Raw genomic sequence first — 72,089 nt, forward strand, 5'->3', positions numbered from 1 at the left:
TCCCAACTGAGGGGTCAAATCCAGGCCTCTCGCATTGCAGGCAGATTCTTTACCATCTGAACCACCATGGAAGCCCACTGACATATGTATGGATATATAGATACACCCATATGAGTAAAGGTAAACCTTTTGAAAAGAAAGCAATATCCTGCTGCTTCTTGTAAGGGTCAGAGAATGGAAAATTCCCACAGAAGAGACAAGAGACTTCTGGAAGGCCTATGAAATACTGGGGAGAAAACTTAAGGCTTTGTGGCTTTATAGGACTATGAGGTGGTAGAGTGCTTTCACTGTTTTTTCTCTATGAAGGTTGTTGGGAGGAAAAAAAGTAGTATGTAGAGAGTGAGTAGTTAAATAGATATAAATTTAAATATAGATATAAAATCAATTTAGATTAATTTTTGATTTCTAAACTATGGATTTTGTGAGTTAGGAATGTATTTATGTCACACAGTGAGGTATTGGCCCACATACCATCTGACTTCTTCAAGAGGAATTTATATTGAATAGGATGATTTGGGGAAAAAATACCCAGATAAAACTTGATAATTTTTATTCTAGGCCATCAGTTTTTCTTGCACCCTGTAAAAGAATTTTTTAAATTACTGACAACACCTTCACACTGTTGGGTTAACATCCAAACATTTCATTTTATGTATAAATGGTTGCAAAAGATATAACATGTTGTAGATTTTAAATAATGACATTTTAAAATAGAAATTGTTCCATCATGTTAAATCTGAGTCAAATGAATCCAAATAGCATAATAATTTGAAGAATATATGAACAAGCTTTCCTTGTTTCTAGTCAGAAATCTTACATATTTCTTTTTCTCTCTGAACTTACATTTTCATTTTCAAATTAATTCCCAATTAATTTGATCTTAATACAATATAATATTATGCTTGAAAGTCTTTTATAGATCAACCTGTCAAATTATCTTCAATAAAACATATATAAATAATATTTTTAATTTTCAAAAACTTTATGGAACCATTAAATATGACAGCCTTTTTTCTGGGTTGAATTATCATTAAAATAACTTTTATACATTATTAATCAAAACAAATATATTAAAAATTATAATTAATAAAAATAAAAAAGTAAATTTTATTGAAAATTCATCATTTATTGAAATTAAGGTGCTCTTCAATTAGTTCACGTATCCATGGATATTTATCACTTTCATCTATTATGAGAGACCAGTGGAAATTAACAGCTCAAAGAAGAGATATTAACAGCCAAAAGAAGACCACCATTAGGAGCTGGACTTAGAAGCAGTGTTGTCAAATGCAACATTTACAATAGAATCCACAATGAATTTCTACTGGATAACCTACCTCTAATACCCTCTAAAGCTGTCCTTTGAATAGTAAAGGTCCAATAGGTCATATGAAAAAGTCCCTAGGAAAGGAATCAGTAACATCATAGTCTCAGATATCTATGTACCAACGTGTAAACAATGAGTAAAATAAGTCTAATAACATAAGATGATAAACAGAACTTCATTCTAGTCACCAAGGCTTGGAAAATGATATGAAGTGATGGAAACTACCATGCATTCTAGATGAACAAAGTGGGGCTTCCCTGTAGCCCAGTGCTTAAGAATCCACTGACCAATTCAAGGGACACGGGTCTGAGCCCTAGCCTGGGAAGCTGCCACATGCTGAGCAACTAAGCCTGCATGGCACCCTACTAAGCCCACACTCTGGAGCCTGCGAGCCACATGCGGCAGCTCCTGAAGCCCACACACCCTAGAGTCCGTACTGCACAGCAAGAGATGCACCGCGAGAAGCCCGCACACCGCAGCGAAGAGCAGCCGCCGCTTGCTGCAACTAGAGAAAAGCCCATGCACAGCAACGAAGACCCAGCCAAAAACAAATAATAAACAGAAACGCTAGTGTAAAACAAAATAAGTGAACAAAGATACTTGAAGGGAGGCAGGGTAGGGCTGTAACGCCATACATACCTTACACTGTGAGAGCCTACTGTGAAACCACTAGAAAAATATCCCAGAAATAAAAAATTGAAATGACATTATTATTATTAAAATATACCACAGATGGCAAAGGCCAGTTAGAGGGATTTGATGATGCCTTTTGACATAGATTGTGAATCTTCAAGAAACCCCAATTAATAGGATTTTTCTTTCCCATCAGTGCTTCTAATGTAAGCCCTGAATTAGGAAGATGAGGACAGGTATTTACAGGCAATCATGGTTTTCAGGAGGGTTCCATCAGCTTACAGCAAGGACGAGCAAAGGTAAACTTAAACTCACACCCAAGTGAAGTAAAGACAGAGTTGAGACAAACACGCCCATTTGCCTTGCCAGTCCAAAACTTCCCAGTGGCAAAAGTGAGTAAATGGGGCAGAGAGAGGCTCATGGTTTACTTCAGCTCCCTATACAGGAAAGAAAGACCAGAAGGAAGAAACCCCATTAATACAGATTATAAAACTGGCAAAGAGGCAGGAAAAGATATTAGTGATGAAATTAACTACCTGGATATTTTGCAGGAAGTCTTACTTTCTTCAAAAGTTGTTGATGAGGTTATTAATTATACTTGCTAATATTTTCAAGCCCCAGAAAGAAAATGAAATAGTAAGAGAAACTCACTCTAATGTTATTTATTACCTTTTTCTCTTTTTTTAATTTAAAATGAGTTTGCTGCTGCTGCTAAGTCGCTTCAGTTGTGTCCGACTCTGTGCAACCCCATAGACGGCAGCCCACCAGGTTCCCCATCCCTGGGATTCTCCAGGCAAGAACACTGGAGTGGGTTGCCATTTCCTTCTCCAATGCAGGAAAGTGAAAAGTGAAAGGGACGTCGCTCAGTCATGTCTGTCTCTTCGTCACCCCATGGACTGCAGCCTACCAGTCTCCTCCATCCACAGGATTTTCCTGGAGTAGGGTGCCATTGCCTTCTCAAAAAATTAATTTGAGTGTTGAATAAAAGTAAAATTCAGAATTCAGAAAATAATAAGGAATAAACTGTGAAAAGTCAGTCTAGATGATCCTCAATGAGAGAGGGAGAAACAATTTATTTATGGACAGTGTGCCTTCCATGTGCCAGCCACTGTTCTAGATGCTGGAAACTCAGCAGTAAATACAATAGACAGAATCCCTGACCCAGTGGAGCTTATATTCAGAGTGAGAGTAAAAGATAAACAATGTATGATAGTAATAAGTACTATGGAGAAAAATTAAGACAGATAAGGGAGACAGGCTATGGTAGAGATGGATGGTAAAATCTCATGGACTTTTGGGTAGAGAGATAAAGGAAATAAGAAAACAAGCTGTATGAATGTCTAGAAGAGAGGCATTCCAGGTAGATGGATCGTGAGGAGTAAAGACCCTGCAGAGCCCGCTGGACAAGCTAAAATCAGCATGAAGTCCATGTGACTGGAGTGAGGAGCATATTGGAGAGAGCTGGAGAGGATTAGGTCAAAGTGGTAGCAGGATCCAGATTTTTAACATTTCCTTTTGATGGAAAAGGTATGCCGTTGGAGGACTGTGAACAGAGGAGAGACACAATCTGATCTGTGAAGAGAACAATTCTTGTCTCTGTTTCAAATAGAGACAGTTGCCATAATACAGGCAGAAGGTGATGACAGCATGAATTCAAGAGGACATATAAAAGACAGTGGGTGGGTCTGATGAACAGTTTTTGAATGTTAAAACAGTAGACATGAGATGTGACACAGGGAACCAAGGATAAATTTAAAGTTTTGACCTGTGCAACTTGAGGGATTGAGTTCTTACTAACATGAGAAAAACTACAGAAAAAGCACGTCTGAAGAAAAATTTATGAATTTTATTTTGGACATGCTAAGTTTGCAATGCCTATTACTTCCAGGTGGAACTATTGAATACACAGCTGGATATATGAGTCTGGGATTCAGTGTGGTTCAGGGGAAATACAAGACAAGTCACATATGTAATTTTCAACTTTCTAGTAACCACATTTTTAAAAGCTAAGAGAAACAAATTCAATTTATTTTAGTAGCATATTTATAACTAAAATATCTCCAAATATTATCATTTCAAAGTGTAATAAAAAAACTAACAGGATCTTTTGTCTTCTTTTTTTAAACTAAGTTTTCAAAATCTGGTTTATATTTTGCACTTTACAGCATATCTTGAATCAGAAAAGCTACATTTTACATGTCCAATGACTACACATGACTGATAAATATCTTATTGGACAGTAGAGATGTTAAAAAATAGATGATTGGAAAGGCCACTCTCTGAAAAGTTCAGACCGAAAAAACAAAGAACCTTTGAACAAATTATAGAATAATACTAGATTTTAAGATACTTTTGGCAACAAGTAAAAGCCTCACACCAAACCTCAAACAGCCTTAAAGGAAAGTATGTCTCAGCCATCAGAGAAAGTCCTGAAGTGAGGCCTACTCAGTCACGTCATCAAAGACCCAGGGTCTTTTCATGTTTTCACACTATCATCTGTGTCTTGCCTTTACCCAAGGCTAGCAGCAAAATAGCAGTAGCAGCCCCAAATGCTACATCTTGAAGCTTTACAGCTTTCAGAAGTAAACTAAACAAAGCACAGATTCTTGTGTGTCTCTCTCCGTAGTAATAAACTTTAACTAACAGACTCCAACAAACCCCAGCTCTGCTATAGGATTCATTTCATATCTTATTGGCCAGAGTTGAGTTACATGTTATTCCTTTAACTAATCATCATCAAGAAGTGAATACTGGGGGTTCTGAATAATATGAAATAGGCATTCTCCAATCTGTTTCTCCCACTGAGCACAATAATAAAACCAGGACACTATAAGTGAAACAGATACTTGAGGACTCTTCAAAGTGAACAGCAGTAGGCAGATTTGGGAAGAAAACAGAGATCCAAATAAACCCCTGAAGTAACAGAGAGTTTATCTCTTTTTTTCCTCCAGAATCTCACAACCTGGTTTCAAGGCAGGCCAAGAATCAAATATATACGTTGTTGTGGATAGAGAGATCTCTAGAAGAAGCCTTCTGGTTAAAGCTCAAGGAGCAAGAAAGTCTGCAGCGGGACTCCACAAACACCTTACACACTAAGGAAGAGGAACTTCCCTCTCTGTCCAGGGGGTCTGTGGTTCCAACCAGAACGATTCTGGGTTTCTCACTAAAAACCGTAGCAATCAAAAGGAAATAGAACAACATTTTTAAAGTTCTGGAAGAAAAGGTCTGTCAACCCAGAATTCCACATCCAATGAAAACATCTTTTAGGAATGAAGGTGAAATAAGGACATGCTCAAGTGAAGAAAAATTAAGAGAATTTATTTCCAGTAGACATGCTGTAAAAGAATTGCTAAAGGAAATTATTCAGACAGAATGGAAGTGATATCAGAGGAAATTTGAAACATTTTTTTTTAAAAAATGATAAATGTAATATAATATTTGCCTCTTGAATTCTTTAAAATATGATTGATAGTTGAAAGAAAACATTATCTATAGATTTTCAACAAAGAGGTATATATAACAATTATATCACAAAGGGGTAGGGTAAAGTCACTTATATTGTAGTAAGATTTATATACTCTGCTTGAAGTATTGATTCTCAATAAATTATAAAACATTAAATATGTATATTATAATGCCTAGAACATTCATTAAAAATAAATCTAAACAAAGATATATATTAAAAAGCATAATAGAAAAATTTAAATGGATTACTTGCTGCTGCTGCTGCTAAGTCACTTCACTCGTGTCCGACTCTTTGCGACCCCATAGACGCCAGCCCACCAGGCTCCCCTGTTCCTGGGATTCTCCAGACAAGAACACTGGAGTGGGTTGCCATTTCCTTCTCCATTGCATGAAAGTGAAAGGTGAAAGTGAAGTCACTCAGTCGTGTCCGACTCTTAGAGACCCCATGGACTGCAGCCCACCAGGCTCCTCTGTCCATGGGATTTTCCAGGCAAGAGTACTGGAGTGGGGTGCCATTGCCTTCTCTCAATGGATTACTTAAACAATGTTTAAATAACACAAACAAAGGCAGGAAACTGGAAACAGAGGAATGAAAAACAGATAAAGCTAACAGAAAGAAAAGGGAGACCTCTAACCAAATATATCAGTAATTACATTAAATATTAAAGATGCAAACAAATCAAAAGATGAGATTGTCAGAATAAATTTCAAAGCTGATCCAACTATGTGCCACCCATAAGAAATTAACTTCAAATATAATACTATAAATGATTTAAAGTAAAATAATGGAAACAAGAGATATATTATTCTTAAAGAGATAGAAATGCCAGACCACCTGACCTGCCTCCTGAGAAATCTGTATGCAGGTCAAAAAGCAACAGTTAGAACTGAACATGGAACAGACTTGTTCCAAATCGGGAAAGGAGTACATCAAGGCTGTATATTGTCACTCTGCTTATTCAACTTATATGCGGAGTACCTCATGAGAAATTCTGGACTGGATGAAGCACAAACTGAATTAAAATTCCCAGGAGAAATATCGGTAACCTCAGATATGCAGATGATACCACACTTATGGCAGAAAGTAAAGAAGAACTAAAGAGCTTCTTGATGAAAGTGAAAGAGGAGAGTGGAAAAGTTGACTTAAAACTCAATATTCAGAAAACTAAGATCATGGCACCAGGCCCCATCACTTCACAGCAAATAGATGGGGAAACAATGGAAACAATGACAGACTATTTTGGGGGACTACAGAATCGCTGCAGATGGTGACTGCAGCCATGAAATTAAAAGACACTTGCTCCTTGGAAGAAAAGTTTTGACCAACCTAGACAGTATATTAAAAAGCAGAGACATTACTTTCCCAAAAAAGGTCTATCTAGTCAAAGCTATGGTTTTTCCAGTAGTCATGCATGGATGTGAGAGTTGGACTATAAACAAAGCTGAGTGCTAAAGAATTGATGCTTTTGAACTGTGGTGTTGGAGAAGACTCTTGAGAGTCCCTTGGACTGCAAGGAGATCCAACCAGTCCATTCTAAGGGAAGTCAGTCCTGAATATTCATTGGAAGGACTGATGCTGAAGCTGAAACTCCAATACTTTGGCCACGTGATGCAAAGAACTGACTCATTTGAAAAGACCCTGATGCTGGAAAAGAGTGAAGGTGGGAGGAGAAGGGGATGACAGAGCATGAGATGGCTGGATGGCATCACCAACTCAATGGACATGAGTTTGAGTGAACTCTGGGAGTTGGTGATGGACAGGGAAGCCTGGCATGCTGTGACTCATGGGGTTGCATAGAGTCGGACATGACTGAGTGACTGAACTGAACTAAATAACACTATAAATAATTTAAAGTAAAATAATGGAAACAAAAGATACATTATGCAAACAGTAGTCAAAAAAAGCTAATATTACTATGTTAATATGAGACAAATTAACCCTAGAGAAATTAACAGAGTAAAAGATAAGCATCACGTAATGATAAAAGAGTCAACTTACCATGACATTACAAACCACAAAGTGGATGCATCTAACAAGAGAGATTCAAAATCAAATATATGAAGAATAAAAATTGACAGAATTGAAAGGAAAAACAAACCAGTCCACAATTACAGATGGAAAAAGTTCAGCATGTCTTTCTCAGAGACTGTTAGAATTAGACTGAAAATCAACAAGCATTTGGAAGAACTGAAAAATACGACTAACACACTAGATTAATTGACAATTAAAGAACTCTCCATTCAACATTAGAATACATGTTATTTCCATTTAAACATGAAATATTGCCAACGTATATAATGTTCAAAGTAACAAATAAAAGCCCTAAACAAATGTTAAAGAATTAAAATAATGCAAAGTATTTTACTGATCATAATGAAATTAAATTAGAAATTAATAAAAGACAATGAGAAATACTTGGAAATTAAACAACACACTTCTAAGTAATTCATGATTCAAAGAGAAATTCTTGGTTGAAATTAGAAAATATTTTGATGAATTGACATTATCAAAAAATCAAGGATGCTGCTAAAGCAATGCATAGAGGGAAATTTATACCATTAAATGCTTATATTAGAAAGGTCTTAAATCACTAATATAAGCTTCTAACAAATAAACCAAAAAAGAAATTAAAGTAAACTCAACATAATCAGAAGCAAATAAGAAAGATAAAAGCAGATATCAATGACATTGAGAACAGAAAAACAATAAAGATTTTCAAATAAAAAACTGGCTCTTTGAAAGGACCAGTAAAATAATAAAACTCTACAAAGACTGACCAAAATAAAGATGACACAAATGATCAGGAATGATACAAGTAGTGGATACATCACAAACAGTAGTTTGATAATAGCAGGAATGATAAAGCAGGTAACTCTCCAGACACTGAAATTATGAGGGAATACTATGAATATTTTTATGCATAATAACAGCTTAAGTAGTCCTCTGACTATTTAAGAGATTGAATTCACAGTGAAACACCCTGTGAGAAAAAAATCTCCAGGCCCACATGGTTTCATCAGTGAATAACACCAAAAATGTAAAGGAGAAATAACACCACCAACTCCATACAAACTCTTCTAGGAAATAGGAGAAGAAGGAGCATTTCCCAGCTCAGCTTATGAAATCAGCACTACCCTGATACCAAAACTAGGAAAGACAATACAAGAGAAGAAAACTACAGAGCAATATTCTTTATAAATAGCAATGCAAAAATACTCAACAACCTATCAGCGAAGCAATTGCAATGATATATAAAACACACAGTAAAACATAGCCAAATGGAATTTATCTCACAAAAGTAGAGCTGGTTCAATACTCAAAAACCAACCCATGTAATCCATCATAATAATAGTATAGAAACATATCATTATATCAATTTATGCAGAAAAAGGATTTGAAAAACCTCAACATCCATCCTGATAAAGACCCACACCAAACTAAGAATAGATAGGAATTCACTCAACCTGGTAAAGAATGTCTACAAAAACCCTATTACCATATAACAAATACTTGGTGAAAAAAGTGAACACTTTCTTCCAAAGTTTGGTAATAATAAGGCAAGCACTAATATCTCCACTTTCATCACTTCCAGCCAGGGCAATAAGGAAAAAAATGAAACAAAGAGTCCAAAGGTATACAGATGGGAAAGAAAGGCATAAGACTGGTATCCCATTCACAGATGACATAACTGCTTATGTAGAAAAGTCCAAAGGAATCTATAGAAAAAAAAACTCTTTAATAAGAGTTTAGCAAAGTCACAGGACACAAGGCTAATAATATATATAGATATTCCTATGAAATATAATGATATATAACCAGTTTTATATAATTACATGAATAATAAATTATAATCAGAATTTTGAAATACCATTTAAAATATCTCAAAATAGAGAAATAATTAGATATAAATTTAACAAAACATATATTAAATCTGTACTATGAAAACTATAAAACACTAATTAAAGAATTCAAAAAAAATCTAAAATAATGACAAGATATTCAAAATTTTTAAACTGGAAGATATGACATAGTAGAGATATCAATTCTCCCCAGATCAACCTATAAATTCAAAACAAGTGTTCTGATCAAAATTTCAGCAGAATTTTTACTTGGATATGCACAATCTAATTCTAAAATTCATATGGAAGACAAAGGAACTAGAATACCAAAACAATTTTGAGAAAGAAGAATAAAGTAGGAGAAAACATACTATTCAATTTTAAGACTTAGAATAAAATACAGTAACCAATACTGTGTGATACTGGGAAAGGAAAAAACACAGAGGTCAGTGAAGCAGAATAAAGAACAGAAATAGTCACACAAATATGGCAAGTGACTTTTTTTTTAACAAAGATGGAAAGCCAACTTAGAGAAAGGCTTTTCAAAAAGTGAAACCATTAGATATTCATTTTAGAAAAAGAACTTTGATCTGAATCTCACACCTACTACAAAAGTTAATTCAAAATGGATCAAAGAGGTAAAAATAAAAAGCAGAACGATACACTTTTGAGAAGGAAACAATAGAAATTATTCATGATCTGAAATTAGATACAGAGCCCCTAGACTTGACACATAGTTAAAAAGTCACTTAAAACTGATGAATTGGACTTAAATTTTTAATTGTCTATGAAAAATTCTATTAAAATAATGAAAAGATGAGCTCAGAGAAAATATTTTTAAGTTATATATCTGACAAAGGACTTGCATCTAGAACATAAAAAGAATTCTCATAACTCAGCAGTAAAGAACCCAGTTAAGAAATGGGCAAAGAACATGAACAGGCACTTTACCAAAGAGGATGCATATAACTACACACACACATGCGTGCATACACACACACACACACACACACACATACACATATATAAACATAAGCATATGATAAGAGACAAATAAATGTAAGAGAGTAGCTTAAATCTGTTAGAAATTGTCACAGTAGATAAATTCTAGATGGAACTGAGACATGTGAAAAATAATGCAAAAATAAATTTGATTTTTTAATACATTTGGAGCACAACCAAGGAAGCAACAAGGCCTCTACAAAGGGCAGATGGTATAAGGTTAACAGATGAGAGAGAACATGGAACTATCTCATTGTTATTATACATCCATTTTATCTCTCAAGAAGATGACTCTATATTAGTGAAAATGGTGAGTTTCAATAACAGTATAATTTCAAAAATTATATTGTGTTGATACAATGTAATTTAACTTTTGACCAATAGATAGACATGTACATGTGCATAGAAATAATATGGGAAGGAAATACACTGAAACGTTTACAGTTGTTTCTAGGTGTAAGATTTTCATTTTCTTTTTGCTGTGCATTATGTATTTCATGAATATTCCATAATGCACACATATTGCTTTCAAAATTAAACAACCAAGTAAGTAAGTTTAAAATGCAAAAGATGGTAAAAGAAACCTCAAGGAAAGAGAAGCTCCAGGCAAGGAGATCCTAAAAGATCATATAGATTTTATAAGAGTCAAGAAGATTGGAGTAGGAAATGGTAACCCCACTCCAGTAGTCTTCCCTAGGAAATCCCATGGACAGAGGAGCCTGGGGGCTACAGTCCACGGGGTCACAAAGAGTCGGATGTGACTTAGCGACTAAACAACACCTCAGACAACTTCAAAAATTTCCGTAGAAGAGAACATATGCAAAAGTAGTTCCAGTCTTCAAAAGAGAAATGTCAGCTTCTGAAAACTGTAGCAAGATTCTACACCTAATTGTTGGAAGAACAGATTTGGAGAAATTAGAAAAGAAATGCTACTAAGATTGCAGTTTAGGCTCACTAAAAATGTCATGACAGGAAAACCTCATTTCCTTTCCTAGACAGCTACTACTAGAAGTGATGGCTGCTGTGTCCTCATATTTGACGGTTGCAATACTTTTTTTTCCCCTCTTTCTAATGACAGTCTCTTGGTTTTATTTTGGGAAACTATTTTGGCTATTTAATAAATTTCTAAAACTTACTACATCCAATCATTAATTCATTCTTTCCTCTAAAGCCTGTTCTTTCTACTCTTTCCTGTGTCAGGAAAGAGTAACTGCAATCTTCTATTACTTCCAACCGTTCTGGAATCATCCTTGACATTTCTCCTTGTTACAATCCACCTTCAAATTCATCAACAAATACTGTGGGTTTACCTTTAGAGTAAACCAAAGATTTGACCACTTTCTCATCATCCACATCCAGTCCCACCATATTTCCCCATTTGGATTATTACAATGGCAATTCATGTATATAGTGAATTCTTTATGTGTACCTGCTACATGTAGTGTGTGTGTATACACATACACACACACACACATATAATGTTACTGTTGACATGCAGTCACTAAGTTGTGTCCAACTCTTTGCAACCCCATGGACTACAGCATGCCAAACTCCTCTTTCCTCTACTATTTCTATGAGTTTGCTCAAATTCACATCCATTGAGTCGGTGATGCTATTCAATCATCACATCCTCTGTTGTCCCCTTCTCCTCTTGCCTTTAGTCTTTCCCAGCATCAGGTCTTTTCCAATGAGTCCACTCTTCCCGTCAGGTGGACAGAGTATTGGAGCTTCAGCTTTAGCATCAGTCCTTTTAATGAATATTCAGGACTGATTTCCTTTGGGATGGACTGGTTGGACCTCCTTGCAGTCCGAGGGACTCTCAAGAGATTTCTCCAGCACCACAATTCAGAAGCATCAGTTCTTCAGTTTTCAGTCTTCTTTATGATACAATTTTAACATCTGTTAAACTAGAAAAACCATAGCTTTGACTATACAGCCCTTTGTCAGTAAGGTGATGTCTCTGCCTTTAAATACATTGTCTAGGATTATCATAGCTTTCTTTCCAGGAGCAAGTGTTTTTTAAATTTCATGGCTGCAATCACCATCCCCAGTGATTCTGGAGCCCAGAGAAAGAAACTCTGTCACTGCTTCCAATTTTTCCCCTTCTATTTGCCATAAAGTGATGGGACCAGTTGCCATGATCTGTTTTTTGAATGTTGAGTTTCAAGCCAGCTTTTTCACTCTCCCTCATCAAAAGACTCTTTAGTTCCTTTTCATTTTCTGCCATTAGAGTGGTATCACGTGCATATGTGAGGTTTTGGTATTTCTCCTAGCAGTCTTGACTCCAGCTTGTGATTCATCCAGCCTGGCATTTCACATAATGTACCCCACAGTTCAGTTCAGTCACTCAGTCGTGTCCGACTCTTTGCGACCCCATGAATCGCAGCACGCCAGGCGGTTAAATAAGCAGGGTGACAATATACAGCCTTGTCATACTCCTTTCCCAGTTTGGTACCAATCATTCCTCGTTCAGTTCTAACTGTTGCTTCTTGACCTGCATAAAGGTTTCTCAGGAAACAGTCAAGGTGATCTGGTATTCCCATCTCTTGAAGAATTTTCCACAGTTTGTTGTGATCCACACAGTCAAAGGCTTTAATGTAGTCAATGAAGCAGAAATAGATGTTTTTCTGAAACTGCCTTGCTTTCTCCATGATCCAATGACTGTTGACAATTTATCTCTGGTTCTCCTGCCTTTTTGAAACACAACTTGTATTATCTGGAAGTTCCTCCATCCACATATTGCTGAAGCATAGCTTGAAGGACTTTGAGCATCCCCTTGCTCGCATGGGAAATGAGCACACAGTAGTCTGAGCATTGCCTTTCTTTGGGATTAGAATGAAAACTGACCTTTTCCAGTCCTGTGGCCACTGCTGAGCTTTCCAAACTAGCTGGCAAATAATAATAACGTCAGGGTTCCTTTTTCTTTTGGTTGAAAATGATAGAAATTTAACCTGACCTTCCAGAAGTAAGGGTGAGGGAGCAAAGCGGGGGATTGTTTATTGCAAAGGTACTGTGAGACCTCACAGAAATGAAGGAGCAAACCTTAGCAAGCAGATTCTGGGATTTTGGAGCCTGGACACCAGAATTCAAATACAGACAAGATTCTTCTTTCTTCTCTGCTCTCCCTGTATTTTGGGCTTATTCTTTCCTATTGCAGACTGACTGCCAGCTATAGTTTTTTAAAAAAATCCCAATGATTGACTGACTCCTATTGTCCCCAGCTTGAATCACATCTACTGTGGAAAGAGGGTGAAATAAGTGTAATGGCTCCCCATCACCCAGAGCAGTCACTACAGTCAGGAATACACACCACACAAAATGACCACAACTCTTCTCATATGAATGGGAGAAGTATTTCCTCAGAAGGAATTGAGTCCTTTTCCCAAAGGAAATGAGAGACATTCAAAAAATCAAAAATAAAAGTCTAATTCAATACCTTTCTATATTTTTTAAATGCCACCCGATGCTATAACCTATTCTGGAGATTAATAAACACCAACATGTTGTTCACTCATAAATGTGTTAAGATTTCTTTCTATACATTGAGTCTCTGATTCAGCACTTTGATAAACTGCAATTTTACCAGCCAATAGCCAATTTAGTCTGCTTTAATAAGATACATCACCAAAATCCTGCACATCACACCATCATCGATAGTCTTCCTTTTTTCACTGTGTTAAATAATGATATACATTTTCAATTTATCTATGGTGAATGTTAGAATATGACAGCTGTATTTGTTTTTCATGATGTAAAGTGAATGATAATATCTTGCAAGCTGATTTATTTCCGTCTTTTCTATCCACAATGATCTTACTGTGCTATTTCAGCTTAAAAATATGGATTTTGAGGCACCAGCTGCTTCAACTCTAGAGAATAGTTATTTCCCATGAACCAACAATTTTACTTAAGAGAGGAGAGAGCCAGAATAGAGGGGAACTTTTCTCAGGACTACTTAAACCAAATAAACAGGCAACAATGCAAAAAACAAGCCCCCAAAATGCTTAAAATGTACCTAAGTTTTGACAATATTGCAATATTCCATTTGTTAAGGTACAAGATACAGAATTTCCCAGGAGAACAACAAAATCAGTTAAAGGCTGAATTCTCATAGTTAGAGTTGTCGCTGTTACTATCACATTATCAGCACAGAAATGTCTCATCCGCATTCCCAATTAAATTTGCTGTATAAATTGTGCAAAGCAAATGCTTTAAATTGAAGTGAAATGTTGCAGATGATATGTGGAAGGCTTTTTTGTTTTTACATTTTGTTTTGTTTTATGGGTTTTTCAGTTCAAAGGAATCTAACAGATTCTATCTCCTTTTAGAAAGTCATGCATGCAGGGACATAAGCAGTGATTTATACTGTGACATAATATGTTTTTGACACAAAAAGTACTTGTCAAAAATGCAAGATACAAAAGCAACTATTCTAAGTGTTTTAAAAGGAGCAAGGAAAATCTGGCTTTCGTCAGTCAATAATACATCTGATATAAATAATGATTGAAAACTGAGAGCTACAAGGTGTAATTTAGATGCTCTGAATTCTTTGAGATGAAAAGATAAGAAATATCAATTACTATCAATTCTATAGTAATTGTGATCTAATGTAATTGAACTTCTACTCATGGCAACAAGTGTTATAATATTTGTATTAGTGATTGGTGAGTTATCCAATGAATAACATCTTTAATTGAATATTTTTTTCATAGTATAGCTACAGCTCTGCCTCAAGATTGAGTTCGATTTGGTACTAGAGAAGAATAGATTTCATCTTTCATCTTCCACCTGTCTTATATGAGTAATTTTACTTTAAAAAATACACAAAGAGGGAAAGAAAAGAAAAGCCATGAGGTTAAGTAATGATGTCAACTTTTAACTGGCCGTGATCCTCAGGAACAGTGAAGATTAATTTGAGAAGCTGTGATGTCCCTCAAACCCTGCAGAATATCTGCACACTTAAGAAAGGCCTGTTCTGAATGGCTCCAGAAAAATCATGCCATCACAAAACATTGCCTTCCGATGACTCACACTCTGCTTGGAGATTTTGAAATTTTCCACTTGTACACATAGACTGCATCATTCTAATGCAAACTCTAGCTTTTAGACTTCAAGCTCATTTTTATGGGTCAAAATACAGATAAGAATCAGCGGAGATGGCTTCCTCCTTTTATGTGACTCTTATTCCCACCTCATTTTCCCCCAAAGCCAATATTTTATCAATTCCATTATCAAAAAATTATGATCCTCATACAAAATTTTATCCTGATTTTAGACATAGGTTAACTATATCTAAAGCCTTCCTGATTTAGGCTATATTTGTAGTTTCCCAGGTGGCACTAGTGGTAAAGAACCTGCTTGCCAATGCCGGTGTAGGAGATGTGAGAGATCCCTGGGTCAGGAAGCTCCCCTGGAGGAGGGCATGGCAGCCCACTCCAGTATTCTTGCCTGGAGAATCCCATGGACAGAGGAGCCTGGCGGGCTACAGTCCACGGGGTCACAAAGAGTTGGACACAACTGAAGCGACTTAGCAACTTAGCACGCATGTGTTAACGAGAAGCACAAGTTTAAATACTTATGTTTGGTTGTGAACTCACTTGGACACCTTTGCTTTTTCAACAGTTCTTTGCCAACCGTGACAATACCTGGTTTAGCTGCTCTCACCAGATCCATGCATCATTCTTGCTAAGCTCACAACTCTTTCATGGAGGTAGAAGTGGCCATGTGATGGAGTTTTAGCCAATAGAATGTGGAGAAGTAGGCAGTGTCACTTCCAGACTTCATCCATAATGAGCTTGCCTGCCAGCTCTTTGCATCTGCTGGCTGAATGGAGAGGTGTCTAAGAACAGAGGAGGTGGAGGCAACAGGATGCGTAAGGACCTAGCTGAGTTCATAAAGAAACATGTGGAATGCCATCCAAATGCCATGTACATGAAAAATAAACTATTATTATGTTAGGTAATTGAGATTTCAAGAGGTATCTAACTTAGTAACTAGAGTGTGTGTGGGGGGGGGGGCGTGTGTTCAGTGTGTGTGTGTTGCTTCAGCCGTGTCTGATTCTTTGTGATCCTGTGGACTGTGGCCCACCAGGCTCCTCTGTCCATGAGATTCTCCAGGCAAGAATGCTGGAGTGGGCTGCCATTCCCTCCTCCATAGGATCTTCCTGACCCAGGGATCCAACCCACATCCCTTGTGTCTCCTACACTGCAGGTGGACTCTCCACTGCTGAGCCACCGGGAAAACAGTAGCTATAATAACGTTAACTGACAAACACTCTCACTCCAGTTTCTGGCTGAGTGGTGACCAGGGTAGAGAGTAACCATGGGATTCCTCTGCAGGAAACATTCACAAACCTCTCCCTCTCCTGCTGGGAAGAATATACTTCCTGGATTCCTGATGTTGTACAGGAATCCAACTTGTTAATAGATGTGATGTGAATAGGCCTGCAATGTGCTTGGGTCGGCTTCTCTGGTGACTCAGATGGTGAAGAATCTGCCTGTAATGCAGGAGACCTGGGTTGGATCCCTGGGTTGGGAAGATCCCCTAGAGAAGGGTATGGCTACCCACTCCAGTATGCTTGCCTGGAGAATCCCATGGATAGAGGAGCCTGGCGGGCTACAGTCCATAGACTCACAAAGTGTTGGACCAGAATGAGCGACTAACACTTTTTCTTTTCTTTCTCTTTCATGCTTGTGCAGTTTAGGCTTGGCTGCAGAGCTCTGCTGACCTGCCCGAGAAACTCATAAACTGGCTATCTCCTTCCCTTCAGCCTAAGCTCCTCAAAAAGCACATACGTGGCAGACCTGAAACCAATCCACTCCCAGAGGTCATCTGATCTAGAGAAGAGCCATCCAGCCAAACCACGGTTAACCTGATGACCTGGGAGCAGCAAAGTGTATACTTATTGCATACCCCTGAGTTTGAGGGTGGTTTGTTAAAGCAATAGCTGCTGATGCAGACAGGCTACCTTAGTGTAGTGTGGTTAAGAGTGCAGACTATAACGCAAAGCACTTTGTGTTAAATTTGTATCATTTATTAGCTATGTTTTCTTGTGCAAGTTATTTAAACCATGTCTCCATTTCCTAATTTATAAAATGGGATAATAGTACATATTTGATAACAGTGAAGTGAAGTGAAGTGAAGTGAAGTGTAGTGAAGAAGTGAAGTGAAGTTGCTCAGTCGTGTCTGACTCTTTGCGACCCCTTGGACTGTAGCCTGCCAGGCTCCTCTGTCCATGGGATTCTCCAGGCAAGAATACTGGAGTGGGTTACCATTTCCTTCTCCAGGGGATCTTCCCGACCCAGGGATCAAACCCAGGTCTCCCACATTGGGGGCAGACGCTTTAATCTCTGAGCCACCAGGGAAGCCCAATTTGATAACAGTACCTAATAATAATAATAGCAGTAGCTGTACCTAAGTCATACGTTTAAAATCTAAAAAGTACTTGGAACACTGCCTGGCACAAAGCAGCCACTTCAAAATTGTAAATGAGATAAAATATAAATAAAATATACAATATTGTCTATGAGATAAAATAAACAATATTGTATGTGAGATAAAATTAATCTCGTTAACCCATAAATACCCCCAAGAACATGATTCTGCTGCCAAAGAATGTGTGAATTCCCCAGAGACGTTCTTCTCCATAATCAGGAGTTCCTATAATAAAATGTTTAAATAATTCCATCTGTTGAGGTTTGTTTCTGATGAGTCATATAACCTGGATTTGAATTCTTGTTTCACCATCTGAGACCCTGAACACTATTTTGGACACCGGATCTTGATTTCCTCAGCAGTAAATGAGGACTGTAACAGTACTTAATTCGACTCTGCAGATTAAGATATTACAGCAGATGGCTTATCAGAGAAGGCAATGGCACCCCACTCCAGTACTCTTGCCTGGAAAACCCCATGGATGGAGGAGCCTGGAAGGCTGCAATAAATCATGCTTATAAACACTAAATAAATGTTAATTATCCTTAATTTGGACAAACAATTTTAAGCACCATCAGATCCCTTTGAGCTTGTGAAGTAGATTGTAATTTCAAAGTATTGCTTATCTAAATGCACCAAAAGATAACCCTCTCTGATCTATTTAAGACGCAGTATATTTTTTAAAGGAGCACTTAAAAACAACAAAAATAAAACTGCAGCAATTTCTCTCCTCTACCACCACAAATCTATTCAGCTATTTTCATTTTGTTCTGATAAATCAGTATAATGCAAATCATGAAAATCATAAAACGATTCCTATTATCATGTATGTGTTATCGTCTCTTTATTTTTATGTAAATAATGTTGTCTCTACTTTCTGTTTACTACCGATATTTCTAGTAGTCATCAGAAAGATCCTTCAGATCACATTCAACTCAATAGCAATTTAATTTAAAAGGTAAGGGATGTGGATTATATGCAATACTAAGCCACAATGTGTGTATCTTTTACATGAAAATAACCTTAATTTCCCTGCTTGACTGAGAAAAGAAATAAAAAGAATGATTGCTATAAATCAGGAAAAATTCATAACTTGCTGGAGGTGTAACAGCTGTTGATTTAGGGTTTGCATCTTTGATAACACAATGCTGCTGGGAAGATAACATCTTTTTGACAAAGCTATGAACATAAAAATTACAAGGCTTTACTCAATACTTAAATATTTTCTCTGTATCTCTTACAGAAAAAAATTATTTCTTTTATTCACTTATACTAAAATGTGTTTGAAGGATACTGTAACTCATCAGCAAGCTTTACAATAAAATTTAGTGTTTCCTTGTTCCAAAGGTGTACAGAAGATTTGTTACATCACAAATAAAAATTGCTTAAATTATCCTCAGTTTAGAGAAATGGTCTTCTATTATTCTGTACAAGTAGTTCCTACCATTGGTAATATAAGCACAGAATTGAGGGTACACTAGGGATATTATTCATTTCTTTTATTATCAGCTAGAAGTAGGTGATTGAAAAATTAGGTGACAAAACAGAGCAAGTATTGCACTGACTAGGGAAAAAAAATCTGCAAAGTGGGATCTTGAAAATGTGTAAAAGAATAACTTTGCCATGCAGTTAGAAACAATAGCAGTGTTCTTATTTATCTAAAAGGCTGCTGCATTATTGCAAATGGTCCTGCACTGTTGACTCACAGACTGAAATTTTATGCTGAGCTTTTGTGTTTCTTATGTATCAATGAAACGCACTGAGAGCATCATCAAGGAAGTACAGAGAATGATGCTAGTAATCGCCTGTCTCCTTCCTCTTCAAGAGAACGTAATGTGCTTTCTTTCTTCTGTGAACTGCACTTATCTTAGAAAGTCAGGTTTGCTTCTTTTTTTTTTTTCCTTTAAATGTTTCTTTTGCTGAAGATGGTCTTGCATTGTCATCAAAACCTATATGTATTGCAGCCCTATAGTTCTCAGAGTCACTTTTTGGTTTGAATATTCAAAAAATATGATTTGATTGCCCATGCCATATGCTTGGAGAAATCCAAATTGTCCTTTTGAGAACAATCCCCTTTGTCCCTTGAGAATTGGGGTATAGCTGATTACAATCCTCCTGGATAGCTCTCACACTTCAATTTTAATCTAAATTCCTCCTTTTGCTTAATTCTTGATCCCTACCAGTGGTTTCTCCTCCTGGAACTACCTCCTTCTCTGTGTACTACATCACCTCAAGTTGGACCCTACCCGTAGTTCCTTGTCCAAAGCACCATTACCCAAGCTTGTGTGTACAGCCAAGTGTTACTGGAGGTCTCAGGAGAACATAAAGTAGCTTGAAGTTTAATGTTGAACATTGTTGTTCATTCGTTTATTGATTCATTTAACTGATACTTATTAATTACCTATCATGTGCAGGCACTACTCAAGACTGTGGAGATACAGTAGTGAACAAAATATAAAACACCTGCCTTTTATAGAGCCTGCTTTCTAGTTATGGGAGAAAGATAAAATTAACAAGTCACACAGTCGTAGGAACAAAAAATAATAATGCAGCAGGGTGCAATTTTAAGTAGAGTGGTAAAGGATTTACAGTGTTATTCAGGTACGTATATGAAAGAAAATAGTGAAGAAGCTTTAGCTAAAGAGAACAACAAATGCAAAGACCCTGAGGTAGGCACTTACCTGGAAGGTTAGAGTTTTAATGAGGAGGATACAGAATACTAACCAATCTGATCACATGGCCATAGCCTTATCTAAATCAATGAAACTGTGAGCCATGCCGTGTAGGGCCACGCAAGACGGACGGGTCATGGTGGAGAGTTCTGACAAAACGCAGTCCACTGGAGAAGGGAATGGCAAACCACTTCAGTATTCTTGCCTTGAGAACCCCATGAACAGTATGAAAAGGCAAAAAGATAGGGCACTGAAAGATGAACTGCCCAGGTGAGTAGGTGCCCAATATGCTACTGGAGAAGAGTGGAGAAATAACTCTAGAAAGAGTAAAGAGATGGAGCCAAAGCAAAAACAACCTCCAGTTATGGATGTGACTGGTGATGGAAGTAAAGTCCGATTCTGTAAAGAGCAATATAGCATAGGAACCTGGAATGTCAGGTCCATGAATCAAGGCAAATTGGAAGTGGTCAAATAGGGGATGGCAAGAGTGAATGTCGACATCTACTGTGGGCAGGAATCCCTTAGAAGAAATGGGAGTAGCCATCATAGTCAACAAAAGACTCTGAAATGCAGTATTTGGATGCAATCTCAAAAATGACAGAATGATTTCTGTTCATTTCCAAGGTAAACCATTCAATATCACACTAATCCAAGTTTATGCCCTAACCAATAATGCTGAAGAAGCTGAAGCTGAATGGTTCTATGAAGACCTACAAGACATTCTAGAACTAACACCCAAAAAAGATGTCTTTTTCATTATAGCAGGCTGGAATGCAAAAGTAGGAAGTCAAGAAATACCTGGAGTAACAGGCAAATTTGGCTTTGGAGTACAGAATGAAGTAGGGCAAAGACTAATACAGTGTTGCCAAGAGAATGCCCTGGTCATAGCAAACACTCTTTTACAACACACAAGAGAAGACTCTACACATGGACATCACCAGATGGTCAACACCAAAATCAGATTGATTATATTCTTTGCAGCCAAAGATGGAGAAGCTCTATACAGTTAGCAAAAAAAAGACGGGAAGCTGACTGTGGCTCAGATCATGAAATCCTTATTGCCAAATTCAGACTTAAATTGAAGAAAGTGGGGAAAACCACTAGACCATTCAGGTATGACCTAAATCAAATCCCTTATGATTATACAGTGGAAGCGAGAAATAGATTTAAGGAACTAGTTCTGATAGACAGAGTGCCTGATGAACTATGGATGGAGGTTCATGGCATTGTACAGGAGACAGGGATCAAGACCATCTCCATGGAAAAGAAATGCAAGAAAGCAAAATGGTTGTCTGGGGAGGCCTTATAAATAGCTGTGAAAAGAAGAGGAGTGAAAAGCAAAGGAGAAAAGGAAAGATATAAGCATCTGAATGCAGAGTTCCAAAGAATAGCAAGAAGAGATAAGAAAGCCTTCCTCAGTGATCAGTGCAAAGAAATAGAGGCAAACAACAGAATGGGAAAGACTAGAGATCTCTTCAAGAAAATTAAACACACCAAGGGAACATTTCATGCAAAGATGGGCTCGATAAAGGACAGAAATGGTAGGGACCTAACAGAAGCAGAAGATATTAAGAAGAGGTGGCAAGAATACGCAGAAGAACTATACAAAAAGATCTTCATGACCCAGATAATCATGATGTTGTGATCACTCACCTAGAGCTAGACATCATGGAATGTGAAGTTAAGTGGGCCTTAGGAAGCATCACTAAGAACAAAGCTAGTGTAGGTGATGGAATTCCAGTGGAGCTATTTCAAATCCTGAAAGATGATGCTGTGAAAGTGCTGCACCCAATATTCTGGCAAATTTGGAAAACTCAGCAATGGCCACAGGACTGGAAATGGTCAGTTTTCATTCCAATCCCAATGAAAGGCAATGACAAAGAATGCTCAAACTATTGCACAGTTGCACTCATTTCACATGCTAGCAAAGTAATGCTTAAAATTCTCCAAGCCAGGCTTCAACAATACGTGAACCGTGAACTTCCAGATGTTCAAGCTGGATTTAGAAAAGCAGAGAAACGAGAGATCAAATTGCTAACATCCATTGGATCATCGAAAAAGCAAGAGAATTCCAGAAAAACATCTATTTCTGCTTCATTGACTATGCCAAAGCCTTTGACTGCATGGATCACAATAAACTGTTGAAAATTCTGAAAGAAATTGGCATACCAGACCACCTGACCTGCCTCTTGAGAAACCTATGTGCAGGTCAGGAAGCAACAGTTAGAACTGGACATGGAACAACAGACTGGTTCCAAACAGGAAAAGGAGTATGTCAAGGCTGTATATCGTTAGCCTGCCAACTTAACTTATATGCAGAGTACATCACAAGAAATGTCAGACTGGATGAACCACAAGCTGGAATCAAGATTGCCAGGAGAAATATCAATAACCTCAGATATGCAGATGACACCACCCTTATGGCAGAAATTGAAGAGGAACTAAAGAGCCTCTTGATGAAAGTGAAAGAGGAGTGTGGGAAAAGTTGGCTTAAAACTCAATATTCAGAAAACTAAGATCATGGCACGTGGTCCCATCACTTCATGGCAAATAGATGAGGATTCAGTGGAAACAGTGATAGACTTTACTTTGAGGGGCTCCAAAGCCACTGCTTATGGTGACTGTAGCCATGAAATTAAAAGATGCTTACTCCTTGAAAGAAAGGGTATGACCGACCTAGACAGCATATTAAAAAGCAGAGACGTTACTTTGCTAACAAAGGTCCATCTAGTCAAGGCTATGGTTTTTCCAGTAGTCATGTATGGATGTGAGAGTTGGACTCTAAAGAAAGCTGAGCACCAAAGAATTGATGCTTTTGAACTGTGGTGTTGGAGAAGACTCTTGAGAGTCCCTTGGACAGCAAAGAGATCCAACCAGTCCATCCTACAGGAATCAGTCCTGAATATTCATTGGAAGGACTGATGCTGAAGCTGAAACTGCAATACTTTGGCCACCTGATGCAAACAGCTGACTCATTTGAAAAGACCCTGATGCTGGGAAAGAGCGAAGGCGGGAGGAGAAGGGGACAACAAAGGATGAGATGGCTGGATGGCATCACCGACTCAATGGACATGAGTTTGAGTAAACTCCTGGATTTGGTGATGGACAGGGAGGCCTGGCAGGCTGCAGTCCATGAGGTCACAGAGTCGGACACGACTGAGCGACTGAACTGAACTGAAGGAGGACACTGGGCTAAGTTCTTAAATTCCTCTCTTCAGACACTTCTCATCCCAAAGTCCTATATTAACTATATTTCTCCTTTTTTATATTTTAAAAAAATAATTTTGCCTGCATAGGCTCTTTCTTACAGTACACTGGCTCAGTTGCCCTGTGGCATGTGGGATCCTAGTTCTCCAAGCTGAGATCAAACCCTTACCCTCTGCACTGGCAGGTAGATTCTTAATCAACTGGACCACCAGGGAAGTCCTATTTTTTGTATTCTTGAAGGTCTGGCACTTGGATTCTTTCTGACTAGGATGATCCTCAAGGGCTAGCCAGTTCTTAGAGATAGCAAATCCTGAAGTGTACCTTTCACATGTAAATTAACCAATTCAAGCCCAAACTCAGGACCATCTCCTCTTATCTGAATTTTACACTCCAGGAAACAATATTCCTCCACTCTAACCACTCTAGGGCCAGGTGGTAGACAAGCAAGCATCCCAGGGTCTGATTCAAACTATCCGATTCAAATCTGCTCAGCTGTTATCCTTCTTGTTCAGTGCTGTTGCTCAGTCGTGTCTGACTCTGTGCAACCCCATGGGCTGCAGCCCACCAGGCTCCTCCGTCCATGGAATTCTCCAGGCAAGAATACTGGAGCAGGTTGCCATTTCCTCCTCCAGGGGATCTTCCCAACCCAGGGATCAAATCCATGTCTCTTGTATCTCCTGCACTGGCAGGTAGCTTCTTCACCACTGAGCCACTTGGGAAGTCTCCACCCATCCTTCCTTGGAAAATCAGAACAGAGGCTCTTGTCCATGCTTTTCCCTTGCTTCTTCTCCTCTTAACTGGCCCTGGCACTTACCCATGTGGCCCTGCACAGGATGGCTTCCTCTCTTCTCTTGGGAACTGTCATAAGCTATCTTTTCAGTGGCAATCATCTTCTGATCTGTAGGCACTATACCTGAATAAAACCAAACTTCCATGTACACTTTTTTTAATTTAAAATAAACCCCTAATAAGCAGCAAGTGGAGAACACACAAATTCTTTTTATCCCTCAACAGAGGAACAGTGGCAGTCTTCTTTCCAGTAACGGCTCCTATTCAGACTAGGCCTTGTGGTCCATCTTGGCCTCGTTAGCAGGAACACACAAAACATGTCTTCCTGTGTCACAAAAATTCTACTTTATTCCTGACTCTATGATCACAACTCCTGTCATCACTCCATAGCTTCACTCCAATTGTCCACACCATTTCATTCCTTAATGTAAATGGTGCCTCCCTAAGTCAGAGGTAATCCACCACCTTAATTGTGAGCAGTGTGTTCACTAAGGAAGTGATCAAATCCAGGCCAAATATATCCTATCCAGAAGATCTTGTGGCTCAAGAAAACTTGTTATTTCAGAGGTAACCATCTAAAGATTATAACAAGTTGGTTTATCTAGAGACTCTTGTTTCTGCATTGCCTGGACTCCAAGAAAACCACTTGTCTTGTTTGATGAGACAAAGGCATCTAAGACAGGAATGGCCCCATGGGTCACCCTTACCTCTGGTTGGGGACTTAATCAGCTGATTTTCCCAGCTGTTGGACAATAGAACTCTCATTAAACCTGATGTTCCCCCAAAAGGGGAGGAAGTGGGGGGCCTTCTTGAACAAGCAAATTTTGTAAATAGTGCATAATGTATCCCACTTCTATGACCTTGATGACTGTGCACATTAGATAACTGTATAATTGGTGTGAAAAAAACTAGATATCTCTTGCATGCATGCTCAGTTGCTAAGTCATGTCCAACTCTTTACAACCCAGTGGACTATAGCCCACTAGGTTCCTCTGTCCATGGGATTTTCCAGGCAAGAATACTGGAGTAGGTTGCTATTTCCTCCTCCAGGGGATCTTCCTGACTCAGGGATTGGACCCACGTCTCCTGTGCCTTCCACATTCACACACGTATTCTTTACCACTGAGCTATATACCAAGCCAAGATATATGCAAGAGTCAGTAAAAACCTGATCTTAAATGTTGAGAGCATCTCAGTGACTAGTGAAACATGAAATGTTTTGCTTCGTGCTTTGATGTCTTCTTTTTTATTTTCATACTTGTCCTTGGTTGTCAAATAAACATATATATTTACTACTTTTAATTTTTTTTTTCAAAAGCAGTTAAAACTCTAACTCTGTCTAGTATATGAATTAATTCTGTGGTGACAACAGATCCCTGACTTCTAAGTGTTGATAAATGTTCAAATTCCAAAAATGACAATTATTTTCATTTCTGCTACCCATTTTCTTTTTACATTTTATTTTAATTCTTGGTCCTAAAATAATTCCAGTGTGTTGTTTTTCAATTACTGTACATTTCTATAGAGTGATAAAAACAGAATCATGACTCATGGTAACCATATATTTGACTTAAAAAGAGTTTTGTGTTGCTGGAAAAAAAAAAAGACTATATATCTATTTAATACATTACTGTATTTTCTGGTTTATAAGCTTTGGCAGTGTATAAGGCTTTTATAAGCATAGGGTGGGGTTTGAGGAGAATTTTACAGTAAGGAAAGTAGAGGGAAAACACATCTCCCTGCCCTGTCAAGGTCAATGGGTCTTCCTGCTAGGGTGCTCTGAGACCTTTTGCAGTCAACCGTTCTGGGGAAAGCTTTGGGCTCTGAGTAGGGAGCTCTGGAATTTATGAGAGTATCACTGAACTATCGTGTCATAGGATCTCACTACCTAGTGGCAACTACTACAAATGTTAGCCAGTGACCCTGAATGAGACCACACACATTTTGGGAATGTTCCTAAACAATTTACTATTATCGACAGATTTTATTTGACAGTGTGAATTTTCACATTCTGAATTGGATATGACGTGATTGATAAATTGGAAAACATGTTTTGCAAAACACAGATTATCAGTTATATCAGGATCATGCCTGGATGCCAACACATTCATGTAAAAAAAAAAGAATTGAAGCCACTGTTATACCAGCTGCTTTCTTTATCATAATAGGGGTAATATGGATGAATAGAATGTATGGAAGCATTGTGTTAATGGTAGGGTTAATGGTAATGAGAACACAAAGCCTGTTATTAATGACCAATACTGAGATGGGGTCTGAGGCAAATTTATTAAACATTCTAAAGGAAATATTACATTACTGCAATTTTTAGACTCATTAGGACCTGAGGCCTTTTTTTACATGGACACAATAAGTTTTATAACACAACTTTTGACAGCTAAAATTGTCCTCTGAACAAGACTCTCAGACCAGAGACCCTCTTGCTAGCACATTTACAAACTGACAATATATACACTATTTCTTATGTTGTAAATATATCCAATGTTTCCAAATCCATTAAAATAAATATTGAGAAACCCATTCCATTCCCTAACTCCATGTCAGCAGCTCACCTTTTTTGTATTGTAATGTGTGCTCAGACGGATGATCATGGCCGACCCTGCATCCCCATGGACTGTAGCCCACCAGGCTCCTTTGTCCGTGGGATTCTCCTGGCAAGAATCCTGGGGTGGGCTGCCATTTTATTCTCCAGGGATTTTCCCTCCCCAGGGATGGAATGTGTGTTTCCTGCTTGATGGGTGGATTCTTCACCACTAGCAGCACCCAGGAAGCCCTTCTTGTTTAACAGTGCTCACTGTCTTTTGGAACCAACTGCTTCTCCAGTGCCCATTTTGGAGCTTGCCATATCCCTCTTCTTCAGCTCAGGTATATTGCTGCTGAATCTCACCTCCATTTTTTCTTATGAGTTTGTTTCCATCTATGTGTTAGTATAAATAGTTAAGCTAATTTTAATCAAAATTTTAAGTAAGCTTTCATAAGGCATAAATTAAATGATTTAGTAAAGTCCAGATATATTACATCTACTGAATTCCTTTCATCCACTTTGTAATTTGATCAAACGAATGCAATTGAGTACATCTGGCATGATCTGTTCTATATAAGCCCATGCTATTTATCACCCAGGCTTTCACTACTCTCGATGCCTATATCGTACTTTTTTTCTTAATATCTGCTCTGTTATTTTACTGAGAATTTAAGATAATAATGGCCAGGAGAGCTTTTTCTTTCTTTCTTTCTTTCTGAAGTATTTTTAACTTGGTTATTGTTTCCATTGTTTTTGAAATGCTTTGGTTGCCCCAATCCCCAAGAAATACTTCCCAGTGGAAACATAAGTGCAGTGGGTAATTTCCTGGCAAGTAAGAGTGCTTTATTTAAACCAAATCTGCTTAATTGCTGTGTTCCATGTGTTCATTTTTAGCCTATTGAGTTCAAATAGCTTATTGATGTTATCATTAATCTCAGGTACCATTTTCATCTTTTCAGCTAATTATTTCTTGATAGAATTGTAAGAAAACCCTGCAACTTCTGAAGCATGTGCCAACTGAATCAGAGGTTATGTTTATTGTCCATTTTAGAGTATTTTTTAAATAGTTTATACCACAGCAGCAAAGCATTTACACTCCATCGTGTCTGGCTCTTGGCGACCCCATTGACTATGCAGTCCATGGAATTCTCCAGGCCAAAATACTGGAGTGGGTAGCCTTTCCCTTCTCTGGGGCATCTTCCCAACCCAGGGATCAAACCCGGGTCTCCCACATTGCAAGTGGATTCTTTACCAGCTGAGCCACAAGGAAAGCCCAACTCCAAGACAAATTCAATTACACTAGCCTCAGCATATTTTAATAATGATTCTATTTGTCACTTAGGTATATTCTTTAAAACAGGAAGTCAAAAATTACTCGTTGGTCTCTGGAAACTCACAAATCAGCCATGAGGTTTACAGTCTATTTGTTTTACATGATAAGTTGCAGATTGCAACTTGAACTTCTACTAATTAGAAGTAATTTCTTTTTAAATTATATGATGTATTTATTAATATAACTGTCACTTCAAATATGCTGCAGTTAAAATCAATTGGCCCCTTTTTAAAAAAAGAGTTTTCACAAAATAAAAGATTGTTTCCACACTTTTGTATGTTTAGGAGTTATGATAAGGATGTGAAGAGCAAGGAATAACACCAAATTCCTTTAGAAACTCTCAGGAGTGAATGAGGTAAAGTGTGCATGCTAGTGTAATCACCGCCCCTCATCCTCAAAGTGCCAAGAAATGTCATCTTTCCTCATTATATCAAATCAGATCTATCTAACTTGCCATGGTTAGCAGTATCAGTCATTTTAAAACACGTACACCCGTGGTGGATTCATGTCAATGTACGGCAAAACCAATACAGAATTGTAAAGTAAAATAAAAATAAATAAAAATAAAAGTTAAAAAAAATAAAAAAATAAAAAATAAAAGGGATATTGACGGCAAAAAAATAAATAAATAAATAAATAGCTTCTACTCCTCTCTTAAGAGGAAGATCCCTGAGCTTACAGAACTCTGTGGAAATAAAGGAAAGATCTTGGTGATGAGATGCTCATCACGGCCACTCACATGCTAAGGTGAACCACTCTGCAAGTAGTACCCATATCACCACTGCCCATGTGACAACCCTTAATGCACCCTCCCTGGGAGTCATGACACCGCCTAGACTACTTTCTGGAGAGACTGGTCTCCACCACCCAAAGATCCTTCAGCCTCCTTCCCTGAGGAACGCTCCTATCCCGGCAAAGCTTTAATTTCTCCATTGCCTAGGGGAAAAATAACCTTTTTCTCTTGTCCTTTACTTGTTGTGACATCAGGAAACACTGGATAATCGGACAACCAAGCACCAAACCTCAAGGCCACAAAAGAAACTGTTTGATTTCCTGGTTTCCCTAGAAATACAGTAACAGCTCTCCCACCTGCCAAAGAGGAAAGACAGAACAAAAGAAACAATACAGTTTAGTATTCATATATTACTACATCAATGCTTTAAAACCCATCTTTTATACAAGGAAACCAACACAACTGTTTTTTCCAAAATGGGTCAAAAAACTTTTGAATGAATTTCAGTGCCTGTGTTTATTTTTTTTTTAATTTATTTATTTTTTATTTTACTTTACAATTCTGTATTGGTTTTGCCATACATTGACATGAATCCACCACGGGTGTACATGCATTAAAACTAACATACTTCATCCCATTACCCATTCCTGTTTCTTGGCTTTCTTCCATCTTTCCACAGGTTCTTTTCCCCTACCTTCCAAGATGATTGGAGACAAATCAACACTATTCAGAATCCAGGTGGCATCATGATCTTAATACACAATGGAACTGTGTATGTAATGAGTAATAAATATTATATAAGTAATTCACTTGGTTAGACGGTATGCTCCTTAAGGGAGGGGAGTGCTAAGGTTGCTCATTCTTTCCTTACCTGAGCCAACTGGCCTCACAGAGAGAAACTTCTTTCTATAACAAAACAACATCCTTAACTACAGCCAGCAGACTAATTCAGATTTCAGAGAACATTCCCTGACAGTTGGTCAATTGTATCATTTTACTCTATGACAGACAGCCTACTATTATCCTGTTATTCACAAGGAAGAGGTATTATTTCTCTGCATAACTTCTTGCAGAGAATTACCAATAAGAATAGGAAAGTTGATTTAAGTTCAGTGTAAATTATTAACGTTAAAGTAAACCTAAAATTATTTGTACTGAGCAAGAATAAACGTTAGGATTAAATGCTGGAATACTGAAGGAGCTAACAGGATTTTAAAAAAGAAAAAGAATGAAAATGATTAAATGTAACCATTATATGTAGTTGCATTAGTGGAGAGATATGACTAATAATCACACCACTATGATTGTTTATAACCCACCTTAATATTCGAAGGTGGCTAATAAGACACATATGCTGAAAAATGCTCACTGGGATGACGCTTTATCCTTTCTGGGCTTCCTAGGTGGCTCAGACAGTAAAGAATCCACCTGCAATGCAGGAGACCTGGGTTCAATCCCTGGGTTGGGAAGATCTCCTGGAGAAGAGATTGGCTACCCACTCCAGTATTCTAGCCTGGAAAATTCCATAGACAGAGCAGCCTGGCAGGCTATAGTCCATGGGGTTGCAAAGAACTGGACATGACTGAGTGACTAACAGTTTCAATTTTATCCTGTCAATTTTGTTGTTATTGAAGTGAAGCTTATTGATTGTTATCTTTGAGCAACTCATGATGGCAATCTAGAGGATGGCAGTCAATATGATGAAAATCTTCAGAGAACCTCACTCTTTCCTACTACACAGTACTGCTGCACAAAAAAATTAATCCCTCCCAGCCATCTTCTATTAAGGAACCATGTAGTCTTCATGTTTTGACACCAAATTCCAAGAAAAAATATTTTGCATTCACCAAAGTGCAGCTGGTGATATGTAGCAACTGATGTGGAATATAAGGTGATGCTGAACAATCAGTCTAACCAGCTGACCTCCCCCTACCATCATGCCCATTATCCCTGGCCTCCACATTCTATGGGCCTTTCTTGGGTAGACATCATCTGCAAAGGTCCCAAGCTTTTTAGCTGTTTCCATCCTCACAGCTTCTGGCCCACGAAAGCTGCCTTTTTTATTTGCAACCATAGTTATGAATATATACAGTAAGTCTCCTACATCCAAACCTTCAAGTTATGAACTCTCAAAGATGCAGACATGCATTCCATCAACATCAGGCATAAATGAATTTGTAACTTGCCCTCCATCTCCTACTGTTGATGACCGTTCAGCTCTATCATCTCCCACCTCTTCTTCCTCCTCTAGTGAGTAACTCTACTTGTCTGTTCACTTGATGCCAGCCCCTGTAGGCCAGCTACTGTACTATACTACTGTACTTTTCAAAGTATTGTAAGATTAAAACTGTTTTCTTTATTTTTTGTATTTGTTTCTTGGATGTTGTTTGTGTGAAAAGTATTATAAACCTATTACAGTTATTGTTGTTGTTCAGTAGCTAGGTCATGTCCAACTCTTTGCAACCCCATGGACTGCAGCATGCCAGGCTTCCCTGTCTTTCACTATCTCCCAGAGTTTACCCAAAGTCATGTCCACTGAGTCAGTAATGGCATCCAACCATCTTATACTCTGTCACCCCTTTCTCCTGCTCTCAGTATTTCCCAGCAACAGGGTCTTTTCTAATGAGTCAACCCTTCACATCCAGTGGCCAAAGTATCAGAGCTTCAGCTTTAGCATCAGTCTTCTAATGAATATTCAAGGTCAATTTCCTTTAGGATTGACTGATTTGATCTCCTTGCAGTCCAAAGGACTCTCAAGAGTCTTCTCCAGCACCAGGATTCAAAAACATCAAATTACAGTACAGTACTATATTGCTAATTGTGTTAGTTGGGTACTTAGGCTAACTTTGTTGGACTTATGAATAAATTGGACATACAAACATGTCTTGGGATGGAACTCTTTCATATGTGGAATCCTTACTGTATAGTATTAGGAATTTGGTGCAAGGAGGGGGAGATTATAGCATGTGTTCTGTCTGCAATCTGAAAACTGGGAGTCGAGCTATTTTGTCCCAACAGAGAAAAATATTTATTTTAAAAACAGATACATTCATGAAGTGATAACAGCAAAAGAGGAAAGAGGGTAGAAAAGAAGTTGAAAATTAAGAATGAAATCATTATATACAAGGCACTCTATCCCATCCCATTGACTTGTGAACAGAGATCAAAAATTTAACACTAAGTTTTCATTTGCCAACATGAAGAGCAAAACGTGATTAGATACATGACTCAAAGTGAGTAGTACTCAAAAGAAGCTGACATATCTCAGTACTGAGTCACAAATGTATATCTCATTTCCTACACAGAAGACCTTTTGTGATGTGAATAGCATCCTCAATACTACATTTGTTGAAAATACAGTATCAGATTTCAGGATAAACCAGTGACACCATACTAAAGCTTAATTCACAAAAGCAGTTCTTACTAGGATTCATCATTGAGATAACTAGCTTAATAATAAAAAAATAAAAAAATATTTTAAGACATGTTTCCCACAAAGGAGGAACTACACCCCTATGTTCTAGGGAGCATTTCAGAAATTTTGAGGTTTTTTTGTTTTTTTTTTTTTCGTTGTTCTAGCACTTCAGGCATTTTGTGGGAAAAATTTAGGTGGGGTGTCAGACATCCTAAAAACATGAGAAAGTCCCACCCGATCAGGATGAGCTTCACACTTCTTGTGTCTTCACAAAAGACATACTTTTACCATGTCGTGCCAGACATTGCCAAATACATGCTTGCACGTATGGTGGTGGCATTTCAAGATAGGAAATATATTATCTGAGTTATGTAAAAACTGACCTAACCTATGTCATAGGAAAGGAATTATCTTTACATTACACTTATAAGTAAGACTAGTTACTTTGCGAATTCTTCATTTTCTTCATTTTGACACTTAGTCATTTCCAATGGCATTCTTATCCAAACCTTGTCAAAAGCTCTTTCCTTTTTTTTCTTAATCATGTACATATAAGTCAGGTTATTATTAATCATTCCACTAGTTTTAATTAGGGTTCCCTCACTTCTCTGCCCTTTAATTTTCGTTCCTTTATACCGAATGGTTTCTGACTTTATCTTAAATCCAAGTATTCATCATAAGTAGCTGCAAGCATCAGACTACTTCATTCTGTTTTCTAGTATAATCCTGCTTGAGCACTTACATATTAATATGTATTACATATTATTTTATAATAAATTACATTCTTTTCCCTTATAGTTAAAGCATTATATCACTCTTTTTAAATTAAAATATGTTCTTTTATGATATTTTATTATATCTGAATTTTATTTCATGATAAAAGAAAAAGAGGGAAATACAAAGTATTTGTTATGAAACAAATCATCTTTCATCTTAATGTTATGAAACATTATCATCTTTGAGTATGATACAGGTAAAAGCCATTTGTAGAGACAGGAAAGTGCTTGCAAAGAAGATAGACTAGCATCACAGTTCCCAACTGGATATCTTCAAATGTAGCACATGAGGCGCTCTGTACCCCTGCCTAGGTGGATGAGAGCAAAGGAATTAGAGGCAAATAGAGTACAGTGAGGGAGAGGGGTCAGTGGACTAGCCTGTACCCCTACCATCTGAAGTGGCGAGGATTTGAGGATACTTGAGTTTCCAGTGGGAGGGAACGCCACAGAAGAGAATTAAAGAGGCTACCTGACGGACAAGGGAGTCCAAGCAGTGAGTTCCAGGCTGTACAATGGGGTCTAAGGCTGATGGGACTTTGAACAAGTCCTTCAGGAGCTCATCTCCCATGTCAGGGGTGATGCAGTGGGTATTCTTCCATAGATCCCGTGAAGAACAAACACATACATACTATAGAGAAGCCAGGCTTCGGGTGCCGCTTATACAGAAGCCGTCCAAAGCAGTGCTATTTAATTCTGCCTTTCCCCATCCTTCTGGACAGATCTGAACACTCCAAAGGATATACAGTAACCCAGAAAAGGGAGTAGGGCAGAAGGGAGGCTCCTCCCCTTTACCTTGCAAAGCTCAATTCCTGATCAAGGACAAATTAGAGAATAGGTAGTGCTTTGAACTGGATATAAGATAAAAGCCATAAAGTGAACTCTGTATACCTAGAAGAGACTAGAAGACAATGGGATCTTCCAATTTTGGATATTGGATGAAAAAGGGCAATTCAACTGAGTATGTTGGAAGTTAATTATTGGAGAAAATTAATATTTTTTATCTATATCTTACTGAGTTCATTTTTCTGAATATATTGATTCAGTTCAGTTCAGTCACTCAGTCGTGTCCAACTCTTTGCGACCCCATAAATAGCAGCACACCAGGCCTCCCTGTCCATCACCAACTCCCGGATTTAACCAAACTCATGTCCATTGAGTCGGTGATGCCATCCAACCATCTCATCCTCTGTCATCCCCTTCTCCTCCTGCCTTAAATCTTTCCCAGCATCAGGGTCTTTTCCAATGAGTCAGCTCTTCACAGCAGGTGGCCAAACTGTTGGAATTTCAGCTTCAAAATCAGTCTTTCCAGTGAACACCCAGGACTGATCTCTAAGATGGACTGGTTGGACCTTCTTCCAGTCCAAGGGACTCTCAAGAGTCTTCTCCAATACCACAGTTCAAAAGCATCAATTCCTCGGCGCTCAGCTTTCTTTAGAGTCCAACTCTCACATCCATACATGACTACTGGAAAAACCATAGCCTTGACTAGACGGATCTTTGTTGACAAAGTAATGTCTTTGCTTTTTAAGATGCTGTCTAGTTGGTCATAACTTTCCTCCCAAGGATGCAATCACCATCGTCAGAGATTTTGGAGCACCCCAAAACAAAGTCTGACACTGTTTCCACTGTTTCCCCATTTATGTGCCATGAAGTGATGGGACCAGATGCCATGATCTTAGTTTTCTGAATGCTGAACTTTAAGCCAACTTTTTCACTCTCCTCTTTCACTTTCATCAAGAGGCTCTTTAGCTCTTCTTCACTTCTGTCATAAGGGTGGTGTCATCTGCATATCTGAGGTTATTGATATTTCTCCTGGCAATCTTGATTCCAGCTTGTTCTTCTTCCAGACCGGCATTTCTCATGATGTACTCTGCATATAAGTTAAATAAGCAGGGTGACAATATATAGCTTTGACATACTCCTTTTCCTATTTGGAACCAATCTGTTGTTCCATGTCCAGTTCTAACTGTTACTTCCTGACCTGCATATAGGTTTCTCAAGAAGCAGGTCAGGTGGTCTGGTATTCCAATCTCTTTCTAAATTTTCCACAGTTTATTGTGGTCCACACAGTCAAAGGCTTTGGCATAGTCAATAAAGCAGAAATAGATGTTTTTCCAGAACTCTCTTGCTTTATCGATAGATAGACAGATATAGGTAGATTGATAAACAGATGATAGATAATGAATAGGCAAATAGGAGATACCTTTCTAATAAACTAAGAGCTATAACTTGAAGTTGAAATTATTCATCCTTTAAAAAAAAACATTGAACAACCTTTTATCTAGTCCAACTAGACAAGACTATAATCCTAGAATAATAGAGACAAGGATCAGAGCCCAAAATACAAAATTGTCCTTGAACAGCCTTGGTACCCTCTCTGCCTGCTTTATTTGGTTAGAGTATTTAAGTTAACTGTGCAAAGCCTTACTGGTCAGAGAATTCTGGTTTCTACAAAATTCAGAGTTGTTAACCTTGAATTGTAAAACCAGGGAAAATAAATCTCCAGATGCCCTCTAAATGCTGTCTCCATGAAATCATCACCAAATTCAGCACAATCTGGTCTCATTTTTCTGATTTTACAGCTAACCTTGGGTTCCTCCACAAGGACTAATTACACTTGAAATTTTTGAGCCATGAAAGATTATAAGAATATTTCAATCTGATAAAATCCCAGATTGTTTCTTTTAATTTGTTTCTCAGCATCATCACTATGCTGACATGGTAAGGAGTTTTGGGCAATATAGAAACCCTTGTCACACGGGACCCTACGAGGATATTGTCCATCACTATATGAACAGAGTTTGTCTTAGGTTATCAGCAGCCACCAGGTGAAGAAGTTTCATCATTGGCACTTGAAGCAAAAACTGTTTAAGTGGTCAGAAAGCAACAGGTATTTTCTTTCATATTCCGTTTCACCCAAAACGCAATTATCCTTGCCACTCCCAAAAGGGAGGGGTACAGACAAGCCCACTGAGATTCACAAAGGCTGAAAATCCCTCCTAATTTTGTCCGCCCTCTAATTTCCCTAAGCCAACCACGAAAGCAGATATGGTCCAGAATAAACCTGAAAACTGATTCAATACATGGGGAAAAATTGCTTTAACATGACCCATAATATTTCATCTAAAGGATCTGTGTGTTTATTTCTGTGAGTACTCAGCTGTATCTGAATCTTTGCAACCCTATGGACTATAGCTTGCCAGGGTCCTCTGTCCATGGGATTTCCCCTGAAAGAAAACTAGAGCGAGTTGCCATTTCCTCCTCTAGGAAATCTTTCCCACCCAGGGTCTAACCTGCGTCCCCTGCACTGCAGGCAGATTCCTTACCATTGAGCCACTGGGGAAGCTCATCTAAAGGACAGGAGTAAGCAAATGCCAAGATCTAGAACAATGGTTCTCATATGTGGTTCTCAGATGTGTGGCACCCGCACCACCTTGGAATTTACGAGAAATGTACATTCTCACCCTCCAACCTCTGGAACACAATGAATTGGAAACTCTGGAGGGGGATCCAGAAATCTGTGTTTTAAGAAACCCTCCAGGTGATTCTGACATGTGCTAAAGTCTGAAAATTATAGATTTATGATGCTGGCTCTCAGAGTAGAGAGATGGGAAGACTTTCCCCGGATTATTCCATGAAGTTCCTGTCAGCAAGATGTGACAGAATGTGGCAGCCTGTATTTTCCAAAGATGACGGGAACAATATCTCCCATCCCACGTGCTCTGCTTATAATGACATTGACAATCTTCCATCAAGAAACTGAGTCTAGGACCCCTACCCTTGAATCTCTATGGGCTTGTCTTTCAGTGTTAACCAACAGAATGTGGTTAACTATGCTGTGATAACTAAGTGACTTCTCAGTAGCCAAAGGCAATTCAACTCCTGTCTTGCTTGCTGTAATACTTTCTCTTAAGACTTCAGCCGATCTGTTAGCAGTCTGAACATAGTCTAATAACTTTTACAGCTCTGGTGAACTGAAAATAGAAATGCTCATACCTAGAGCCTTCCAAACATTTTTTTCTTTTATTCCACGATTAAAGCAAGTGTCAATCTCATTTAAAATAATTATTTTGTTTTTAGACTGATATGCTACATAGTTTCATATTCAAGAAAACATTCATGTTCATCTTTCTATCTTAAAGTACAATCCTAAATATTTTTAAGGAATTCAATGTAACCAATTATTAATCTTAACAAACCCGAGATATTAAAAAATAGATGGGGAAAAGTGGAAACAGTGACAGATTTTATTTTCTTGGGCTCCAAAATCACTGTGGATGGTGACTGCAGCCACAAATTTAAAAGACGGTTGCTCCTTGGAAAATAAGCTATGAAAAACTAGACAGCATATTAAAAAGCAGAGACATCATTTTGCCAGTAACACTCCATGTAGTAAAAGCTATGGTTTTTCCAGTAGTCATATACAAATATGAGTGAAAGTGTTAGTTGTTCAGTCATGTCTGACTCTGCAACCCCATGGACTGTAGCCCGCCAGGCTCCTCTGTCCATGGAATTTCCCAGGCAAGAACACTGGAGTGGGTAGCCATTCCCTTCTCAGGGAATCTTCCTGACCCAGGGACTGGATGGGGGACCTCTGCATTGGATTCTTTACCATCTGAGTCACTGGGAATCCACTCATGTGAAAATCCACTCGCATCTGTGAATGTGAGAGCTGGACCTTAATAAAAAAGGCTAAGTGCTGAAAAACTGATGTCTCTGAACTGTGGTGCTGGAGGAGACTCCTGAGAGCCCCTTGAACAGCAAAGAGATAAAACCAGCAAATCTTAAAGGACATCAGCCCTGAGTATTCATTGAAAGGACTGATGCTAAAGCTGAAGCTCCAATACTTTGGCCACCTGATGCAAAGAGCCGACTCATTGGAAAAGACCCTGATGCTGGGAAAGCTTGAAAGCAGAAGAAGTGGATGACAGAGGATGAGGGGGCTGGATGGCATCACCGAGTCAATGAACATGAGTTTGAGCAAGCTCCGGGAGACAGTGAAGGACAGAGAAGCCTGGCGTGCTGTAGTTCATGGGGTCACAGAGTTGGACATGACTTAGCAAGTGAACAACAGCAACAATTTTAAAAAAGCATCTCCAGTCACTGATTTATATGTCAGCATGATTTGAACAGTGGGGGTAAGTGGCCAGGGGTGGTCATTACATCTCGACCCTTAAGCTTAAAAAATGTTCCCAGTGCAAGGAAAAATCTATGTTACCTGTCATTATAGTAGTCTAAAAGTCTATAATCACTAAAATGCCAGTTTAACTTACACAGCGTGAAAAGACCCTTATAGTACACTGATGGATAGAATTTTAATCTCAATAAATAATTCTTTATGCCAAAAAATTTGAAATTGTTAAGGAAGCAATCTAAGTACCCATCAACAGATCAATGGATAAAGATGTCACACATACACACACAGAGACACAAACAATATTACCCAGCCATGAAAAATAATAAAGCTGCTGCCATTTGCAGCAGCATGAGTGGGCTTGAAGGGCATTATGCTAAGATAAGTCAGACAGAAAAACACAAATACTACATAATACTACTTACATGTGGAATCTAAAAAATATAACGAACTAGTGAATATAACAAAAAAGAAGCAGAGTCACTGATACAGGGGACAAACTAGTGATTACCAGTGGGAATTGGGAAGGGGAGAGAGGCAATAGAGGGGTAAGAGATAGAGGGACAAACCATAAAGTATAAAATTAATTACAAGGATATATTGTATAAATGGAGACTATAGCCAATATTTCATAATAACGATAATTTGAAGATAACCTTTAAAAATGGTGAACCATTATACTGTGCCACTGTAACTCATATAATACTGTACACCAATTAAACTTCAATTTTAAGAAAAGTAAGCGATCTTGGTCCTTGAGACTTCCGTGCTGCGAGGAAGCCCAGAGTAGTACATAAGGAGGAATCACATCAAGAGGCCCTGAGACTGGAGATGCTCAGCCAGAGCCCAGGTGCTTCAATACCTAGCTCTTTCAGCTCCAAGTACCACTGACCGCAACTGCATGAGAGAACCTGAGCCAGACCAGCTCAACGGCGTCCTTCCCAAATTTCTGACCCACATAAACTGTGAGAGCTAATAAAACGGTTGTCAGCACTTTAAACCACTAATTATTTAGAAGATAGCCAAACTGTGTTCTGGTGCTATAACCTCATTTTTTCCCAAAGTTAGCCAGTGGTCCCAATACCACCTTTTCTTTGTTCATGGTTACCATATTAAATGCTTTAATTTTCTTGAGTCAATTTCTGGACTTCCTCCTCTAAATTATTAATTTGTGCCCCTGCCCCTGAACCCTTTCCATCTTATTCTAGATACAGCGATGTAATATATTTAAATAGTGAGTAGGACTATTCCCATCCGGAACGGCCTTTTTCAAAGTCTCTAGTCTGCAGATGAATCTTAGAACCATTTTCAAGGTCTAATGATAATAAATAACAAAACCACTGAAGTTTTATTTTAGTTTGTCTTAAATTTAGAGATAAGCTTGTTTCATAGTATTAAGATAGCCCAAGGAATTTGATATATTTTTCCATTTATTTGTTTTCTTCCACCTTCTTCAGTAATTCTTGGGTTTGTTTCTTCTCATAGTTCTAAACATTTCTTGGAATTATTCTCAAACATTTTCTATTTCTGTTGCTAGTGCTATCTATTACATGTCATCGTCTTCTCCCCAAACAAATATACACATGTATTTTTTAATAGGCATATTGTAAAAGTATTGTCTATTCATGATTACCTTACTTACTAAAGTTTTTAATAACCCCAATAGTTTTTCAGTTCATTCTCACAAAAAAATGGATTGATATTTCCAATTAGATAATCATATCTCCCCCAAGTAATTCTAGTTACAATATTATATATTATAATGAGGAGCAATGTTCATTTCTCTTCTTTTTATTCTCTTGTCTTGGTGCATTAGTTAAAGATTTCAGGCAAAAATTAACAATATTTATACATTTTTAAAATAAAAGACAGAAATTGTTAGATTTCTTTATGACTCTCTTAAAGACAATCCTAGCTACCCATAACTGGCTTTCACAATAAGAAAAGGCAACTAAAAAGACCCTCATAAAAAATATACAGTAATATTCCTTGGCAGAAGAAAAACAGATCAAAAAGAAGACCCAATTAGAGCCAAGCAGATATAGAAAATGCCGTAGGCATAAATAACTATATATAAGGTTCTATGTTAAATATCGTTATTTAACATAGTAGTTATTTAAGTTCAAGCAAAATCCTGTGAGAAGAAAGGAAAAATAATTTTTGACTAATGGAAATGGGGTGATGTTTGAGTGAGAGTCTGAAGTATGGCTAAGACTTCAACCCATGAAGATAATACAGAAGGTCAACAAAGGTAGAAAGAAACACAGCCTATCTGGAGAACAGTGAGAAGACTGGCCTGGACAGAGTCGAAAATGATAGAAAAAATTAGAATAGCCTCAAGAGTGCAGGAATGCCAGGCTAATAACAAGCACAAGGGTAATTAACATGAAGTGGACTCTCGTCACGTGCCAAGCACTGTCTCAAGCGCTTCATTTGTATAAACCCTAAAACACAGCAACGAAGTTAAACTATACGTTTCAGGCCATGGATGTCTATGCTAGCTTTTTGGCAGGAAAATGAGCAAAGCAAATTTTTAAAAGAATGACTTGTTAACAACTTGCAGGATTGAAAAAGGGAGAATCTGGAGGCTGTAGAGACATTTAAGAGGCTTGCTAAAAGATGCAATTCCGCGTCACATTAGGCTTCCACTCTGTAAGCTTTAGCTTCATTTTGCACTCTCCCCACCACACATCCTTTTTCTAAACCACCCTAAAGGGCAAACATGTGGTGCCCTTTCAAACGCCCATGGTTTTAACACCTCATTTATTGTCTGCGTCTGGAAGGCCCACTCCACAGTTATCTTTTTCTTTGTAAATCTTAACCTATTCCAAACTTGGTTAGTTATTTCTTTATCTCTGCAAATGGTACTTTTCCCATCCCCCAGTAAGGGTACTTTTATATATATATATATAACATCTGAATGGCCTAGTGATTTTCCCTCTTTTCTTTATTTTTTATTTTACTTTTTTTACAATACTGTATTGGTTTTGCCATACATCAACATGAATCCATCATGGGTGTACACATATTCCCAATCCTGAACCCCCTCTTACATGGCTGCAATCACCATCTGCAGTGATTTTTGAGCCCCCCAAAAATAAAGTCTGACACTGTTTCCACTGAATCCCCATCTATTTGCCATGAAGTGATGGGACCAGATGAATGTTGAGCTTTTAAGCCAACTTTTTCACTCTCCTCTTTCACTTTCATCAAGAGGCATTTTAGTTCCTCCTCACTTTCTGCCATAAGGGTGGTGTCATCTGCATATCTGAGGTTATAGATATTTCTCCTGGCAATCTTGATTCCAGCTTGTGCTTCTTCCAGCCCAGCATTTCTCATGATGTACTCTGCATATAAGTTAAATAAGCAGGGTGACAATATACAGCCTTGACATAATCCTTTTCCTGTTTGGAACCGGTCTGGTGTTCCATGTCCAGTTCTAACTGTTACTTCCTGACCTGCATATAGGTTTCTCAGGAGGCAGGTCAGATGGCCTGGTATTCCCATCTCTTTCAGAATTTTCAACAGTTTATTGTGATCCACACAGTCAAAGGCTTTGGCATAGTCAATAAAGCAGAAATAGATGTTTTTCTGGAACTCTCTTGCTTTTTCCATGATCCAGCAGATGTTGGCAATTTGATCTCTGGTTCCACTGCCTTTTCTGAAACCAGCTTGAACATCTGGAAGTTCACTTTTCATGTATTGCTAAAGCCTGGCTTGGAGAATTTTGAATGTTACTTTACTAGCATGTGAGATGAGTGCAATTGTGTGATAGTTTGAGCATTCTTTGGCATTGCCTTTCTTTGGGATTGGAATGAAAACTGAACTTTTCCAGTCCTGTGGCCACTACTGAGTTTTCCAAATTTGCTGGCATATTGAGTGTAGCACTTTCACAGGATCATCTTTCAGGATTTGAAACAGCGCAACTGGAATTCCATCACCTCCATTAGCTTTGTTCATAGTAATGCTTTCTAAGGCCCACTTGACTTCACATTCCAAGATGTCTGGCTCTAGATTAGTGATCACATCATCATGATTATCTGGGTCATGAAGATCTGTTTTGTACTGTTCTTCTGTGTATTCTTGCTACCTTTTCTTAATATCTTCTGCTTCTGTTAGGTCCAGACCATTTCTGTCCTTTATCGAGCCCATCTTTGCATGAAATGTTCCCTTGGTATCTCTAATTTTCTTGAAGAGATCTCTAGTCTTTCCCATTCTGTGTTTTCCCCTATTTCTTTGCATTGATCACTGAGGAAGGCTTTCTTATCTCTTCTTGCTGTTCCTTGGAACTCTGCATTCAGATGCTATATCTTTCCATTTCTCTTTTGTTTTTCACTTCTCTTCTTTTCACAGCTATTTGTAAGGCCTCCTCAGGCAGCCATTTGGTTTTTTGCATTTCTTTTCCATGGGGATGGTCTTGATTCCTGTCTCCTGTACAATGTCATGAACATCCATCCACAATTCATCAGGCACTCTATCAGATCTAGTCCCTTAAATCTATTTCTCACTTCCACTGTATAATCATAAGGGATTTGATTTAGGTCATACCTAAATGGTCTAGTGGTTTTCCCTACTTTCTTCAATTTAAGTCTGAATTTGGCAATAAGGAGTTCATGATCTGAGCCACAGTCAGCTCCCGGTCTTGCTTTTGTTGACTGTATAGAGCTTCTCCATCTTTGGCTGCAAAGAATATAATCAATCTGATTTTGGTGTTGACCATCTGGTGATGTCCATGTGTAGAGTCTTCTCTTGTGTTGTTGGAAGAGGGTGTTTGCTATGACAAGTGCATTTTCTTGGCAAAACTCTATTAGTCTTTGCCCTGCTTCATTCTGTATTCCAAGGCCAAATTTGCCTGTTACTCCAGGTGTTTCTTGACTTCCTACTTTTGCATTCCAGTCCCCTATAATGAAAAGGATATCTTTTTTCGGTGTTAGTTCTAAAAGGTCTTGTAGGTCTTCATAGAACTGTTCAGCTTCTTCAGCATTACTGGTTGGGGCATAGACTTGGATTACTGTGATATTGAATGGTTTGCCTTGAAAATCAACAGAGACCATTCTGTCATTTTTGAGATTGCATCCAAGTACTGCATTTCGAACTCTCTTGTTGATCATGATGGCTACTCCATTTCTTCTAAGGGATTCCTGCCCGCAGTAGTAGATATAATGGTCATCTGAGTTAAATTCACCCATTCCAGTCCATTTTAGTTCACTGATTCCTAGAATGTCGATGTTCACTCTTGCCATCTCTTGTTTGACCACTTCCAATTTGCCTTGATTCATGGACCTGACATTCCAGGTTCCTAGGCAATATTGCTCTTTACAGCATTGGATCTTGCTTCTGTCACCAGTCACATCCACAGCTGGGTATTGTTTTTGCTTTGGCTCCATCCCTTCATTCTTTCTGGAGTTATTTCTCCACTGATCTCCAGTAGCATATTGGGCACCTACTGACCTGGGGAGTTCCTCTTTCAGTATCCTATCATTTTGCCTTTTCATACTGTTCATGGGGTTCTCAAGGCAAGAATACTGAAGTGGTTTGCCATTCCCTTCTCCAGTGGACCACATTCTGTCAGACCTCTCCACCATGACCTGCCCATCTTGGGTGGCCCCATGGGCATGGCTTAGTTTCATTGAGTTAGACAAGGCTGTGGTCCCAGTGTGATTAGATTGACTAGTTTTCTGTGATTATGGTTTCAGTGTGTCTGCCCTCTGATGCCCTCTTGCAACACCTACTGTCTTACTTGGGTTTCTCTTACCTTGGATGAGGGGTATCTCCTCACTGCCGCCCCTCCTGACCTTGAACGTGGAATAGATCCTCTAGGCCCACCTGAGCCCACGCAGCCATCGCTCCTTGGATGTGGGGTAGCTCCTCCCGGCCACTGCCCCAACCTCGGATGCCGGGTACCTCCTCTCGGCCATTCCTACACCATTCCAGACTGGCACTCTTGGCCGCTGCCCCTGACCTCGAACATGGGGTAACTCCTCTTGGCCACTCCCTCTTGGGCATGGAGTCCTCCCAGCTTCTGCCCCTGACCTTGGACGTGGGGTAGCTCCTCTCAGCTGCGCTCTGTGCACTGTCGCAGCAAAGACAGTCTTTACCAAAATGTGAACCTCCTCCTAATGTTTTTAAACAATTGCTATCTAATATTATTATCACATTTTAACAAGAAAAAATTAGGAAGGAGTAACCTCAGAACAAAATGCCATTATCAACATTCAATTCATTTGACTTTATCATGAATTCACTTCATTGTGATTGATTCTCTTACTTCTCTGCTGATAAAATTTGGGCTAGACTTTAACCAGCTCATGAAACTAGAGCATTAGGGAGTGTAGTGAGTGGAATTGTTGTGGTTTAGTTGCTAAGTATATCTGACTCTTTTTCAGCAACCCACTCCAGCGTTCTTGCCTGGGAAAACCTGCAGGCTTCTCTATCCACAGGTTTTCCCAGGCAAGAACACTGGAGTGGGTTGCCATTTCCTTCTCCAGGGATCTTCCAGCACAGGTTGGATCCCTGCATTTCCTGCATTAGCAGGCAGATACTTTATGGCTGAGTCACCAAAGAAGCCCAGTGGGTGGAATAATGGTTCTCAAAGATATGTGTTCAAGTCCTGGCCCATAGTACCTGTGACTGTGCCTCATTTGGAAAAAGAGTCTTTGCAGACATATTAAGGGGATCAAAATGAAGTCAACCAAGATCCTAAATCCAACAATGGGAGTCTTAAAAGAAAAAGACAGAAGGAGGTTTGAGACACAAAGACACAGACAGGAAGGTTGTATGAAGACAGAGCCAGAGAAGAGTTAATACACCACCATAAGAAACAGAAGATTGCCGGCAGTAACCAGAAGCTGGGGCCAGGCATGGAATGGTGCTCCCTTAGAGCCTCTGGAAGGAACAAATCCTGCCTACACAGTGATTTCTGACTTCTGGCTTCCAGAGCTTCTAGAGGATAAATCCCTGTTATTTAGAACAATCCAGCTAGCAGCTGGATTCATTACAGCAGCTCTAGGAAACTACCCCAGGGAATTATTCAAACTGGAGAGTGACCAAAAAAAAAACAGCACTATGAAAATGTAAGAGGGGAGGAAAAGTCTGTAGCTTGAGAAAGGCCATTGTATTCAATATTTTATTCTAGAAGTATAGTATTGAAGTGATAGCACTTCTAACTTCTTTAGTTGAGAACTCATAATTATATACAGCTATAAAACCTGTGTATTAATAAGACTTGTTTGACCAAATTTATACCTGATCCAGAAACCAAACTGGTAAAATTTTTCATTATTTGCTTGGGATATCTCACTGACATAAAATCATGATTATATAGAAAGTAACTTCACATTTTTCCTATATCTTGAGAGAGGATGAGATGTTGGATGGCATCACCAACCAATGAACGTGAATCTGAGCAAACTTCAGGAGACAGTGAAGGACAGCGAAGCCTGACATGCTATAGTACATGGGGTTGCAAAGAGTCAGACACTACTTAGTGACTGAACAACAACATATTCCCTATAACTCATACCAGTATCTTTATTTGAATCTGTTCAGTCAAGTCACTCAGTCATGTCCGACTCTTTGCAACCCCATGGACTGCAGCACACCAGGCCTCCTTGTCCATCACCAACTCCTGGAGCTTGCTCAAACTCATGTCCATTAAGTTGGCAATGCCATCCAACCATCTCATCCTCTGTCATCCCCTTCTCCTCCTGCCTTCAATCTTGCCCAGCATCAGGGTATTTTCCATTGAGTCAGTTCTTCACATCAGGTGGCCAAAGTATTGGAGTTTCAGCTTCAGCATCAGTCCTTCCAATGAATATTCAGGACTGATTTTCTTTAGGACTAACTGGTTGGATCTCCTTGCAGTACAAGGAACTCTCAGTCTTCACCAACACAATTCAAAAGCATCAATTCTTCGGCACTCAACTTTCTTTATAGTCCAACTCTCACATCCATACATGACTACTGGAAAAAACATAGCTTTGACTAGACGGACCTTTGTTGGCAAAGTGTTATCTCTACTTTTTAATATGCTGTCTAGGTTGGTCATAGCTTTTCTTCCAAGGCACAGGTGTCTTTTAATTTCGTGGCTACAGTCACCATCTGCAGTGATTTTGGAGCCCAAGAAAATAAAGTCTGTCACTGTTTTCATTGTTTCCCCATTTATTTGCCATGAAGTAATGGGACCGGATGTCATAATCTTAGTTTTCTGAATATTAACTTTTAAGCCAGCTTTTTCACTCTTCTCTTTCACTTTCATCAAGAGGCTCTTTAGTTCTTTTTCACTTTCTGCCATAAGGGTGGTATCATCTGCATATATGAGGTTATTGAGTTTATTGATATTGATATGAGAATTGATATAATTCTCATAGCAATCTTGATTCCAGTTTGTGCTTCTTCCAGCCCAGTGTTTCTCATGATGTACTCTGCATATAAGTTAAATAACTAGGGTGACAATATACAGCTTTGACGTACTCCTTTCCCAATTTGGAACCAGTCTATTGTTCCATGTCCAGTTCTAACTGTTGCTGCCTGACCTGCATACAGATTTCTCAGGAGGCAGGTCAGGTGGTCTGGTATGCCCATCTCTTTCAGAATTTTCCAGTCTGTTGTGATCCACACAGCCAAAGGCTTTGGCATAGTCAATAAAGCAGAAATAGATGTTTTTCCGGAACTCTCTTGCTTTTTTGATGATCCAGCAGATGTTGGCAATTTGATCTCTGGTTCCTCTGCCTTTTCTAAATCCAGCTTGAACATCTGGAAGTTCATGGTTCACATACTGTTGAAGCCTGGCTTGGAGAATTTTGAGCATTACTTTACTAGCATGTGAAATGAATGCAATTGTGCAGTAGTTTGAACATTCTTTGGCATTTATTTGAATAGATATATAATATCCCCATTGATATTGTGGTATTGATATCACTATCAATAATATCATTATTGATCCATGAATGAAAGTAAAATTTAGAGCTACTGATGTAGTAGGCTATTTTTTTTTTCTTTTGCCATTGCTAAATCATGAACTGAGCCATGATTAATGAATCATGGTTCATTATCATATACACATTCTCTAAAGTAAATTTAAAGCTTGCTTTAGAGTTTATTTTAGTAATATGCAGACAAATGAGTAATGAATATATTTGACTCTGGATTTCTGCATGATTATTCCAATATTTGGTTCTAACATTTTCCCATCAAACATAGTAAAAGAAGTTGAGTTGCTGTTCTGCAATTTGACATTTAGGCTTAAGTTTTTTAAATTTTTATGTTTCTCATGTATCTGATTCATTATAGTCTGCAATGAAAGCATCTCTGTTTCACTTAGCATTCTGTTGAATCTGCAGAGATCTTGCTGCTTTAAATGTATAGGCACTGTTCTTCCAGCATAAAAATCAGCCATTAAATTGGGATGATGGAGCAGCAATTTCTGGCTTTTACAGAGATCAACAAGGCTTCCTTCCTCCTACAGAGACCATCTAACTGATATGCTGCACACTGGTGACAGATGTAAGGAATTCTCATGGCCTGTCATACAACAGTGCATTTGTCCAAATACAGTAAATTATTTTTGGCTTTTTAAGAATCTTTTGAAGAATGCTGCCATTCATTAATTACTAAAGGCACTCAGGAAAGTCCTTAACCAAGATGCGGGTAGAAAGTTATTTAGGAAACCAAAGGCTAGAAAGAGAGCTATTTAGCATTAATGAGGGTTATAGAGTAATTTGGTTCATTATGGCTACAAGCTAAAATTGAATGGAACAATTGAAGTTCATTACCAGGTCTGATTTTTTGAGTGGGAAATGGTAGAGATACTAGGTTTATGACTACCTTCCCTACACCTTTATTTGAGTGCTTTTATTTCAATGTTGTTTGTGTTTTTTTAATCAGTAAACATTATCTTCTTATTTTCTTTTCTTAAGGTAGCAGTGCATATTAACAGGCATGCCAAAAGAAATCATTTATGGTATGTGTAATGAAATCAGAAAACTGTAACTGCTCACCTGAATAATTCTCTTAATGCAATCATATTTTTAAAAAATGCTAACATTCCTTTAAAATCTTTTCAATGAAAAAATGCAACAACAAAAAAAATACCCATCAAGGTTGCTGTTTATTTTGCATAGCCAACACCATTAAAATAAAATGCCAGAATTCAATTTATGCTAGTTTTTCAGTTAAATTGTTTATAATAGGAAATTTTCTCACCTTTCTGAAGTGAAATAAATGCAAATTTAATTCATTAGATGACTAGACTGGTATAAAACCTTAGAGGAAATGCAAATGGTAATTGAAAATATAGAAACGATATTTGTTTCATGACACAACAAATCAATCAGGGTAAACTGTCAAGCTTACAAAAAATATTACTAAAATGGATCCTGCATTGTCCATTGAAAAGCAGGCTTTTTATATGCAAGGCATATACTTCATAAAGGAATGAGAGAAGTAGGAATTATGGGTTCAAGTTGCTCTGAATGCCAGGAATCTTACAGCACTATCATGTCCCCACCTCTCAGGAGAGACCCCCTAATGAAGACAGAAGATGTGGCCTTTCTCCTGGCTTTTCTACCTGACAATTCTGTGACTTTAAACTATGTGACCTTTCTCAGCATCATTCTCCTTATCTACATTAAATGGGATTTAAACAAAAGACATACAAAGTGCCAATCATGCTCCTACCACAAGGATTTTGCAAGAATCACATGAAATCCTGGGTTGAAAATGCTTGCTAAGTTATAAAGCACTACAGAACTGGCATGTCTTAGCTACACAGGAGTCCCAGCTGCCAAACTAGAGTCTCGTAAAATCAAGTATAAAATCTAACCAAGCGGTCTTTCTTTGACTGTCCTTATTCACTGGATCATGTCCCTGGTGGTTCAGATGGTAAAGAATCCACCTGCAATGTGGGAGACCTGGGTTCAGTCTCCCTGGGTTGGGAAGATCCCCTGGAGGAGAGCATGGCAGCCCACTCCAGTATTCTTGCCTGGTGAATCCCTATGGACAGAGGAGCCTGGCGGGCTACATAGTCCATGGGGTCACAAAGAATTGGGCATGACTGAGCAACTAAACATGGCACATTCCCTGGATCTCTGGGAAGTATGAAGCCTACAGATACTTGTTGAGTGCCTACTATCTTAGACCTTATATAGCCTAATTATATCGTTTCCCCTGAAAATGGAGAGAAACAAGTTTTCTTAATCACATTTTACAAATGAGGAAAGAGATTCATATTGACTAAGTTGCCTAATTTTATTTAGTAATGACAGCAGAGATGAAACACAAACCTAGCTTTGTCTTGTAGCAATGTCCACACATTTTCCCATCTAAATCAGTAGCCCATCCAAATTTCTCCTTCTGGCTAAAGTGCAACTGGAGTGGAAGACTCAGAAGTGAAACACAAGCACAACCACAGTTCTCTTCTGTGTTCCGCAGTTGCTGCTTAGTCTCCAGATTGTCAGTCCCCGATCACGTCTGGGGCCCCCGGGGAATTCAGCTGTCACTGCCACCATCCAAGGGAATTCCAGGCACTGCTGGTCCATGAGCACACGTCCATCTGTCCTTTTAACTCTTGCTGAAGACACAAAACCAAGCTACCTCATGAGCCCAATCATCTAAATCTTCATGGGTCCCGAGAATCTGGGTGCAGGATCTCAGACTACACTATTGTTATAACATCTTCATAAGAGCCACCGAATGGGCAAAAAATTATGAATGTCACGGCAGAAAGGCTTAGCGACTGACCAACAATGGGAGAAAACGTGCAATGAATTTAGGAACCAGAGTTGGCTCTAACCCTTTCTTTCTTCTGTTGTTTAGTCACTAAGTCATGTCCAACTCTTTGCCACCCCATGGACTGCAGCACACCAGGCTTCCCTGTCCTTCACTATTGCCCAGAATTTGCTCATACTTACATCCATTAAGTCAGTGATGCCATCCAACCATTTCATCCTCTGCCACCCACTTCTCCTCCTGCCTTCAATCTTTCCCAGCATCAAGGACTTTTCCAATGAGTCAGCTCTTTGCACCAGGTAGCCAAAGTACTGGAGTTTCAGCTTCAGCATCAGTCCTTCCAATGAAAATTCAGGGTTGATTTCCTTTAGGATTGACTGGTTTGATCTCCTTGCAGTCCAGGAGACTCTCAAGTCTTCTCTAGCACTACAATTCGAAAGCATCCATTCTTCAGCACTGAGCTTTATTTATAGTTCAACTCTCACATCCATACATGACCACTGGAAAAACTGTAGCTTTGACTTAGATCTGAGTTGGCAAAGTGATGACTGTGCTTTATAATATGCTGTCTAGGTTTGTCATAGCTTTTCTTCCAAGAAGCAAGTATCTTTAAATTTCATGGCTGCAGTCACCATCCACAGTGACTTTGGAGCCCCCCAAAAGAAAATCTGTCACTGTTTCCACTTTCCCTGCATCTATTTACCATGAAGTGATGGGACCAGGTGCCATGATCTTAGTTTTCTGAATGTTGAGTTTCAAGCCAACTTTTTGATTCTCCTCTTTGACCTTCATCAAGAGGCTCTTTAGTTCCTCTTCACTTTCTGCCATTAGAGTGGTATCAACTGCATATCTGAAGTTGCTGATAATTCTCACAGCCATCTTGATTCCAGCTTGTGATTCATCTGGCCTGGCATTCTCCATAATGTACTCTGCATGTAAGTTAAATAAGCAGAGTGACAATATTGAGCTTGTACTCTTTTTCACAATTTTAGTTCCTTGTCTGGTTCTAACCATTGCTTCTTGACCTGCATACAGGTTTCTCTGGAAACAGGTAAGGAGGTCCAAGATGTCTACAAAGCTTTCAGAGATTCAGGACTATTGTCACTATGAATGAACAGCACAGGAAAATATGTATAAAGAAAGAAAAAAATAATTTGTTTCTTTGGCCAGATGTGGGATGAGGATAAATTATCTGAGAGGAGAAAAAGTGCACAATTTCAATCACAAGAAATTTTGTCTTACAGGGTCTATTTCTTATCTTCAAGAAAATGCCAGTACCTTTGGCATTAGGTACACATGACGTATCATTGATTTGTTTGTTTGTTTTTATTGCTTTACATTGTACTCGTGAGATAATTTTTTAAATGTTTTGTGAGAACTCAGTTCAGTGTGAAACACTGAATCCTTTATTACAACATCACCAAAACCATAGCATACCTTTGCTAGTTCCTCAACTATTAAGTGAGGCAGCGCTTTAAAACATCTAAAGCATCTAAAAAACCAAATTCATGACCTCAGAAAAAGCAATAATTATTTTGTAAATTAAAATCCTTTTCCCCACTCCAGCCAACAACTTAATCTTCAGACATAAATGTGGTGTGCAATGTGAGTACCCAAAGGAGGAATCATGCATCATTTTGCCTTAATGCCAGCAAAATATCTCCAGTTGACAGTTATTAATTTCTAGCCAAATTATCCTGGAAAAGGGTCAAAGAGAACTAATGGTTTTACTTTTAAATCACAGGAAGTATTGTGTTTCAGTATTCAGAATACAGTACTGTGTAAAGAGAGCTGCAGCAGAGATCAGGAGACCAGCATGCCCTCTCTAAAAAATATTAGATTATTAAGTGAATTAACCCTTCATCATTTCTCATGCACTGTCCTACAGACTGTATTAAAATTATCAAAGCTGTTCACTTATTCTTCATCTGCACTGAGTGCAATGTCTAAAGTTTTAATTTATTTAAAAATACAAACATGTAGTTACAGATATGAATGATCAAGGATTTAAAAAGTTTTTTTATTTTCATTCACTTTTTTCATCAATTTGTTTTTGCTTTAATCAATTTGTCTTTGATTTTGAAATTTTAGCATAGTAAATGCATACACACACACACACACACACATATAAGTAAAGTAAATATATATAAATATATATAAGTAAAGAAGACTTAAACAATATTAGTTATATAAAGTTTTTTTTCTTCCTGCCTCAGTTCCCAGTTAGGTGGTCCATATAATATGGGTTATATCATAACAAAGTTGTTTTATTCAACTCATAAGTAATGCCTTCAACTGGCTGACAGGACTTTAAACAGATTCAGATTTAGAGAGACAGCCTGCAGTCTTCTCAGTTCACCACTCCTAGTGTGGAGTTTCTGCTGCACGAGGCTCCTGGGGAAGACATGGTTAAGGCCCCAGTATTCAAGGTCTCCCACACCCGAGACAGACTTTCTGGATGGCATCAGGGCAACCTAGTCTTCTTAGCAGTGGCCTGCCTGAGGAAACAGAGCTGGGGCTGGTGGGGAAGGAGGGGTGAGAAATGCTGGCAGCCTGCCCCTCCAGAGAAAAAACCATACCCCCAGACTGGGAGCTGGAGAGAAAACGAGCACCCATCTCCTCCAGGAGATAGTGGAGGAAAGGGAAGCTGGCTGTGCTGCAGTCCATGGGGTCACAGAGTCAGACACGACTTAGCGACTGAACAACCTCCTCCTTGGCCAAACCTGCCCAGATTAAGGCACTCCGGGTAGACTTTCATAACACAGGTGTGGTGATGGAGCAGGTCATGTTTGAAATACCAGACTCTAGCTGTTCATACCAAGATTTAGAAGATTTTCTTAAATTCATGCTTCTCCATTTGCTGTATCCCCTCGGGATAATTTACAGACAATCTTTAAATGACTGTTTCTTATAATTTTCACCAGTTAAATTGTTGTTTAGTGTCCATTGATTTCTTTACCTTGTCATTCCTATTATGATGGGTTTTTTAAGTATTACTGAAATTTCCATCAGTGGAAACTTTTAGGGCAAAAAGCATTATAAACTCAGAAACATCCTCTTAGAAGACGTCCAAATTCTTGGTTTATAAGAAAGGATTTGAAGAGAGAGAGAGAGAAAAAGAGCCTAGAGGCAAAGGCCTAAGGATGCTAATGCCTTCAGGCAGGCACCAAAGGAACCTGAAGTCTTGAAAAAGAATAAGAAGAGTTTAGATTGTAGTGATAACATTATCAGAACAGTAATGACTGAAGTTGCCCAGGGGTACGGCCACTTCAGACCTATTTCTGAGGTGGACTTGCAAGAATTCACTAGGTAGTAAATTAGCAGCCAACGAGAGACTGGAAACCAAAGTAAAATAAAATCTCAGTTTTATTTATAAAATAAGAACAACTCAGCTTCATGACATATAACCCATAGTCCTTGGTGCCTATCCTCCACTTAGCCCCTCGGTTCAGTTCAGTTCAGTCGCTCAGTCATGTCCGACTCTTCACAACCCCATGAACCGCAGCATGCCAGGCCTCCCTGTCCACCACCAACTCCCAGACCTTCCTCAAACTCATGTCCATTGAGTTGGTGAAGCCATCCAACCATCTTATCCTCTGTCATCCCCTTGTCTTCCTGCCTTCAATCTTTCCCAGCATCAGGATTTTTTCCAGTGACTGAGTTCTTCGCATGAGGTTGCCAAAGTATTGGAGTTTCAACTTCAACATCAATCCTTCCAATGAACACCCAGGACTGATCTCCTTTAGGATGGACTGGTTGGATCTCCTTGCAGTCCAAGGGACTCTCAAGAGTCTTCTCCAACACCACAGTTCAAAAGGATCAGTTCTTTAGCACTCAGCTTTCCTTATAGTCCAACTCTCACATCCATACATGACCACAGGAAAAACCATAGCTTTGACTAGATGGACCTTTGTTGGCAAAGTAATGTCTCTGCTTTTGAATATGCTGTCTAGGTTGGTCATAACTTTCCTTCCAAGGAGTAAGCGTCTTTTAATTTCATGGCTGCAGTCACCATCTGCAGTGATTTTGGAGCCCCCCAAAATAAAGTCTGACACTGTTTCTACTGTTTCTCCATCTATTTGCCACAAAGTGATGGTACTGGATGCTATGATCTTAGTTTTCTGGATGTTGAGCTTTAAGCCAGCTTTTTCACTCTCCTCTTTCACTTTCATCAAGAGGCTCTTTAGTTCTTCTTCAATTTCTGCCATAAGGGTGGTCTCATATGCATATCTGAGGTTATTGATATTTCTCCCAGAAATCTTGATTCCAGCTTGTGCTTCCTCCAGCCCACAGTTTCTCATGATGTACTCTGCATACAAGTTAAATAAGTAGGGTGACAATAGACAGCCTTGACGTACTCCTTTCCCAATTTGGAACCAGTTTATTGTTCCATGTCCAGTTCTAACTATTGCTTCCTGACCTGCATATAGGTTTCTCAGGAGGCAGGTCAGGTGGTCTGGTATTCCCATCTCTTTCAGAATTTTCCACAGTCTGTTGTGATCCACATAGCCAAAGGCTTTGGCATAGTCAATAAAGCAGAAATAGATGTTTTTCAGTAACTCTCTTGCTTTTTCGATGATCCAGCGGATGTTGGCAATTTGATCTCTGGTTCCTCTGCCTTTTCTAAATCCAGCTTGAACATCTGGAAGTTCATGGTTCATGTACTGTTAAAGGCTGGCTTGGAGAATTTTGAGCATTACTTTACTAGCGCGTGAGATGAGTGCAATTGTGTGGTAGTTTGTGCATTCTTTGGCATTGCCTTTCTTTGGGATTGGAATGAAAACTGACCTTTTCCAGTCCTGTGGCCACTGCTGAGTTTTCCAAGTGTGCTGGCATATTCAGCACAGCACAAAGACAGACATTAGTGACTAAACAACTCACCAGGGAGGGGGCACAGTTCTTGAGGGTTAGCCTATTGCACTCCCCCTATGCATGGCAAAGTATTAATAATAAAGCCATATTTTTTTCTTTATTTCTCCTCCATAACTCTGTCTCTGAATTTCTGTTTGCCACTGGTGCACAGAGAGTCAAGATTTTGGCAGCAGTATCAAATATCTGGTCAGTCAGTTTCTAAGTTTTCATGATTCAGTAATTCAGGAATTAAGCAGTACTCCCTGTAAAATGTTTTGTCCTACTTATATTACGATGGGATTTAGGAACTGTCTTAATTTTCTAGGACTGCCATAAAAAAATACCAGACTGGTGGCTTTAAACAACAGAAATGTATTTTCTCAAAGCTCTGGGAGCTTGAAGTCCAAGACCAAGATATCACTGGGTTTATTTTCTTCTGAGGCCTCTTTCCTTGGCTTGTAGACAGCCACCTTCTTGCTGTGTCCTCACTTGGCCTTTCCTTGATGTGTAAGAACACCTAATATCTCTTCCTCTTTTTATAAGGACACTAGTCACATTGGATTAGAGCCCTGCCTGTATGACCACACTTAATTTTAAATGCCTTTTTAAAGGCCTTATCTCAAAATACACTCACTTTGGGGATTAGGGCTTCATCATATTAATTTGAGGGGACACAATTCAATTCATAATAGGTATTATGTATATAAATGTTAGGAAAAATTGTGAATGACTTCAAAATAACTTTAAAAACAAAAGAAACTGGTGTTGGGCCTATCTCAATTATTAAGTCTTCTTCACCTTTAGTTACCTTTGACTAGCCCATTTAGAAAACTGATCATATGAAAAAGCATCTTACCCACACTCAATGCCAATGAATCCTCTTCATTGGCAAAGAGATTTCCAATAGAGAACATAAACCTCTGTAAGTTAAACTCTTTTTTAAACCAGTTGTAACATCTTACTGGTCCCCTCACTAGTTAATGAATTAAATAAAATTTTTGACACACATTCATTTTATATTTGTATGTGTCAACTACAAATTGGCACTTACCAAAAGCATTGCCAACAACTGAACAACACAGGCATTTGCCATCTGCTTCACACAGTCACACAGGGAAGCCCCAGATTAAAGGTATACACACCCATAATATAGGTATGCTACTTTTTCAGAAAAAAAAAAAAATATATATATATATATATATATGTAATTTAAGTTTATCTTTTAGCACTTAGAATCTTTGTGGTTCTAGACATTCCAAAGCCCATATTTAAATATTAAGAATAAAAATTTAAAGTAGTTAAAGTATTTTAATTAACTGGAAAAAATCCATAAGCTATTTCCTTTGCAGATATCATAAACTTCTTAACTAGTCTTAAATAATGTCATATTATTTTTATTTTGAAGCCACAAAAATGTCTATGCCTTGGTCTTGGAACATTTTTCCTTGATTTCCTTAACCAACAATTCAGTGATCATAAGTATTCAAGCAACACAAAGGGTTTAATCAACACTTGCATAAATGCATCAGAAAACACTGTATAAGCAGAAATAACTTTAAGCAAATACATACTTTCTTATAAGCCACAATTTGTTTAAAAGTAGGTTAGTTCCAAAATATAGTGTAAAGGAGTTTTGACCTTGGGTGACTGTACTTGCCAACATCACTAAGGTGAACCAGTGCCCAAATAGATCTTTTTTTTTAATTGAAGGATAATTGCTTTACAGTATTGTGTTGGTTTCTGCCAAACATCAGCACCAATATATCTTAACATAACAAATATGTTTGCCACGATTTTTACGTAGCAGGAATCTTTACAAGGGAAATCAGATGGACAGAGTGAATAACCTTGTACATTAGATTATCCGAAGCTATCTTTAGTCTTTCCCAACAGTAAAAACAAGTTAATTTGCTTTCTTACCTTTGCATTTATGAATGCTAATTTAATCACATAAATTTAGACTTTCTGTAAGAGAATTTGAAACCACATTGTGAACATGACTTTCACATAAGGTTTGTTCCTTTTTTCCTGAATTAGAAAGGAAAATTTTTAAAATCCAATGCTTGTATTAGACCCTAGGCAAAATCAGTAGAGCCCTGCCATCTCCTGTTAAGTTGATTTAGGACTCTGGGGAGCCATGTCACCATCTGGATGGAATGCATTTGGTCAGAAGAAGGCCTGGGAGAATGTCCTCAAAAAGACCCCAGCTGGCTGAGCAGCCACCTGTTACCAAGATGAGCGAGGGCACGATATATTATATTCATCATAGTCCATCTGTTTCTAGTCTCCAAATATCCTCTCCTCTCATGGTAAGGTACCACTGATAAGAAGAGAGGACTGATGCAGAGAGGGCAAGACTTCAAGTTCAGCTAAGCAGAAGACATCTGCAAGTTACTCATAATGAGAGACAGGCAAGGAGGCTGATCCAAAAGGCCAAAGAAAGCAGAGGCAGCAGGCTTGGAGAGGTAGAATGGCAAGAACCCAGGAGCTGGTATAATTCAGAGAAACCATAAGAGCAGCCTTGGAGAGCTGAGCTGGAGATTTAGATCCTGGGCAGAATGGGTTATTTTAATGGCCTGGTGAATGCAAGTATTTCTGAAAGACGTGGATTGTGGTCTCAAAATAGACAGATATGTATTAACTAATTTAACTCCTGATTAAGGGAAAAGTATAGAACATAAAATTCATTTGTAGCCTCGATGGCAAATAATAATTAATAAAAGCCAATATTTACATGACAATAAGTACTTTGTATAGATTAACTGATTCAATTCTCATCCCCACCTTGTGAGGCAGACACTATGATTATCCCCAGTTTGAAGATGAGAAAAGTTAGGTGCAGAGGATTTGGTGACTTGCCCCAGATCACATAAGTGGTAGAGCTGGACTTGAAACCCAGCCTCTGTTCTGTTCAGGACTGCTGTGGCCCCTTTCATTTCCTTTCATCTTCTAAGAAGCTTCAGTGGCTGAGCTCTTCTCTTCTGACTTTCTTATTTTGTACTTCCCTTTCCCTATTCAACCTCTTCACTTTGACTTTCCCTTTCTCTAATATCAAGAATGTCAGGTTGAATATTCATGGTGCAACCAGAGCAAATGACTGCAATGACACAGAGCAAGACTTTTTCCTCCTCCTCCCAACCCACCAGCTTAAGTTGAAATGAGAAAAGGCTTGCTTTTAGACTGAAGAGGTTTGACCTTTGAATGCCTGAACTGCGTGAAGGACATAAGGAGTGTGTGTGTGTGTGTGTGTGTGTGTGTGTGTGTGTGTGTGTGTAAGAAGCAGGGGTAGGATTTAGAAGATGGAGATGGGTGAAGAGCCGAAAAAGCTGGAAGCAGCTGTGTTGAGAAGGAGCTCCTTGAGACTTGTGATTTATACAGGCTGAGTGGATCCCAAGCGATAAAATGTGGAACAGTTGGGGAAAGGGCAACAGAAGGCCTGGGACATTCAGCACAACCCCAGCGAGTGACAGTGGTGAGATGCTTCTCCGGGTGACTCATAGGCAGCAGACAGCAAGGAGACACAAGCAGATTAATGGCCTTGTTCTTCAGATCTCCTGAGAACTTTCCCAGAGATGCCTAGAAATCAACAAGGGATATTTGGAATGAGAACAGGAAAAAGCTGTGGCCCCACAGTTGTGCAGGTGAGCACCGGCAAGCAGCAAGATGTATGTATTTATGTTAATGTGACCTCATTGCTTGTGGGGACTGGGAGGCCTGGGGGTACATCCTAACTGGCTGAATACTCAGGAATAGAGAAGAGCAAGAGTGATGCAGTATAAACCAGCCCCTTCAATCATGTCACAAACAGCTACAGACTTGTTCTACTAATATAGGGCAACCCAAACTCTGTGCTGAAATAACTTAAAAATCTACCAAGGCCTTTTCTGTTGGAGTCTTATTTTTGTAATCATCTTTATAAATATTGAATTTTAACCATGTATTAAAGTGGTTTTCCTTTTTGTCATGGAATTCTGTCTCCCAATGTGCAAATTTTTGCCTATTTATCTCACTGGTACCAAGGCTTGGTACTTGAGCTTGTCCTTCAAGATGTGGTTCCATTCAAGCTCTAAGAAATGTAACCATGAACTTGTAACTGTCTCACTGAGCTTGTGCTTAGTCTGACTAAAGTCAGATTCCAAGGACCAGGTGACATGAGGGGTGAAAAACAGAATAAGCACTTTTGATCTAAGCTAATGTGACTGGACCATATGTAATAGCCCTCCTGTCCTTCTATTTTCTTTTTTGTACATATCTTTTTCGGTCATCAGCTGTAGCAGGCAATCTTAGGGGGAAAATAGCCTTTAAAATTTCTCAGAAGGATGACATATGAGCAGATGTCCAAGAGGAAGATAAAATAACATTGCAAGTAAAATGTAAAGATTTATTGATGCACTTTAGCAAGTTGTAATAGAAAATGTTGAGGACCTTAGAGTATAACACTAAAAGAGAAAAGGTAAAAAGTCTTGTTTTTATCCCATAGTGTTCAATAAATCACATAGTTACAACTGCTTTTAAGAAAGTCATTCACTTACTATGAGTTGCCATTAGTTAGTAGGTCCAATTTATCACATGCAAAATACTTTCTCCTAAATACATTATTACACATAGATATACATATTACATATAAGGAAGCATTTAGTCCTTAACTTAAAGCATATGGACTTCTCTGGTGGCTCAAATGGTAAAGAATCTGTCTGCAATGCAGAAGACTATTAAAATAAAGGTATTACTTTTTTATTATGATATAATTACATTTCTTTTAAAAAATCTTTATTTTGGAGCTGTAATAGAATACTACACCAACTCAATCAGATTCCATGTGTGAAGGAATAATACTGAAACATAGTCCACATTCTTCTATTTAAAAAAATATAGGATATGACTGATGTTAGACGAACAGTTTCTGTATATCTTAAACATTAGTAAGATATATAACATTATTTACTTGCTAATAGGAATTAAATTAGTAAGTATCACTAAGTGCACTGAGCATCTTCCAAGACACTATGAGGTTACTATTAATAGGCAGTGCTTACTCTACAGTTAGCGAAACAAGGAACATGCAAACAACCAACTAAAGTGCAGGCAGAATTAAAAACAATCAGTGCTTTGCTACCATGAGATACCACCTCACACCCATTAGGAAGGACACCATTAAAAAAAAAAAAACAACAGAAAATGAATGTTTGTGAGGGTGTGGAGAAATTAAACCTTATAAAAGACCCTTATCCACTATTGGTAGAATTGTAAAATGATGCAAGTGCAAGTAAAAAGTGAAAGTGAAGTAGCTCAGTCGTGTCCAACTCTTTGCGACTCCATGGACTGTAGCCCACCAGGCTCCTCCATCCATGGGATTCTCCAGGCAAGAATACTGAAGCAGGTTGCCATTTCCTTCTCCAGGGGATCTTCCCAACCCAGGGATCGAACCCAGGTCTCCCGCATTCCAGGCAGACGCTTTAACATCTGAGCCACCAGGAAAGCCACTACAGGAAAAAAAAAATGTATGGCGGCTCCTCAAAAATTAAAAATAGAACAAGCCAGTGATCCAGCAATCCCACTCCTGGGTATTTATCCAGAAGAAGATAAACCAGAATCTCAAAGATATTTGCACACTCATGTTCAAGGCAGCATTACTCACAACAGCCAAGATGTGGAAGCAACCTAAATATTCACCAAAGGATGAGCAGATAAAGAAAATGTGGTATACAATGTACACTACTCATCTTTATAAGAGAAGGAAATCCTATCATATGCTACAAGATGAATGAACTTTGAGGACAGTAAGCTAAGTGAAATAAATCAACCACCTAAAGAAAACTACTCCGTGATTCTAATCATATGAGGCATCTAAAGTAATCAAACTCACAGAAACCAAAGGGAGACTGGTGGTTGCCAGGGACTGGGGTGGAGAGGAGTGGGGAGCTGTTGTTCAGTGCATATAGAAATTCAATTATGCAAGACAAAAAATGCCAGAGATCTCTGTACAACAATGTGCAATACTATAACATACGGTTAAAATTGTTAAGAGAGTACATTTATATTATGCTTTTTAGCACACTGAAAAAAAAAAAAAAAGAATCAGTGCTTTAGTAGCATAAAGAAAGGAGTAATTTACTCTGATTCAGAGGATCACAGCTTCAGAGTAGGGGCAGCATTTGACCTGATTTTGGGAGAGTGAGTGAAATTTTGATGTACAAGTAGGTATGGAAAAGCATTAACAAAGACCCAGATGAGTGAAAGTTATTTGAAAAGATGATCAGCACCAATACTTAACAGGGAAATGCCAGTCAAAAATCAATAATGAGATATCCTCACCTCATTCCTGCTAGTAGTGCCATTTTCAAAAAAAAAAAAAAAACACAAGAGAGAACAAATGTTGGCAAAGATGTGAAGAAAAGGAAACCTTTATGAACACTGTGGGTGGAAATGTTATTCAGTAGAACCATTATGGAAAAGAGTATAGTGGTTCCTCAAAAAATTAAAAATTCAACTACCATATGATCTAGCAATCTCATTCCTGAGTATATATCTGGAGGGAACTGAAATCCAGCTCAGAGAATTATCTGTACCCACCATGTTCATTTCAGCTTTATTCACAGTAGCCAAGATAGAGAAACAACCTAAATGTTCTCCCAGGGGTGAATGAATTAAAAAATGTGACATACACCTATTACATACAACAACAAATATCCATTAATCTAAACATTTTTAATTATATTTATTTATTTATTTATACCTCCATAAAAATGAATGAAATCTTGCCATTTGTGACAACATAGATGAAACTGAAAGGCATTATGTTAAGTGAAATAAACCAAACAAAGACAAATTTTCTGTGTTATCAATTATGTGTGTCTTCCCAGGTGGCTCAGTGGTAAAGAATCCGCCTGCCAGTGCAGGAGTCACAGAAGACGCAGGTTCGATCCCTGGGTCGGGAAGATCCCCTGGAGAGAGAAAGGGCAACCCCTCCAGTATTCTTGCCTGGAAACCCGCATGGACAGAGGAGTTGACGGGCTACAGTCCATAGAGTCACAGAGTTGGACGTGACTGAGACTCAGCATCAGTCAGTTCACTCGCTCAGTCGTGTCGGACTCTTTGCGACCCCATGAATCGCAGCACGCCAGGCCTCCCTGTCCATCACCATCTCCTGGAGTTCACTCAGACTCACGTCCATCGAGTCCGTGATGCCATCCAGACATCTCATCCTCTGTCTTCCCCTTCTCCTCCTGCCCCCAATCCCTCCCAGCATCAGAGTCTTTTCCAATGAGTCAACTCTTCTCATGAGGTGGCCAAGGTACTGGAGTTTCAGCTTTAGCTTCATTCCTTCCAAAGAAATCCCAGGGCTGATCTCCTTCAGAATGGACTGGTTGGATTTCCTTGCAGTCCAAGGGACTCTCAAGAGTCTTCTCCAACACCACAGTTCAAAAGCATCAATTCTTCGGCCCTCAGCCTTCTTCACAGTCCAACCCTCACATCCATACATGACCACTGGAAAAACCATAGCTTTGACTAGACGGACCTTAGTCAGCAAAGGAATGTCTCTGCTTTTGAATATGCTATCTAGGTTGGTCATAACTTTTCTTCCAAGGAGTAAGCGTCTTTTAATTTCATGGCTGCAATCACCATCTGCAGTGATTTTGGAGCCCCCCCCCAAAATAAAGTCTGACACTGTTTCCACTGTTTCCCCGTCTATTTCCCATGAAGTGATGGGACCGGATGCCATGATCTTCATTTTCTGAATGCTGAGCTTTAAGCCAACTTTTTCACTCTCCACTTTCACTTTCATCAAGAGGCTTTTTCATCAAGAGACTCAGCGTACACACACATAAATTATATGCAGAATCTAAAATAACTAAATAAGGCCAATTTCAGAGAGAGAATAGAATGGTGATTGCTAGGTAGCTAGGGTAAAGGGGAATGGGGTGATATGGGTCAAAGAGTACAAATTTTCATTTTAAGAAGGATAAGTTCTAAGAATCTAATGTACTGAATGATGACTATAGTTAACAATACAATATATTGAAAATTTCTGAGAGTAGATCTTGGCATTCTCGCTACACACACATAAAAAAAGAGTTAACTATGTGAGGTGAGAGATGTGTCCATTATTTTGATCTTGATAATCTTTACACAATGGATATATGTGTGTATCAAATAACTACATTTACTGTTTAAACATATACCATTATATTTGTCAAAAATCATTTAATAACTAGTTCAGGATCTGACACACAAACAAGGAGAAAAGAATGCATCTGGCCTGTATGTTGTGGGGCATTACTGAGATACTCTGGTAAACCCAGAGCCCTCAGTACTGTAAGCTCACTTAAAGAGTTGTTTGGTTGCTAAGTCATGGTCTACTCTTTGCACTCCCATGAATGCAGCACACCAGGCCTTCCTTGTCCTTCAGTGTCTCCTGAAGCTTGCTCAAATACATGTCCATTGAGTCGGTGATGCCATCCAACCATCTTATCCTCTTCCATCCCATTCTCCTCTCACCCTCAATCTTTCCCAGCCTCAGGGTCTTTTCCAATGAGTTGGTTCTTCACACCAGGTAGCCAAAGAATTGGAGCTTCAGCTTCAGCATCAGTCCTTCCAATGAATATTCAGGACTGATTTCCTTTAGGATGGACTGGTTTGATCTCCTTGCAGTCCAAGGGACTCTCAAGAGTCTTCTCCAGCACCATAATTTGAAAGCATCAGTTCTTCGTTGCTCAGCCTTCTTCATGGTCCAACTCTCACATCATGACCACTGAAAAAACCATAGCTTGATTATATGAACCTTTGTCAGCAAAGTGATGTCTCTGCTTTTTAATAAGCTGTCTAGGATTTTCATAGCTTTTCTTCCAAGGAGCAAGCATTTTTTAATTTCATGGCTGCAGTCACCATCTGCAGTGATTTTGGAGCCCAAGAGTGGTCTGGAAAAGATACACCCATCAGCATTGGGAAACAGTGGTGAGGCTTGTTTAACTCGTGAGCTCTAAGTATGTGAACAATCAAAAAAGTTCTTTTGAGAAATCAAAACAACAGGCCTGTGTAGGTGCGTGGTATCCAAAACCCCAAACCCAAGAAATTAACATAAAATGAGTTTCACGCTTTTGATATTTCTTGGGCTCCTGGTAGAATCAAGTACATTTCAGGTACTGTCCCACAATCTGTACCACAGATTCTCTCATTCTCTCTCTAAGTGGACATTAAATATTTATAAAAATTTACCACACACTAGGCCACAAGGCAAGCCTCAACACAGTACAAAGATTGGATACCTTTATTGACAAGATAAAGATTTATTGCATTTAACTAAAATACAATAAAAATAGAAATGAATAACAAAAATGCAGTTCCAAAAGACTCATGTATTTAAAATATTTGAAATAGGCTTCTATATTCATGGATCAAAAATAATTTATAAATGATACTAAAAAATATTTAGAAAAGAAAATAATGAATTATTACTTAACAAGATTTAAATTAGGGAAGTAGTAAGTAAATAGTTCTACAATATTTTGGACTTGTTAAGTTTGAGATACGTATGCAATGTCTAAGTAGAGATGCCAAATAGAAAATTAAGTATAGAAGTCTAGAGCTTAAGGAAAGGTTCAAGTCTCAGGTGATAAATGTGCAATCTTCTCCATACAGATGCTATTTAAGGTGAAGGCAATGGGTGTGATTACCCTAGGGAAGAATCTGTATAAAAAGATAGGCAAGAACAGAGCCTTGGAGCACTTCAATATTTAGAAGAAAAGATAACAGACCATCAAAGGAGACTGAAAAACAGACAATGAAGGAGAAAGAAAACCAGAAAAGTGCATGCAAAACGAAGGTAAGATAAAGTGTTCCAAGACAAGGAAGTGATCAACTGAGTCAAATGCTCTTAAGAGAGAACATGAGACAGATGCAGATAGTTAATCATTGAATTTGGTAAGATGGAAGTTGCTATTTCAGAGAACCACAGGGAGGGGAAAGCCTGAATTCACCACTCAGGTAAGGGAGTGAGCTTTGCTTAAAAGTAGGGCTTTGTGATTACCTAGAGGGGTGGGTGTGGGGAGCGGGTGGAGGCTCAACAGGGAGGAGATATATGTATAATTATGGCTGATTTGCATCATTGTACAGCAAAAACCAACACAACATTGCAAAGCAATTTTCCTCCAATTAAAAAATAAACTTAAAAGGGAGGGGGGGTGGTATAGGGCTCTATCTCCACCCGTGACTGGCAAAAGACAAAGACAGGTAATGATGTAGGTAAAGTTGTAATTGAAAAAGAGTTGTTTAAATAGAAGATAGAAATGGAAGCTAAGTTGAAGAGTGTAGATCGTGAGAGATATTTAGAAGGGAAATGGTATATTCGGAACTGCATGTTACGTTGGCTCTGCCTGAAACAGGACTGGAGATAGAGCGGTAGTCCAACCAAGAGATGGCAATGACTTCAAGTATCAAATAGTCAGGATTCCAACAGGAAGTGGATGTCATGCTTATATTAAGATAATTCTGCCTGCTAAGCGGCTTCAGTTGTGTCCGACTCTTTGTGACCCTATGGACTAGAGCCCTCCAGGCACTTCTGTCCATGGGATTCTCCTGGCAAGAATAATGGAGTGGGTTGACATTTCCTCTTCTGGAGGATCTTCCCAGCCCAGGGATCGAACTCCTGTCTCGTATGTCTCCTGCATTGTCAGGCGGGTTCTTTACCACTAGAGCCAAAATGCTAGGAGGGTTTATTTAAAAAGAAATTCATCTTTACCATCTGAGTGGGGATAAAAGAAATCTGAAACTAGAAGCAGTGAAGCTAAAATCAACCTTCCCATTAGACTCAAAGAAGATGAGAAGGTTGGAGTACCAAAATCTAAAAAGACAGTTGGGAAAAGCAGATTGCCTTGGAAGATTCACTTACAACAGGGGAGACAGGGAAATATTATTTGACTTCTTGCATGTGTGGACTACATGAGTTATACTTATGAAATCAAAATTTAATTAAAAGAAGTTTTGTTGACAGCTTATATGTGCTGGGGACTATACTAAGTCTACATCATTTAAATGTCTCAACAACTGTGTGATGTAGATACTCTGTGAGGCAATCAAGGGAATAAATAACATGACCCCACTCTTCCTCCCCCAGAATTTCTGTCAGTGTTCCCATTGGCCACAACCAACAGAGGACAAGGCATCACACTGATAGAAAAGGGAGAGTTATAGCAGAACCTGGGCACATCTAAGACCTAGGTCCACCAGAGAGATGGATGCAAATTACATTCCAAATTTGGTTCAGCAGCCTTCATAATTAACAGGCTTCCCATATAGGTTGCTTGCAGATAGAGGTGGGACAATTGAGGCCATTGCAAATATCCGTTCCACTCAGCATTTTATATCCTCACGGAATTAATAAGACAGTGTTCTAGAGTTATTAAAAGTAGAAACTTTATGAACTGTTGGTTATTTCTTAATGAAAATTCATAATAGCTTGCACAGTTTTATGACTCTAATGTTACAAATGCTAAGCAGTAGCTGTGATATAAGCAAAGGCAAGGACCAGAAAAGATTTTACTTAGTTGTCGGTATTTTACAAAGAGGAAGATGTGGCAACACCAGGGCAAGGTTCCGTGTGGCAACCATCAGCTGGAGCTGAGTAGCTGCTCCTCCCTTTAACGGGCAATGCAGATGCCAGTTTGTTCCATCCCAGAACACGGCTGTCCATGAGGTTAGCTGCTTCATTCATGCAAGTAATCAATACTCGGTCTCTCTTGTAACCCGTATGAAAATCATCTCAGAGGGCCTGGAACCTAGAGCAGTCCCAGAGTCATCCCTTGTGTTTCCAAACCCTATATTACCAGAGATAATTTACAGAACTAACCAGGAGCTTAACAGTTAGACTGCAACTAGGGGAGAAACAAATATCAAAAACTTAACCCAAAATATGGAACTTTCTTTATTTCGCTTTTTTACTTCATTTTTTGAATCTTTCTCTGCTCCTCTAAAAGTGTTTTCTAAGAACATTTACTGTTAAGTACCAAACTCCTGGATAAGGATTTTGCAACCCTTTTTGTTGCTGTTTACAGCGGTAGCATTTTTCTTTTTCTCCTTCAATTATTTCCATTTCACCGAGATCCCTTAACCTTGATGAGACCTTCATGATCCAGACCCTGCTTACTACTCCAGCTGCATTTCTTTGTTTTTCCATAGGTCCACTGTCACAGCAATCTCCTCCACGACCGGAGAGAGAGTCTTCAGGAGTACTAAACTCATAGAGTTAATGGCATATAAATCAGAAGTCTTCCCTTGTCGCTGTCCTACAATAAACTCTACTAATATTTGGTTTAGCTCATAGACACTCCCAATGCTTCCACACCCACAAGTTTGGGTTAGGTCCTCTGCCTTTCTATGCTCAAAAATAGCCTATACAGTATAGCCCCTACCTGTATTATTGGCATTTGTTTATTTTTCTCTCTTCTCCATTAGACAGCCAGACTCTTGCAAGCCTGCTAAGCCACACAGTGACTGAATTAAACAATACCTAAAGTTTAACCTGAACCACCAATTCAGTCAACTGCAACTTCAATGTTGTACTAGGTGTTAATAACACAATCTGGATCCCAGAAGTGATTTCTCTATTTTATCTCCTTTTCATCCCTGGCACTTCCCAATCCCATCCCCAAAGTGATTTTTCTAATTATTATTTTAATTTTTTTATCCCAGTAGTCAATATCCTCTATGTAGGCTCAGAATATATATTTTTTAAAAATCATAACAAATGATAGAAACCCTTATCACAAGTGATACTATTATAGGAAATGTAGCTCAAAATGAGACACTCATTTCCTCGGGTGTGTTCTAGCACACGTCTGTGGACTGCTCACTCAATGGAGCCCAAGTTCAAGTCCCTTAAAAACACTGGGGTTTCAACAACTACTTGCCAGTCTTCCCTCCTCATTTTTTCTTCTACCTCACTTTGCCTCTCCTCAACACATACACAAATGCACAAGCAATATTTATTATGCAAGCCTGTTTGGCTTTCAATTACAAGAGATGTCAGTTTAATGGATTAGGGATGACACCGTTCCTATTCCATTCAAGGAACACAGTCAATAAGAAATAAATCTTCATCCATCAATACACTAGCAATCAGAGGGCCTCTTAGGGCACTCTGTCATTCACCTAGAAATACCTTGTGTTTCAGTAAAATGACTCAGTGGTACCCTCTATTCAGATGAGTGACACACACCCCTCCTTACCAAAAAAGATATGTGCAGATAACCACTGAAAGGACTGTAAGGAGCTTAAGTTTAATTTCACCACAATTGACCACATTTAGCACAAAACAGAAGGAATCTCAAACAGACTAGCTCTTTAGAATTTAAAGTCATACTAGGGTCTGAACACCAAAAGTATATGAGCTCCCTAATCAGTATGCCCTGGTGTACATAGATCAGAAGAATCTTCAGATAATCCAAGAATTAAATGTCAAGCCCTCAAATCACTGAATGAACAGTAAACAAAGTAATTTAATCAGATCACCTGCCTCTTGAAGGCTTAGTTCCTGGAGTGACCTGCTAGTGTTCTGTCTTATCTTTCTAAAGGCCATTTTTATCATCAGCTGTTTAAACCACTACAGTGACTCCTTAATATTTATAGAAGTAATATTAAAGTTTATATTTATAGAATTTATAGTATTAATATTTATAGAAGTTTGTGGGCATAGCATCCAATATCTTGCACAACCCAGGGCCAATCCATATAATATTCTAACCCCTGCGTGGTCTCTTCTTTGTCCCTCTAACAAGCTACCACAATTTGGTACATGTGGTTTCCACACAGTTTTGCCAACAAGCCCCACCCAGGAATCATATGTCTGAGAACTCTCCTCCTAGCCATTAGCACTCAACTCTTCCCCTCTTGTTTGACTTCCACATGCTCTTAATATCACAGAAAGTCATGACTAAGAGCACCTTGACCTTTTTCTGGGGTGTCCAGTGACATTTTTAGTTTTTGTTTTAAAACATTGTTATACCTCCCATGTCCATTTTTATGTAAAATCATACATGAGAACCTATTAACTCTTTTTTAAATTTTTAAAAAAATATTTATATTTATTTATCTGACTGTACCAGGTCTTAGCTGCGGCATGCGGGATCTTCAGTTGCGGCAGGCGAAATCAGCTGTGGCGTGTGGGATCTAGTTCCCTAACCAGGAACTGCCCCCAGGCCCCTTACATTGGGATCTTGGGTTCTTAGCCACTGGACCACCAGGGAAGTCCTGGGACACTGCTAGTCTAAACACACATAGGACAGGTGTCCCTTTGGTCAAAGGCAGGGAACAGGGCTTGAGGCAACCCTACATGCTCATAGAATATATTTAGAAAATATTTGGAAAATACCTGATCCAGTCCAATCTCTCCATTTTATAAATGAGGAAAGAAGTAAGGTTCACAGATATTAAGAACTTTTCAAAGCCACATATCTAATTCAAGCAGAGATAGAGCTTTCTAGTCAGGTGTTCTAGCTCAGATTTGAGTACCTCCACAATATTGAAATTCAGGGTCAAAAGCTAACATTGCATCTTACTGTGGATGGATGATTCCACATACTAAACTATGAGTTGAAAAGGCAGGCAACCTCTGATTATGCCATCCCTTCCTTGCAAGCCTTTGTTATGCAACAAATATGTATTGAGTGCTTTCTGTGTGTTAAGAATTGTTCAACAAACTAGGGATTTGGAGGTGGATAACTCAGCATGATCCTTGACTTCACAGAACATGAGATCATGAGAAAAAACACAGGAAGTTAGAGAGCAAGGAATGGGCAGACTATACTGGGTTTGAAGAACATGGTAAGAATTTTGGATTTTTATCTTAAATGCAGTAATAAGCTATTGAAAAGTTTTAAGCAAGGAGGTAACACTTATTCACTCAATCAGTAAATTTAATCTTCATCTACTACATGCCAAACACTGCTGTGGAATAGGAGGTACAGTCATAAACACACAATTCTTTGCCCTCATGGAAAAACCCCATGGAAGGGACAGTCACCCAGTCAGTAAATAAGTGAAGCACAGCAATATGTGGATGATAGTGGCTGCCATGGAGACAAGACAGGGAAAGGACAGGGTGTGCCAGTGTGGGCTGCCATCTTCATTTGGGAGGTATAATGGTGAATATTAAGTGTCAACTTAACTGGGACATGCACTGCCCAGACACTGGGTCAAACTTTATTCTTAGTATGTCTGTTTCTGGATGAGATTAGCATTTGACTCTGTAGACTGAATTAAGCAGATTGCCCTTCCTAATATAGATAAACATCATTCAATAGGTTGAAGATATGAATAGAAAATTCAAGACTGAGTAAGAGGGAACTTCACCTGCCTGAAGTCCAGCTTTGCTTTAACTGGAACACAGATCTGCTCCTGCTTTTGAGTTGGAACATAGACCACCTCCTGGCTCTCAGGTCATCTGACGTAGACTGGAGCAATGCAGCCAGCTCTCTTGGTCTCCAGCTTGCCTAATGCAGGTCCTAGGACTTCTCACCTCCATAATCGTATGAGCCAATTCCTTGTAATAACTCTTTCTCTCCCCCTGTCTCTTATGGTACACACACAGGATATATAGGATATATATACACATACATATATACACATATACATACATATATATATATATATACACACACATATATATATCCTAAGGGTTCTGTTTTTCTGGATAATCCTGACAAATACAAGCAGAATAGGAAGACATCACTGGGACATGCTATCTAAGCAAAGACTTGAAAGAAATGAGGAAACAAGACATGAGTGTCTGTGGTGGAATCTCAGAATGAGCCGCCAGTGAGGTAAGGAAAAATACTGGAAATTGTGATGGCCCAGAAGCCTACTGAAGAGAGTGTTTCAGAGAGTAAGGAATAATCAGTTATGCCACATGCTGGCTCAGTGACGATGAGGGCTAAGAATTGACTGTTGAATTTTGTAGTGTGGAGGTCATTGTCAAACTTTGATAAAAATAGTCTCAGTAAGGTAATGGTGGGTATTGGCCTGAATGGAAGGCATTCAGAGAGAATGGGAGAATTGGAGGAAATGAGCATAAATGAGCATAAATCTATTGAGAGGAAGTTTTCTATAAATGAGAACAAAGAAATGGGTACTAGAAAGAGGGAGATTGGGGTAGATACTCTCAAAAAAATGACCCAATAGGGAGAGTAAAGTGTGATGCTAGAGAGAGCAGGGAGAAAATCTGGAGTGTTTCATTTAGTAACTGAAAAGAGAAGTCATCTCACCCATAGGCGGAGGGTTGGCTTTAGATAGGATATAAAAATAGGAGGTAAAAGAGGTTGAAGTGAAACAGATACTGGTATGTGGATAGATGTACTGGTGGGAGCCTGTGGATATAAGCAAACTTAGGTTTAAAAAGTTAATTCTTAGGACTTCCCTGGTGGTCCAGTGCTTAAGACAGGTTCTATTCCTAGTCAGGGAACTAAGATGCAACATGCCAGCATGACCAAAACTTTTAAAAAGTTAATTTTGACTACTCTAGGGGAATCAGGTAAGTATGAAGGCAGATAGCCCAGAAAGAAAGCTAATATGATGGTACACACAAAAGATTTTGGTGGTATGGACTAAGGTGGTGGCAGTGCCAATGAATTTTATATTATAATTAAACAAGCATATATGTTATCTCATTTCTATGTATCATCATCCATAATTCTTCTACAAAAGTATTTATTTATATATTTATTTTGCAAATAAACTCAAACTTCTAAATTATATCCAAGAATGAATAAAGACAGAAAATTTTAAATTCCTATCACAAATACAGCTAGAAAATAACTTTCCCATTCATTTTGATGTTGTATTGGATGTTTATCAATCTTTAATCTTATTTCAACATATTCTGTAATCAGAAAAAACATGCCAATAATAGATGACAATATTTGTGACTAATCTTGTTTCCCCATACTTTCACCAATTCCCACAATAATAGATATGTGACAGAAAAAGTTCTTTTATTTTTTTTTAAGAGATGCAACTATATATTATTAAAATTAAGAGCTAGCTGATGGGAAGGGAAGTGTGGATTTGTTCATAAACTTTAAAGAATTATTAGTCAAGGCAAAAAAATTGCATAGAATTGAGACTGAAATAATACACCTCACATTTTTATCTTCTACTTATTCTTGATCATTTTATCCCCACCACAATATGCATTTATCCTTTTTGTCTCTTTTAAAGC

The sequence above is a fragment of the Oryx dammah genome, unplaced genomic scaffold, assembly GCF_014754425.2.
Source record: "Oryx dammah isolate SB20612 unplaced genomic scaffold, SCBI_Odam_1.1 HiC_scaffold_29, whole genome shotgun sequence".
Classification (NCBI taxonomy): Eukaryota; Metazoa; Chordata; class Mammalia; order Artiodactyla; family Bovidae; genus Oryx; species Oryx dammah.